Here is a 71,108-nt window from a genome sequence, read left to right on the forward strand (position 1 = left end):
TAATTGTTTATTTCATAAACATTTGGGTAATTAATTTCTCAAGGATAGATTATCGAAAATACTGATTTTTGAACTTAATCTGTTTTGTAGATGGCGATGAATCCCTCCACAAACACCAATACTTTTCGGCAAAAGATTGAAAGGAAAAGTCTTTCTGGACAAAATCCAAATGATCTCATTCATAGACCGAGAAATGTTCTAAATAACTATGAAGTCCTTGATAAGGAGAGATCAGTTGTTCCTGAAATTGGTGCTACAACTAATGAGTTGAGTGCGACTGATACCGTGGATGTAGGGCAGTATATGTATGATTTGCATAAAGCACTTCTTAGCCTACAACACAAACAAGGAACACCAGTTGGACCTCATATACTGAAATTGAAAATGTATTTTGAGGAATTGGAAAAGCTGGATAATGTTTATGCTCCTCCAATTATGATTGGAATAATTGTCAAGTCACTTTCTAAGGACTTTGAGGATTTTGTGAGCAATTGTCGTTTACATGGGACGAGTAATACCGTCACTGAACTCCATGCTATGATAATTGAGTATGAAAAACAGCTTCCCAAGAAAATTCCAACACCCCAAGTTCTTGCAAGAAAAGGGGGAAAAGTCCAAAAACGAAAATCAATCGCCAAGGGCAATATAATGCCTTTAACGAAAACGGGTACAACGGCTAAAAACCAGAGCTGTCATCATTGTAATGAAGTCAGACACTGGAAGAGGAACTGTCCTAAGTATCTTGCCGAGTTGAACTTGAAGAAGAAGAATACTAGCGGCGCTAGTACTTCAGGTATCTTCACAATTGAATTATTTTCCTTATCTAAGCGTAAATCGTGGGTTTATGACACTGGTTGTGGCACTCACATCTGTAATGAATTACAGGGGCTTAGGAAAAGGAGGAAACTGAAGCCCAGAGCTTTGCAGTTGATAGTGGGCATTGGTCTACCAGCAGCTGTTGAAGCAATCGGAGAATTTCATTTAGTTCTTCCTTCCGGTTTAATTATTGTATTAGACAATTGTCATTATGCACCTTCTATTACTAGAGGTGTTATTTCAGTTTCTTTGTTGAAAGACAACGGATTCATTAATGTTTTTAATGATATTGGTATTTCAGTTTTTAAAAATAATGTTCATTATTTTGATGCTATTGCTTTTAATGGTATTTATGAAATTGATATGCGTGATTGTGTTTCAAATAATTCAATGTATCATGTTAGCAAAAGAGCCAAGACTGACTTGGACTCTACCTATCTTTGGCACTGTCGTCTTGCACACATTGGCAAACATCGCATTGAAAGACTTCAACGTGAAGGATCTTGAAATTGAATGATGAATCATTTGATATATGCGAGTCATGTGTTTCCGGCAAGATGACACGAAAACCCTTTAAGCATACGCCAGAAAGGGCTAAAGATCTTCTTGGACTCATCCATACCGATGTTTGTGGCCCATTTAGACATGTGTCAAGGAAAGGAGCTAGCTACTTCATTACTTTTACGGATGATTTCAGTCGTTATGGTTATGTTTACTTGCTTAAACATAAACATGAAGTCTTTGAAACATTCAAAGAGTTTAAGAATGAAGTTGAAAATCAACTCGGTAAATCCATCAAGATTCTTCGTTCGGATCGAGGTGGTGAATACTTAAGCCAAGAGTTTAAGGATTATCTTAAAGCGTGTGGAATTGTCCAACAGCTTACTCCTCCATACACTCCTCAACATAATGAAGTGTCTGAAAGGAGAAATCGAACCTTGCTAGAAATGGTAAGATCGATGATGACCCGTACAACTCTCCCATTTTTGTTTTGGGATTATGCTCTAGAGACTGCGGTATGCATTCTCAATATGGTTCCAACCAAGAAGGTTGACAAGACACCGTACGAATTATGGCATGGTGATGTCCCTAATTTGTCTTACTTAAGAGTCTGGGGATGTGAGGCACTTGTGAAGCGTGATACGCTTGACAAACTTGAACCCAGAACTACTAAGTGCATCTTTGTCGGATACCCTAAGGAAACGATGGGTTACGACTTCTATGATCCCGCCAAAAACACAGTTCGTGTTGCTCGTTATGCTGAGTTCTTTGAAAAGAAGTTAGCTCAAGAGAACAGTGGGAGGGTTGTAGAACTTGATGAGATTCAAGAGAAAGATGTGTTACCTTCTGAAGATACTAGCAATCATCAACTTGGGGGGGAAAATGTTCAATGTGATGAACCTCAAGTCGATGATAATGAAGCGATTCCACTTCGTAGGTCCGAAAGGACAAAACGTCCTACCGAAAGACTATGTCTGATGGTAGAAGAAAACGTTGTTGGAGATCTCGATGAGCCTCTGAATTTCCAAGCTGCATTATCAGATCCGGAATCTGACAAATGGCTTGAAGCTACGAATGTGGAAATGAAATCCATGAAAGACAATCAAGTCTGGTGCTTGGTTGATCTTCCACAAAATGCTCAGACCGTTGGGTGTAAGTGGATCTTCAAGAAGAAGACTGACATGGATGGAAATGTACACACCTATAAAGCTCGTCTCGTGGCGAAAGGTTATACTCAACGTTTCGGCGTTGATTATGAGGAAACCTTTTCTCCAGTCGCGGACATTAAAGCTATTAGGATTATCTTAGCCATAACTGCGTACTATGACTTTGAGATATGGCAAATGGATGTTAAGACTGCCTTCTTAAATGGTTACTTGGATGAAGAAGTCTATATGGATCAACCGGAAGGTTTTATTGATCCGAAACATCCCAACAAAGTATGCAAGCTTCAAAGATCCATTTATGGACTTAAGCAAGCATCGAGAAGTTGGAATAAACGGTTTGATGAAGAAATCAAAAAGTTTGGTTTTATTCAAAATCCCGATGAGCCATGTGTATATCGCAAAGCTAGTGGGAGTAATGTTACTTTCCTTGTCTTGTATGTCGATGACATATTAATCATAGGAAAACACGTTCCAATGTTGCAAGATGTTAAATCCCATCTTGGAAAGTGTTTCGCCATGAAAGATCTAGGAGAAGCGGCATTCATTCTTGGAATCAAAATCTATCGAGATAGATCAAGGCGATTAATTGGACTAAGTCAGAGTGCTTATATTGATAAGATCTTGAAGTGATTCAAGATGGAGAACTCTAAGCGTGGGTCTATACCTATGCAAGAAAAACTTAGTTTATCTGTCAAACAAGGTACTTCTACGCCTAGTGAGGTAGAGCGTATGAGTAGAATCCCTTATGCTTCGGCTGTAGGATCTATTATGTATGCGGTTAGATGCACTAGACCCGATGTGGCGTTCGCGCAAAACATCGTGAAAGCCATTGGATTGTTGTTAAAAATATTCTGAAGTACCTACGAGCTACTAAAAATATATTTTTGGTGTATGGAGGAAATCCAGACCTAGAGCTCAAAGTGACCGGATACTGTGATGCTGGATTTCAAACTGATAAAGATGACACGAAGTCTCAATCAGGATTCGTCTTCGTTTTAAACGGAGGAGCTGTGGATTGGAAAAGCAAGAAACAAACCACAGTCGCCATGTCTGCAACAGAGTCTGAGTACATTGCCGCCTCAGAAGCCGCAATGGAAGCAGTCTGGATAAGGAAGTTCATTAGCGGGCTTGACGTGATCGCCTCAAATGAATTACCCACTGATTTGTACTGTGATAATTCCGGTGCATTAATCATTGCCAACGAACCCGGAGTTCAGAAAGGTGCCAGACATTATGCTAGACGATATCACTATGTTCGAGAGCAAATCGAACTAGGAGAAATCAATCTACTCAAAGTTCACACAGATTTTAACTTAGCTGATCCTTTCACGAAAGCTTTGTCTAGGCCCAAGCTTGAAAGGCATGCCGATGGCATAGGTCTTAAATTAGCTAGTTATTTCATGTAAATCTGTTGTTTGGTATTTGGATAAGGGATGTTAAACAATTTATATTTTCTATAATGAAATAAAGTACTTGATATGTTTGATTTCATTCAATATTAAATTGTGTCCTATATTTGCATGTTTAATCCTTGAATATTTCGTTTAATATTTTGTATGTTATCGAATATTCTAAATTGTCCATTGTCGATTAATTATATGGGAATATAATTAAACGAAGACAAATGTGAGTGATTGGTTATATTCTTGGAATATGTAATGGATGGATCCCACCAAACTCACATGATATCCATAGCGGATGCATATCGGACTACCCCACTAACGAATTATCGCTTTATGGATCATCGTCATAAGTGAAATTCGTAAATGGTTACGTTTATTGATCCTTTGACTTGAGATGCAAGTAGGTCAGCATATATGAATCGCACTTACTAGATGTAGTTCTAACTCACCTGTATAAGGGGGTACATAAAGGGCTATTTTCAGAAAGCGTCGTGAAATATGATGACTGACACGTGTAGTCAATATAGGATTTGTTCCTTCGATTTGAAAATTGAAGTATGATACCATTGGCGCCCTCATTGGGACTGATTAAAGATGTTTGCATGGTCGTGCCCAAATAAATCCAGATTGTTCTCGATTATATTTGGTAATCATTAATTAGTTATGAAATGAGAAACATAATCGTTAAATGATGAAATGATCTCGATCCATATTCATATTTAACAAAGGTATCTGAACAAAGGGATAATAAATGCCTTGACCATTTAAACAGTACTTAAATGTTTTCGGGAGCATCGCGGTGTTGCTAGACGCTTAGCAATGTTATTACCTTCATTCGTTACGAGCTCAAGTGGCAGCTGTTGGAATGTGATCACGTAAAATGAACGTATGTCCGAAAAGTATTTAAGCCTACGGGGTCACACCTCAACGTGAATGTTAATATAAATTAATTAATATATTAAATGTAATTTATTGATTGATTTGATCACGAAAATCTAACGGGGGTTCGTTAAAAGAGTTAAAAATTAACGGTACTTAATTAACGGACTTAACGGAGAAGAGTTGGAATTAGGAAACTTTCCTTGTTTGTTTCTAAAGGGGGGCGGTCGAATGAGGCTTCAAAACCCTCCAAGACTTGGTCATTAAGTTTCCTAAACCTATAAATACAAACCTATATTATTTGGTTTATCACAAAATTAAATCCATAGGGTTTTCTCCTCTCTTTTCCTCTCCCTCTCTCTCGGCCGAACTCCAAAACCAAAAGGGTTTTTGGTTTTCGGTTTCCATAGCTAGGAAAAGGGTTTTCGGGTTAGCTAGGTTTTCGGGTTTAAGCAAAGGGTTGTTCGTGATCAAGTACTAGCATACAACGTTTCACCGTTGAGTGTGCAATCGTAGAGAGGTTAAGTTAAACCTTGTTTTGTCTTCAATCTCTCCATATTAAGGTACACATTCTATTCCTTGGTTAATTAGTTAAACTACATAGATCTTGTCTTCCGCTGCATGCTTTGTGATATGTTGTGATAATTAGTTATAAAACCCAACACAAGGTGCGAGACATAATTTTAAATTTCATTAGCTTATTTGAAAAGGCTTATGTTTACAGCCTAATGTACGTGTATAATCAAAGGTGTGTGGGTGTGTGTGTTTTTTCACTTTAAGCGTATGATGAAATATACAAATGAGAGAAAGAAGCATAGAAAGGATGGAATGCTTTTTCATTATTATTGTTTGGATAGCAAAGATTAAGGAAAGATTTACACCAAAAAACATTGAGGAGAGCATAATGCAATTTATTACTAAGCTATTGAAGCTCTTCATTGTAATATCACTGTATTTTATCCGTAAGCTTCTAATATAAAAGGTTTCATGTTTGAATGCAGAGAGGAGCATGGAATCTTGGTTTTGGATTTGCCCATTTTTGACTGTTTTTGGTTCAAGAAGATGCACTTGAGCTATTTGAGATCGTAACATGCTTTTGTATGAATCTGATGCACTCCCCAAAAAGGAGGTGAGTTCATTGTTGACGTTATTCAAAACACGCTCTCTTCCTGTGTTCTTTATGACACTATATGTTATCTATACTATTTGAAGGTTGTTAATATTTGATATTTTGTGCTTATTTCTTGCAGCTCATCTTTTGTTCTTAGATCTCGACATCAAGTTTTATGAACTTAATCTTTTTACCTGTCATGCCACGGATGATAAAGTTAGTGGCGAAAGCGCTTAAGCCACTTTAAGTAATTATCTGGTTATTTGAACTTTATGCATCACTTTCACGAGTGAGTTCATGAGATGTTAGCTCCTCTTCCCATGTTTACACTGTTGGAATATGATCACGTAAAATGAACGTATGTCCGAAAAGTATTTAAGCCTACGGGGTCACACCTCAACGTGAATGTTAATATAAATTAATTAATATGTTAAATGTAATTTATTGATTAATTTGATCACGAAAATCTAACGGGGGTTCGTTAAAAGAGTTAAAAGTTAACGGTACTTAATTAACGGACTTAACGGAGAAGAGCTGGAATTAGGAAACAATTAGGAAACTTCCCTTGTTTGGTTTCTAAGGGGCCGGTCGAACTAGGGATCAAAAACCCTACAAGACTTGGTCATTAAATTTCCTAAACCTATAAATACAAACCTATGTTATTTGGTTTTACACACAATTAAATCCATAGGGTTTTCTCCTCTCTTTTCTCTCCCTCTCTCTCGACCGAAATCAAAAACCCCAAGGGTTTTGGGTTTTCGGTTTTACATAGCTAGGAAAAGGTGTTTTCGGGTTAGCTAGGTTTTCGGGTTTAAACAAAGGGTTGTTCGTGATCAAGTACTAGCATACAACGTTCTACCGTTGAGTGTGCAATCGTAGAGAGGTTAAGTTAAACCTTATTTTGTCTTCAATCTCTCCATATTAAGGTACAAATTCTATTCCTTGGTTAATTATTTAAACTACATAAATCTTGTCTTCCGTTGCGTGCTTTGTGATTTGTTGTGATAATTAGTTATAAAACTTAACAGACACTATAACTAATATTTGCTGTACTACTTTAGGTACAATGTTGCTATTAAGTTTTGTAAAGATCATATTGCTCAGGGTTTACTGATGAGATGTAAGTTGATTCAAAGAAGTACTTCAATGCTTGTGAAGATGAATATACCGCTATGAAAGTAACGGCTTCTTTCACTCACGAATTCAACATGTTTTTGTATAACTCCGCTCACTATCTTTTGTAAAACTCAACTTAATATCTTTTGTTACTATTATAATATCCAATGTATCCTACTTACTATTTCATTAGTTTTACATTATCTATAGCTCATATATTTAGTCTTTCATTTACTTAACATAATCAAATAATAAATAATTAATCACAAATCCTTTTTTTTTTTAAATTATCTGTGTTTTCCGCGGGATAAAAATCTAGTGGAACCTATAACCAAGGACTAAAAGTTTAAAACAAAACTATTATTATAGAAGAAAAAGAAACAAAATTATAAACCAATATAAGGACTAAAAAGTCTAACAAAATATATATGGATTTGGATTTGCTTTAAACTTTAACAATATCAACTAATTAAATTAAAAGAACTCGAGCTAATTCAAAAGCAAAACCCTATATAAGTAACATTTCAACAATGATTCTTATACAACACATAATAATTTAAACAAAATGTTTATGTATCTATACAATATTCTAAAGAAAATAATCCCCTTGTTGAAAATTATATGAGTAGTATTGTCTAAAATGCTTTTAATGTTTATAAGTCATTTATCTTGTAAAATATCTCCAGTAACCATTTACATCATCAATTATCTATACCATTTGACGTTGTCTCTACCACCAACAATCGCCTCCACCACCATACCATCGCCGGCATAACCACAATATAAACACCACTTAACATCAATATAAACACCACTTAACATCACCCTAATATGTACTTAATATCTCCGACTTCTTGTATTTTTTCACAGTATATTATAACTAGCCAACTAGGTATTATTACCATAACCATGTTATTATTATAAAAAAGAAAAAAAATAAAATTTCAAACACCACTGCCGCCGTCTCTGCACCTAACTCACCGTCGCCGCCGCATCCTAATGGACGACGACGTTTTAATGGAAGGAATCTACGGTGAAGAAGAAGAAGAAGGAATTATTAACAATAATAATAATAATAAAACAAACAGAAGAAAAAGAAAAGGCAACAACAGCCAACAAAACGACAGAAACATAAAAGGAATAATGTTATCAATTACAAAACCTAGTTATACTTTGAAAAACACAGGACGTAATGTTCGGAGTTTACGTTGTCAACATCGGAGTAGACTCCGGTACCTTCTCCAGCAACTTGTCCGCCGTCAAAATTGGTCGGAAGCATCAGGCGTCTTAAGTCTCTTGTTGAAAGCAACCATTAAGGATAACTGTTTGTTATCAAACAGGACTAAATATTGGGTAATATATAAATTATCTTTTTGCTATTTAATTTAAATGTTTGTTATTGTTAGTCAATATAACTAAATGATAAATACATGTGATATATTATCATAGTCTAATTCTGTTCATTTTTATTCGATCTTCCCGGACCGTTTAACGGGTGGATACTTTTTTGAGAAAATCATGTAAAGTGAATTTTTATTTGATATAGCTATTTTGGTAGAGGTCATGAGTTCGATCAGTGGTAAACACCCTTGCCTTTGGAGACAGAGGTCATGGGTTCGATCCTCATCCCATGCAAAGGTTTGAGGGCCTTTTCTACCATTTAGGTAGAAACTGGAAGCAGCCTCTCTACTTTGGTACTTTGGTAGAGGTAAGGTCTGCCTACATCTTAACCTCCCCCATACATCGTCGAGGTATTGGGGCTCAAAACCCGCGGAAGGCGGCATTGAGCAGTTACTTACTTACTTTTTTTTACTTGTGCAAGAATTTTACGATTGGGGCTAAGTAGGAATTTATGTATTGTTGGCACGTTGATTAATTTTGGACTAGACTAATACATAAAAATAATACTAGAAATATAGGGTTTAACATGATTTGAATGTATGTATATATGTATGTAGGCTGCATTAGAGCTTTTACATCATATGGGATCCGCAAAAGTTAAACCAAGAAGAATCCAGCAGCTTTACGATATATCCATGAGAAAAAGCTATGCGGGTACAAAAAATAAGCGCGCTTTCTTCAAGGTATACATTACGTTTTTGTTACTATTATTATGACGATTTAATATGCTTTATCTGTATTTCTTGAGTTGAATGTTTATGATCTTTTAGCAGGGTAGGTTTGATGTACAGTTAGAATATCTTCTATTCTGTCTTTGGCAAGGCGACACTGATGGTGCCTACCAGGTTGTGATGAGGTTTGTATTTAGTTGATCTTCATCTATCATCTATGCCTTTATGCTTAAGTATTTATATTTATGTTTGCACCAGTATGCTATTGAGAGTTGTTTAAGCCATTTGGTTATAATTTGGAACATATGCTTACTTGACATATGGGGATGGTTTTGTTTTAATCAAGTAAAATTGTGTATTCTCAGTCTTCTGCAAGAAAGTGGCTTCACAAGTGACCCCATCGCAAATTTGGTTGTTGGGTTGGCCTATTCTCATCTATGGTACAATGCTATTCAGAAAGAAATAGGCTTACATGATTCACTCGAGTCTAGTTCTCCAATCCAGTCAATGTCTGAGCCTCAACAGAGCATGTCCCACAATCATTCTGATGAACAAAGTGCTGTTGAGGTTCTAGCATGCAGTTCTTCGTTACAGAATTCAAATACCTCCATCAGAATTGACAAAGTATTTGATCCTGAAAAAGTTGTTGATCAAGATAGAGTAGTTCCAATGGAGGTTGACTATAACCTGAAAAAAGTACCCGAGTATGAAGAACTCGATATGGACCCTGCTGAGAGTGATCAAACTGGCAATGCTTCTCAGTTTCCTCATACTGGGAACAAACGATATGGTTCGATATTATATGCTCGTGGTGAGTTCATAAGTTTATGTATCATATTTAACCTCTAGTCATGTAGGTGCTTTATGGTAGCTTTTAGCTCAATTGAATCAGTTTGGCTGTTCTTGTTACAGATTTAGACTATATGCTGATGCCTATAAGACAACCCATCACAAATAACTTTGAGGATTTTATTTCTCTCCAAAGGGGAATACAAACTGATCACTATAAGGCTGCAGTGAAGCATTTACGTGTCGCTCTTCATTCTACTCCTCCAGCTTTTGAAGCTTTACTCCCTCTAATACAGGCAAGCGACATTTCTGTCTTCTCTTCAGTTTATTTTAATAAGACTTCTCAATTGTCTAAATTTTGTTACTGGACTAAGGTTACATTTCAATGTTACTAGATACTGTTGTTTGGGGATCAAGTCAAAGAAGCTATAGAAGAGGTTGAAAGTATTGTTCAAAATTCTGATGCTGCACTTCCCTTTAGGTGATCCTACCTTCTCATAGTGAGATCCTTCGGCACTTTAGTTTTTTTTTATTAACTTTTTCTAATTTAAACTCTTTTATCCATAAAGACTCAGAGCTAGTTTGCTGGAGCATTTTTCCAATGAGGGTGCAAACAAACTGGCCATTTGCTTTGAGGATGCATTAAGAAAGGATCCAACTTGTAGCCACTCATTGACAAAGCTAATAAAATTGCATCATGATGGTATGCTATCTCATCTTGAAATTTTGATCGGTCATATTCTTCTTGTCTGTGTTTTCTTTGCAGTGAGTTATTTAATTTTAACGGATCCGGTATGATGTGTAATTCTCAAAGATATGCTTACTTAAATGATCTAGTTAATTTCACATGATTTTAGAATTTCGCATACTTGAAACACAACCTGGTACTTTGGCTAAGGTTTTGCAATATTTATATTTGTGAAAATGTTTGCTGTGTGTGTATATGTTCCTAATGGGTACAGTAGTGTTACTCTGTTCAAAACTCGATGTCACCGACAAAAACAATTGCTTCCATTGGAGCCTTGTCCAAATTGTAGAGGTAGTGAATTTGACCAATTTACTTCCAAAACTGGTGAAGTAAAAACTTCAGTTGAAACAAAATCAGGTTAAATGGTTAAATGGGTCAAACAGGAACAACGGGTGACTCAAAAGTCAGCCAGGCTGTTTTATTGTAATGCATAAAACCTCATGAATCATTTATTTATTCATTGAAATGTTTTTTGTAAAACACATTTTTTAGTAAAAAAGGAACTAATGAAGACAGAAGATACCTAGGTCAACCCACCGATATATATTTCAGTTTGTACTAGGGATTTACCACTTTATTCTTCTCCCTGACCCTTCATTTGCTACAGTTATAAATTTCACGGGCATTAGAAGATTGTCATCGATATGCATTAAATTTGTGGGTTCTGATTTTGAACCTGACCTCCTTGTGTCTGTGTGGATCATTGTTTCAGGATATTACAGCGTAGAAAAGTTGGTAGAGATGATTGCTTTGCATTTAGATGCTACCTATGCAGACTCTGAAGTTTGGAAAGAGTTTGCTTCTTGCTTTATCACGCTTTCCCAAATTGACGAGGATAGGATGTCAACTTGTGAGAAAAGCTATGGGGATAGTTACACAAAGTGTTCCAAGAATCCTCTTGATGTGTTCAAAGACAATTTGTCGAGAAAGAGCTGGAAATTACGTTGTCGATGGTGGATGAACCGTCACTTTACCCAAACCATACTTGCATCAGAAATTGCCTCAGGTAGTTTTTCTTTGTTCCTTTTTTTAGAAAAGTTTGAGTTTCTCATGAATCAATAAAGTGATGATTCTTAACGTCGAACTTTGGTGCGAGAAAATCGACAGCCTAGATAGTTTCACGTTCGGATCAAAACGAGCAATCTTTGATACTATTTGGGTTTGTTTACCTAGGTTTTGCATCAACAGGAACTAGTATATATTAAGTGTTGTAGAAGACATCCTGTTTATACATTAAGCATCTGGGGAGCTTTTATGCTAATAACATCACATTTTGGAATTTGGATGGTCATCCTATACTTGCATAACCGTGTCTAGTGTCAAGTGTCAAGTGATATCCATGTAGTTTTTTTCTAGTTTTTTCTGTTGTTGACGATATCATGTATCATGTTACATCATTCACAGGTAATATGGATCTTGTAGCATACAAAGCCGCTTCGGCATGCCATCTTTATGGTCCAGAATTTGTGTACGTCGTGAAGGCTCATAAATATTTGAAAAAGAAACGGTATCAAGGTAGGCCAGTCTTAAAAATACACATGGAACAAGCTGTCAAGTTTTACCCCGCATAGGAGGTTTTACTAGTCACAGAAAACAACAGTGCAATACGGAATGGCTGGATACTGCGGGCCTAAATATCACTTTCCTCTTTTGTTAATCTTTTGAAAGAAAAGAAAGGAGAATTTGGAAGCAATAATCATATTCATATTCGGGCATTGCTTACTCATCATAATTAAGGGATGGAAGTTTGAAAGGAACTTTTTTGCAAGTCTTTATGATGCTTTAATACAAGTAAGCACGCCAGCAGGCAAGACAATTAATTCAAGCACTCACAGAACTGGAAGCAGCCCTATCTTTAAGTTTATGGTGTTGGCCCATAAACTTGATTTTTGAATACGATGATGGCGAAATTTTGTGTAGCATACTGTAAATTGAACTGATGGTGGTTTCAGAATAGCATCAAAATGTATTTGATAGTGTAGTTTTTAATTTATGCATTATCAAAGTTTTGTTGCAAGCATTGTATTTTTTTTAATTATGCATTTGTTTGACCAATTGATGTCTTGTTTTTCCCTTACTTTCAACATGGATATATATAAAATAATAATAATGCTACCAATATTTGAAACAAAATCATGTCCAATGTAATATAAACATTTCATATAATTTGTTTGATATGCGCTCTCGCTTATTATAGAAGCTATAATCTTATTAAATATGATAAAATTTTAAAAACAAATTCGATATGGGTAGATAGGTACAGCATTGAGTGTTTTATAAAGATAATTTGTCTTTTTTCTTACGGTAATTATTGAGGATAATAAAGATGACTTTACAAAACTCAATTAAATAATTCTTGTTTAACTTATAATAATCAATACTGGTTTATATTTTAAAAAATTACTTATAACTTAATTTATCTATTAAATCTTAAATTTTAAACCCGTATCAAATACATGAGTTTCAAAACATCATCACTATAAGAATTAGTATATAAAATAAAAATATACGTATACATTAAAAGTAGAATTATATTTAAAAAGAAATTGAGATATTCAAATGTAAACACAGAATGCTACATATGGTACTGTTACAGAGTTTTACAACAAAACGCAACAATAATAACAAAAAAGAAAAACTACTTCAACTCGCCTATGCTCATTTTCGCCCTACTCTTGTGATCCATAAAAACCAAGTGACAGATAGCACCAAGCGAGAATCATAATAGCATGTAATACCATCTCATTCCTTGCAACCTAGGTGCACCACAAGCGAGAATCACAATAGCATGAAGCATCTTCTTGCCAATAGCACCCAAGTTAGAAAGATTAAGTTTAAGAAGGTTTCAGTGGCGAAAGCATAAATGACCTTACACCAGTTCGCCACTCTTTCCCAAACATCCCACGCAACAGAACACGAAGTGAAGAGAGATATAAGTCGTTTCAAGTTGTACATTTCAAACGGAACAGAAATAACACGGCAACACCACATTTCTTTTACGCAGGTTCTCCTAACTCGGAAGCCTATCCATCTCAATTCGCCATCCAATGACATTTACTTTTTTCGACAACCATTTGCACAATCTAAACTTATACCAGTCATGAGCATTCAAAATTTTTCAACAACCGTTTATAAGAGGCAACAAAAAATTTCTGCTCACTACCACCACCTTCTCAAACCCAACAAACATGTGAGGTTTGATCCACAATAGAAGCTCAAACCATATAAAACAAAAGATCAACGTATCGTTTTAGCAACAACTAGCTAACCTTGTAGATATTCTACCATGCACCATGAGCCCGGGGCGCACATAAGAAACCGCGACCAACAACCTCATTAGAGTAGATAGCAACCACGACTTTTCTCTACAACTGAAACGACACATTACGATTAACGGAAAAATAAGGAATTTTTTTTTTTTATAGATGCGCCACATGTTTTTATACATGCGCCACATTTTTGTTCGGGCATGTGTAAAAACATGCGCCGCATTTTTTGCTCAGAAGACACCTAAACTTTAGACTTCCAAAAATGCGTCGCATATACCAAAATATGCGCCACATATTTGGGTCTGACAGAAACACACTCAATTTTGACACTTCAAGTGACTTGCAAACTTTTACCAATTATTTCCAAACCTTAAACCACTTTGTCAAACTTAAAAATGAGTTAAAGACGCATGATTCAACATTCGGAAAGCTTTCATTTGATTAAGTGTAACATTTACAATGAAACGAGTCACATTACCCAAGTTGACATCATCTAGGGTTTTTCAATATTTCAAGGCACAAAGAACCATGACTCCAAACCATCTTTATGCAGAAATATACATGGCAAAACTTTACCAAAAATACTTCAAATGTACCAAGAGCCATTAGTCCAAAGGAGTTACTGTGAGTTCTAGCCACAAACCAACTTTTACCGCAAAGGTCAACATTTCCACATTTCCTAATCAACATAAATCTTCAAAGCACATAATCTTGTTTCCAACTTCCGGGACAACCTATAAAAAAAGGGTAAACAACTAAAAAATAAGCAAAGCTTAGTGAATAATCTCGCATACGTTTATACACACGAAGGAGGGCAATGCACAAAGGTCTATTGCATATAGACTATGGCACCATCGTGCCATATCTATAATACTCACCTTGTGCCAACGCATTACATGGATCCATATAAGCAAATGATTACAATCTCAATAAACAATAGCAATGCTCCACATGAGCTATGTCCCACATGGACTATGACCACTACTTAGGCCCGTAATCAAAGACGACTACTACTTAGGCTCAACGCCAAATCAATTAGCACACACGGAATCCACCATCATATGGTAATTGATCCAAGGCATATATAAAAGTATGCAAGAAAACTCACCTCCTCCGCGACCACAATCAAAATCATGATGACCACAAGAACGCAAATTACAAGCTTTCAATCTAGCAAATCAAATTACAAAACACATATAAGGTCATCCATCATATTCAAGGCTATCTAACCATAGCCAAACACAAACAATTCACTAGCATTCTTTTACCCAATTCAAACTCATATTATCTTTGAATTGACCAATTTCCAAATCTCATTTTAATACTAAAAATCACCATTTTCATAGTATTTCCAACTCTGACAAATATGGCCACAACAAAATTTTCATATCTCTTTTCATAAATAGTTAACCAAACATGTCAAAACCATTTTCATAATCATAATACCATGGCCATATGACATTTCACCTAAAAATCACTATTTCCGTCTAATCATAATCTCTACCATATGATCATACTATATTTTTACTCAAAATCATCATTTTCTTTGTTTTGACAACAAAAGCCAACATTCATGCAACTACACCTCAAAATATACCATTAAAAGTTAGAAAAACATTACTACATATTCATCTCATTGAAATAATCCCCAATTTATGAAGTTCCATAACTTGAATTTAAGCAAATATCTCAACTTCAAGAAAACCCCCAATTTAGTTCATAGTAAGAACCCTAAATTGAGTAATAACAATGGCTCTAAGGCAAGATAATCATTTTTCCTCAAAAACCCACATTCCATTAGTTGCATGAACCCTAATCTTTAAAATAATTAAAATTAGGTTAAGGAATCATTACCTTGAAGAAAAGGGTTAGAATTAAGGTTAGAAATTACAAATTGTTCTTCATTTTTCTGTTGATGATGTCGACCCACATATAATCCACACACTCAATTCTCCCAAATTTAATTCATCACAATAATATAGTTATTATGATTTCCAATTGAACAATTCTTTGCTTGAATGGAGGATTTGATTTTTTGTTTGTAATGGAATTCCATGAAGATTAGAGAAGAAAAAGGAAAGAAGAAGTGGAAATATGACTAATAAGTTGGGAGGATGGGTGGCACTGAGTGCCACGTCCCATGGCTACTTTTAGTTGGTATTTTACCTGATAGTCGCTAAAGTTTCAACTAAATTAACTCTATATTCAAAAATAAATTATTAGAAAATTATTTTAATGGCAAAACTATAATAAATGTTAATTTTCATTGGCATAAAAATTTTAAGATGTTACAACAACTTATCTACTTCCGTGTTATATCAAAAGCCATTTGACAATAAGACTATCATTGATATCCTAGAGCAAGATTGTTTTCAAGAAATTGCCGGCATGGGAGGTTCAACTAGCGTTTCTCATAAAGGAAGTCAGGGGAGTATGAATCAGATAGCAACGACAACATCCTTCCCAACATAAATGAAGACCCCCCTCCCGTTGAATCAAGAAAGTCGAAAAAGAAGCAAGCCACATCTGCTTCCTCGAGCCACAATGTGGAAGATAAGATTGCCTCTAACACAACCAAGAAATCATCATATTTGGATATTAAACGCGAGAAGGATCAATAAGCGGAAGATCTTTAGGCTACACAACTCGGTGCGAAGAAGATGAAGGTTCGACAATAGAATTTGAAGTTTTTCACCGAGTCGTACGAGCACATCACCGATCCCTCTCTGCTAGAACTCATTTTTGTCGAAAAACGCGAACTTGTCAACAAGTACTGATGACAATGTAATGTAGCTATTTTTTTTAGAACTTGTTGTCAAATGTTTTTTCTTAATTTTAGCTAATTTTTTTAAAGTATGTAGGTAAGTTTTGTTGTTTTTTTATTATTTTTTTTAAGTTATGTTAAACGTATTTTTTTTAAAACTTTTTTTAATGAAATGTTATGTCTTTAGTTTTATATAGTTTGTGTATTTTAAGTATAAAAAATAAATAGAATAAAAAAAATGATGTGAAAATTGGAGAAGTTTTGTAAATGTGTTGTCACCATTTTGATAAAGTTTGATAAACGGCTTAAATTGAGATGAAAAGATTTTATTAGATAATGGTAATATGACAATTTGGTAAACTTTGCTAAACATCTAACCATCCCTCTTTTTAATTGGTCGATAAGTAATTAAAATAATCTTTTAATATATAAAAAAAACTAGTTCTAATACCCGCACGATGTACGGTAGCGATATATAGTGCATCATAAAAAAATTTGAATATGCCTCATACATAATTTGTGAGTTTGAAATAAACTGTGGTTAAAATAAATCAAACAAGGTTATAAAGTCTTTTGTATTAATAAGTCAAGAATTAGAGTTTAATAAGGAAATTGAATGTATATATACAATTAAAAATGTTAATTAAACAAAATAAATAAATTAAAAGGTCAAATGTCGATTGATCAAGGATTACGTCATATGTCGTTACAAGAATATATCAATCTTGTTTTAGTTTATTGATAGATGATAAAGAAAAGCTAAATTACAACAAAGAAATTTCGATCTTAAAAACCTCGTAACTTAACCTTATAAATTAACCCGAAAACACTTTTATTAAATTTCCTAATTAAATACAACAAAAATAAAAAAATAAAAAATACAACTCGTACTATAGACCTATAGTCTATACATACATTATAAATTCTCTATTTCCATATTTTGGCAGAGAGAAAACCTGTTTTACAGAAATCTAGTCGAATCGGCGTCTTTCTTGCTCTTAAGTCTTAACACCTTTGTTGGCGGCTGCTTTGGGATTAACGCCAAACGAGAGAATCCCCCCTCTAAATCCATCAATGGTAATCCCTCTATCTTAATTCTATTTAATGGTAATCTTTTTAATGAAACCCTAATGCTTAATCTTTTTAAATTTTTTCTTTATGATATTTTATTAAGTTGTTGTATATTGTAATTTGATTAATTGATGTTTATTTTAATTTTAATTAATTTCATCTTAGTAGTATTAACAATGCATGATGCAGTTTTAGTATATTCATAAGTTTGATGAAAGATGCATCCAAGAGATTTTGTGGGACGGATCAATGCGTTTTTAAACACTTAAATAATGTTAATTAAGTATAAAGTATGCTAATTTTATTGCATCAATGAAATTTATGTGTGTTATTTCATTATAGATATATATAAATATGTATATATATGTACCATAAAATACATAGGGGGCCAATTATTTATTCATTATATATTAAATATTAAAAAATTAGTACTTGAGAGGGATTTCACCCAAGTTGGGTGCATAACAGCACCACCTTCACTTTTCTTCTTAATGTGATTGAAATAATAATGGTCAAGTGCGGAGCGTTACTAATGACAATGTGCCGATTTTTATTTTTGATAATGGTAGGTACGTTTGCAGTTGGATCCGTTTCTTAGTGAATTAACTACCATGTTTGAGCAGACTACCGAGAAAGGCTCTGTATGGGTTACTCTCAAACACTGTAAGTTTTTTTTTTGTTTTGTTTTTTTCGGTTCCTGGATTTTAAATGTGTTGCTCATCTGTTTACTATTTTTTAGCGTGTGACAAGTCTGCCGTGCAAATAAATAAGATGAAGAGTGCTGGTAAAGTTCCGGAGTACAAATGTCTTGTTAGGGCAACTGATGGAAAGAAGAACATATCTACATTGGTATTACGTCTAAACGTTAACTTTATGTCGCTTTTTTCTGTTATCTTTGTTAAATTTTTGCTCTAACTGTTAACTATATGCGCTTTGTTTTTGACACATACCATATTGGTTTTATTGCGTCATTAGTTTAAAGTGTCTGGTTTGTTCATCACGGGCCACAAAAAAAGTTTGTATATTCATATTGCAGTTTCGTATCTGTCTTTTGTAGTAGACTACTTTTTGTTTTATGCTAGGTTTTACTGATATTTTTGGGCTTGGAACGTTACTGACAACATTCACATTAACAGACATTTTATTGTGAATCACTTCGTTTGGACTAATAAAGAGATGGGTTATTGACTTATCGTACAGTACACCACTGTATTCAAAAGCTATGCTCTTAACTGTCATCTGTGCTATCTGTAAGACAACACTAGATTTGAAATGGGCCTTATGTTGTTAGTATTATCTGAAGACGAACCTCTCTAGTTTAGGTAGTGTTTAGTGGGCAAATGGGATTGGAATTCGTTAAGAGGATTGAAAGAAGAAGATAGAGAAAATGCGGAACAGAGAAAACCCATCCTTCCACCCTCGCATAAGAATTGAATAAACCCATATTTCATGTGTCTTTTTAAACTCATCCTCGTAAAGCAAACACTGACATTTTATCGATAATACAATCCGAAACCCTCAAACCCTTAATGTTCAAAACGATCATCCAAGTCTTGATCTGCCAAAGTTTATACTTCTAGAATTCTTTTCTTCTTGAAAAATGTGGGGAGATTTCCAACACCAGGCTTGTATGTTTTTTGGAGCTCCTAGGTTTTTCAGGCTATCACAATGTAAACCAATAAGTTTTGGTCTTTTGGAATTTTGGAAGGGATCATGGTAATGTTTGTCAGGAACATTGTGTAGGATGTGGTATCTTTTATTGTCAGTGATAGATATAGTTATCTGAATGTATATATAAGTTAGGGTTCTATCTCTAAAAAGTCGAGTGTGTAAAGTTAAATTGATGTAGCTTAAAAGGGAGCGGGCCAAACGGCTGAAATGGCCAAATGAGTCTAATGAGTGTAGTTGGTAAAGTTTAAAACTACCTGTTCTGACCCATTATGCTATTTGCTTGCCTGCGCATTGTACCGCCTACAATATTGCTTTCAAGTTACAACGATAGTTTTGGAGGCATCGCCATGGTTGTGAAAATGAAATCCTCGTTACTCTTTACTTGGTCAGTCTCATAGGGGTAACAGACGATTTTGTAAGCAGCTAAGTGGTGAACTTGATAGTTTAAGTCGATGCTGCTTCTAATGACTATAACGTGTCTAAATGGGAATTGGGAGGTCTGAATGTCTAAAGAAGATGATGTAAATTGTCTGAGTTGATCTATCTGAGACTTGCTCATATGTATCTAGTATCTTGGATGATGCATATTGTTTAAGATAGACTATCTTGCTCTGTTGCCGAAAGCAAATTACTTAGAGCATCCACAATGGTAGGTTGATTAAAAGGTTTTTTTATGCTAGTAAGTCATTAAAAAGCTTTCTACCATTGGGAAATAATACTTTTTTCATCAAAAGGTTGACAATCCTCAACCTATTTGATGAAAGACTTTGTTTTTAAAAAGACTCTCACACCAAGTTATAAATAATTTTATCAATATGACTTTATCTAACATTTTTAATTTAATGTTATAAATTGATGGTGTGGAAATAATAAAAAGTCATTAATAGGTTAATGCCATTGGAGATGCCCTTATGATCAGTGGCTTCTGACTTTCTGCGATAGGGACCAAAAGTTAAGACCCATTTCGTCATGTGTGAACTTCATTGGCGTATCATTAACTGGTCATTTTACGTACTTTACATACGTGTATCCAAACACCCTTTTAAGACTAATGCCCCTAAATTCCGATTAAAGTGATCAAATGCTTATTGTTTGCACTAATAGACGATCTATCTCCTTTAATAGGGCCTGTCGATGTGCATTTTTTGAAATTATTATATGATTATTGTGACCTAATAAGTTGAAGATAAACAGATTCTACGTTCTGTTTCTGGTTATGTGAAGGGATCGAAGGATCAGTTTATGGTAATGAGATTCATACTGGCTGCAACAAAATTGATTAAGTAGTGTTATTAAATGATTAAATAACTCATCTAATTACCTCTTTTAACCTTATTTGAGAAACCTTTGCCATTTTACTCGCAAAGAACTTTTTTCTTTCTCTTTTCTCGTTTTATGCTGTAGTTTGTAGATAATTAGAAATTTGTCAAACACGTAAACAACCACTTATCTAGTTCTTACCACTTCAAATAGCAAAACAAACCCAAACACCATCTCATGTGACTTGTTTCATAGCATCGGTTGATTTCCTTTAAACTTGTTCTGCTCGGAATACAGGTCGGAACAAAGGATCATCAGCGCTTTCAAGCATCTTATGCTACTATTTTGAAGGCCCGCATGACATCTTTGAAAAAGAGAGAGAAAAAGGACAAAAGAAAGGCCACGGATACCGATAAAAAGCAAGGAGTCTCAAAGAAACGTGCTGCTACCTCCAAGCCATAATGATATATTGGAGTTCATGGTCTAGCATACATCTCATTTAAAATGTTTCCTTTTGTGCTAATTTGTGAAAGATAGTGTTATATTTTGCCCCTCACCCATGCTTCCCTTTGAAGAATCATCGATACAAATCGGTATATTGTCGGGTGGATATTCAGGTTCTTTTACAAGTGAATATTTGCTGGGCAGATATTTATCAAATGCAGATTACGTGACTCTATTAGTTTTGCATTTTTTTAGTGATAAATCTGCGACACCTTTTAGCCATCCGCAACAAATATGCATGTTATACTAAAAAGGGTACAACCGTATAAAGCATGTTGTGTTGTGTATGGGTAAAAGTTGTGGATTTATCACCCTCTTTATCTACAAATGGGCCATAATGGAGGTGGGGGGTTACTTTGTCTTGTTTACGTACTTAACAAAAGGTTTACTTCTGCAAATTAACCCTTCGGAAAATAATTAACATGATAAGTATTACAAAAGCTATATTATTGTTGCAATAATAATCTCTGTTATTTTCTCCTTTTATTTTCTTCTTACACTCAAGGTATAGCATGCTTTGGTTGTATTTCTTGATAGTACATACGTTCTGCCTTACAAGTTACATACAAAAGTTAGTTTCGCATGGGAATTTCCATGCATTCAGCTATGCCTCTAAGGAATTTTAAATTGGCATAATAAGGTAGGGATTATTACCAATGAATGTAACTAACTATGCTAAAATGTTTATGTTATGTAAAGATCTCGTAAAATGTCTACGTAATGTAATGAAGTTTCAAATTTCGGTTATTGGATGTACCCGGGTATATGTGGTAACTATATAAGTTGTCACGTGTAGGTTTTTGATTGACGAGGTTCATCGAATAATCAGGATTTGAAAGTTTATTACATGGCATAGACATTTTATAAGATCTTTATATAACATAGATATTTTAGCATAGTTAGTTGGATCAATGATCAATAAAGTAGTATAAAAATAACTTCCAAGTTCCAACATGGGCGGAGCTTTGACTAGGGGCCCCAACGGCCCAACCCCCAAAGAAAAGAAAATTATACACAATGAAAGCCCATATAGCCATATAGGGATGTTATTAACAAATTTTAAGCTAATCCTTTTAGAGTATATATTGTTTTTCAATTTATATTGTTAGTGTAAACTTTATTAAACTAAGCTATATATATAACAAAAGATTGAATGATCTTGGAATAACGAGCCTGATGTGAACTATGTTTGTCACACATTAATACATAACAATTGTATGTATGTTTCATTGTACCTGCCTGGTATATATGCGACCCATACTTGCGTTCGTCTGTTTAAAATGTCATTGAAATGACTAACATGGCGTAAGTCTCTATTTGTGTCGGGCAATGTCATGTCACGTTGTTTTATCGAAGATTTTCAAAGACGTAAAGGAAAGTTTCTTAAATATATAATGTATTTTTGTAAATTTCAAATTACATGCTTATTGAAATGCTACAATGTATTTACATATGTAGTTAACACTTATACAACAAATGCACGTTTTATATAACAAGGGTCATTACATGTTCTGTCTTTAAAAACCAACAGTATGACAATTTCTTCACCCTTTGAACAATAGCCAAACCAAATACAAAAAAGGAATAAAAAAAATTTCACATGTTAACACTTAAAATTTGCCTACAAACATTTGACAAATTTCATATGAGAAATTTGTAACTCATAATTTAAAGATTATACAAATGCTGGACCGATCAAACGATCTCGCTAGAAGAAAGCACGACTGCCATAGAAAACACGTGTACCGTCTTTCTTCTTGTTCTCCATCTCCACATTGTTCAGCGGCCGCTGAATAACATCACCACGATCCTCTGTTTCAGTCTTTTCGAGATTCATTGGTAGCTTCATTTTAGCCAAAGACTCCGTAAATTGTTGCATACTTCTCATATACATATCAACTATTTGTTGTTGCATTTCTGATTCTTCCTTAACATCTTTCTTTCCTCTTTGTTCCTCTTTAGGGGCTAAACTTTCTACATTAGCAGAATTCGACGATTCACCTGTGACCAAATCATTCTTTTTTTCTAATGAATCTGCCGAGTTCCTATCATCACTTAAACTAGTTATTGTTGAACTAAAAAAACCCGAATTCTGAATGCTATCATTAGGGGAAATGGAGCCTGAATTAGCCACCATTTCATAATCATCAGCCGAACCAGAAGCACCTAAGCAAAGAAACGAACCATGCCCAATGAGCCCGGTCTTTTGGGCTGACCCACGACCCGATAACCCAAAATACTCGGATACCATTTCTTGATTCTGTTTCACTACATTCATATCCGGGAACTCAATCCTAGAATACTCAATGGGGTCCAACAACACAACCTCAGACGTAATAGACGAATTTGCATTTGACCCCCTGATATTATGATTAAATGACAAAGCTGTGCTCAGCGACAGACTCAACTTAACAGTACCAGCAGGGGAATGAAACAAATCAGTTGAAGAAAGACTAAAATCTTGAGTCAATTCATTACCTTTTCCAATAACTAAAGAAATAGGAACTAAAGAAAAGCCCAAAAGTTGATCTTCCATAAAATTCTTGGCTCTACTAAGCATCCACATTTCACACTTAACAACAGCATCAAACTGATTAATCTTGATAATTAACTTCTCATTAAATTCAGGGTTTTTACCACCACCATGAATAATCCTAGTTGAAAAGGTTTCATCAGGGTTATAAGTAAGTGAAAACTTAGCATACACATCTTGTTTCTCATATATACATATATTATGAATGTTTCTAGCATGATGCACATATATTTCAAGAATCCCAGAGAATTCAGTGCTACCTTGATCATCATTCGGGTTATATCGAAACCGAGTAGTGCTGTTTCCTTGTTGATCATATGATGATGAATCCATATATACAAAAATACCCAAGTTGGCAAAATGATGTTTTATGTAAGTTTCAAAAAACTTAAAAGGGGTTCAACATACATACTTTATATAGCAAGAAATATGATCATTGAACAGCAAGTATATGAATTGAAGGGAAAGCATATAGTAACTGTTTCTTGAAGAATATCAAAACTATTGAAGATGAATTGAAGCAAAAGTTAACATATGGAATTCTTTGAAAGAGAGAGAATTGATTTTTTGTTTTTCTTTTATTTATTTTTATTATTTTTGAGTGGAGAGTTGGTGGGGTAAAGAAAGGAAGAAAAATGATGATCATAGAATGATGATGTGAGAGTGGTTGAAATTTCTGTTCAAAATGTTGATGGTTGTTTTCTTTTTCTCCACTTACTCTTCTTTGGTCTACTCACTATGTCTCTCTCTATATATAGGCTATATACATAGATAGATTTAGAGAGATATATATAGAGATTTTATTGGTTAAAGATGACTTTGCTTCTTATTGCAACCTCCACTTAATATTTTTGTATGTGTGCATACTGACCCACAAACAAAAACGCCACAAATGCACATACAAAACATATGACACGGTTTCAAAGCTTACCAACACATATATATTTCGGTGTCCCGAATGTTGGGGGAATTTGTCGTTAAACTCATTGATTTATTATCATCTTGTCCACGCTAGGGAATAGTAATTTTCTTTGATTCCGTCCTGATCTCCAAACTAATATCGAATTCCGTGTGGGACCAAAACCAGTATTTACTTTTAATAGTGTCACACCCCGTTGTAGCGGAAATACAAGGTTAACAAAAAATTGCGTACTAATCAGAAGGTAATAGAGATTACATCCATTAATGCCAATACAAGTTCAATACAACTACAATTGTTCAAATGTGGACCCCAAAATACGGATACAAGTCGTCCTCATTTGGAACTGGGCCCACTGAATACGAGTTCAATAATTTGGACAGTCTAATACAATTAAAGCTAATAACATGAGAGTCCTCAAATGTCTGATGCTAATTGTACGTCCAATGTCAAAAGAATGGCCCTAATATGCCATAGATGTTCCAAGACTTACTGTTGATTACCTGAAAAACATGAAATTTGAGAGGATCAACTATCGAAATACTTGGTGAGTTTACAGTGTGTTTGACCAAAAGTTTAGTCGTCATTGGGAGCACACAATGACATGTAGTGATTAAGATAAGACAACTGGGAGCAAAGTCCGACAATATTGTGACAAGATAGCCGGGATCGATATCCGACAATAAGACCAATTTCCCTTGCACAGGTCTTCCGTCTACAATGGGGTGCGGACCAATATACCTCGCACAGGTCTCCCGTCTACAATGTGGTGCGGACCAATATATCTCGCACAGGTCTCCCGTCTATAATGGGGTACGGACCAGAACAATGATAGTCAGGCACTAACTAACTCTGACAAGACAACCATTAGGATCTCATGATGGTGATAACTACATAGGGACAACATTTTAGTTCGTCAAACACAAAGAACAATTTAATCAGCCGACAGCCGACAGCCGACAACATGAAGTCAAAGTCATTTAGTTCAATATTTCATAAGACATGTATACACACTTTCAGGCAGCCGTCAACATGGCAAGACATAAGACAAATGATTTAAGTAGCCAAATCACATGGCATAGACAAAGACAAATCATATATAAAGTAGTCGTGTATACAACACTACATGCTTTTCAGGCCCAAAGTAAAAGAAAAGGGGCGCCATAAACTCACCTTAGCGTTCAACGAGCTAAAAGTATGAGTAATCTGAGAAAATGAGCAGTCTAGTCTCCACGTCTATCCAAAACCTAGCATATGAGTACCAATGGTTAGGATCAAATAGTATCCTATACAACTACTTAGCTATCGATCCTAAAATGCCACGACTAAGTATGTGATTGAAATGTCCATTTTATATGACTCAAGTTTCTAATGTCATTGTCATTGACATTATAATGTAGTCTCAGTTACTAATCCATATAAACAAAGTTATAGTTCGCAACTTGTCGTCTTTTAAAAATATTGGACCGTCACAAATTTCGCGGCGCGATGTGACGCGAAAGATGACCAGAATAAATAAAAATCGAGTTTTCGACCATTTTCCGCAATCCAAATCGTTTTATTATCAAACCTTTTTATTACAACAACTAGAAAGATGTCTAAAGAACCTGAAAACTATCCATTTTATTAACCACATACAAATCCCACATTTTCGATTGCCAAGACGTACTTCTAACAAAATCCATCTAAACAACTTTTGCAAAAACTCTTTTCATATTCAAGGCTGACTAATTCATTCAAGACAATGAAATTAACCCATAAGATGAAATATAAGAAAAATCAATTACCAATAATTAATGATCTTGAAAGAAGATCAGGAAGATGAAAATGATGATGTCTTGAATGTTTTTGCTAGATGATTATTGTTACAACAAATAAAAGTATTTTTCCTTTGATGATCCTTATTGAAACTGTATGAGAGGTAGAGGATGAGATGGTTTTAGATGAGAAATTTGTTTTTGGTTACTAAGAGTGGTGCTATGTGTGTGTGTTCGATGTAGTACAGGGGGAGGTTTTGGTGGTTTGTTTCCATCCACAACAAAAAGGGGTTGCATAAGTGGCCATTTCTAGATATTTTGGTATCCTAAATATGATAAAATGTTTGCGATTAAACACTGACTAAAATGTTATAATTTAAAGTAAAGGTATTTTTCCTCGTATTATTTAAATTAAGACGAGTCAATAAAATTTCGTCAAAGTAAACTTTAAAAATATTAAGGGTAGACAATCTATTTATTTTGTATAAGACATAACCTTTAAATATTTATTTAAAGTTATTTTAAGATTGCATTCATTTAGATAGCTAATAGTCTACGTCATTAGGATATGTCTAACTGAACTAAGTCAAAAGTCCAAATGTCTACTAATTTCCACGTCTATGACTGTCTAATTTAGACGAGATTATCATAATGACTGAGCTTAATTGAGATTAAGACTAACCCGATGTTAATAAATTACGAATTGTCACAAATAGTTCCCGAAATGAGTATTGAAAAATTATCACAAATACTGGTAAATATCGGTACGGGTTCGTATGGAACCGGGATCCGTACCATATTTTGATGATTTTCGATACCAATACAGGACAATAACAGTACCACACGTCCACACCTATCCCTAGTCCACGCAATGGAACGAAACAATAGTTCAGTACCTTATAATAGAGATGACTTGTCTCTTACATATTGAAATTTTAAAAAATATATATAGACGAAATTGATGTTACAAATTAATAAGAATAAAAATACACGGGAATACTCGAACTGGATATGAAAAGTGGTACCCGAACCCAACCTATAGCCATAGGGGATCTTATCGGGCCAAATGGTTCACTATAAATCCAACCGATAACCTATACCCATTTCTATACCCGCAATCTGACTCAAACTGTTTTATAAATTAAAGAGAAAAACCCAATAAAATCTATCTTTGATTTTTATACCTCAATGCTTTTGCTAAATTTTTCACCACGTATGCGTAATAACTTTGTTCTGGTTTCCTCTCTGTTTCTTTGATTTAGTTTATATTATTCATACAATTTTTGATTTAAAACTAGGCTGTACCAGACGGATGAATGAGACCCACTTGGATTATTGGTTGCGCCGCAGCCTATACTAGATGCTACTTTTGTTTTACAGCTTTGTCAACAGCTTTTACAGATTTTGATATTGGATGAACTGCCTAGATACACTTTATCCCGATCATCATCTCTTATAATCTTCTTTTTCTTCATACTTACAAACCTAATTTTTTCCTACTTACAACTTTACAAGGATAAAAGTCTTCGAGAAAATTTTAGGATCAATCTTAAAAAAAATGTATGCCAAGACAGTACATATGTGAACGATCTCGTCTACGCCATGCTCAACTTTTTTACTTTCTTGTTCGTAACATGTACTGATTATGCACAAGTGCGGTACCACATGGGGGGCAAATCTGGCCAATGCCCCCTCGAAACTTTGAATTTTGTCATTTATTTTTAAATTTTCATGGATTTTTAAAATTTTCTAACATTTTGTTCCTTTTTAGATTTTTTTTTTTTAATTTTTTTTTTTTTTTGTCTATCTCTAAGATTTTTTTCTATACTGTCAGTGATTATGCATAAAGTATTTCACAAGACCAAGGAGAAGTCTCCGATGAAATAAAAAGTAGAGGTGGTAATATCGACCCATTGATTTACTTATTAACGGAAAACCAATTAATTGAGTCGTACAGGGTTGTAGTCGTCCGAATGTAATCAACATTTATATAAACTTCTAAAATGTTGTATTAGAGATGCCTTCAAATCTGTAATCATACTAATCCAACTTTTGATAAATGCCTAGCCCAACTCACAAGCCAAAATGATTGGTTCAACCTATAAACCGAGTGTTTTTAAAAAGGATAATGGAGGGAACCTTAGTCCCGGTACCTCAATTAGATAACCATCGACCTACCCCGTATGAGCCATATGATGCCGGTAAAATACCTCAATCGTAATCCCACATGATCTGGGCACCCCTGAAGGATCGAACCCGCGTATTTAAACTTTACATATGGGTCTAGGCTTAATTGGTAACGGGTACCTTAAATGAATTATTTTTTGTGTCCAGCAGGGATCGAACCTGAGACCTTAAGGTCATAAAGTGTTTACCTTACCACTAGGCTAATTCCTTGTTGGTTTGATGGAGTGTTTTTATATCTAACGAATTCACAAGAACTAAAATAGCATAACTTTCAAGACTTTATTTCTACATGTATTCACATTTACATTTTAACATCTAGTATAGATAAAATATAAGGAGTAAACTAATTAGTAAATACTATAAATTCATACCGTGTAATTGACCAATGAATTGGTGCCCATTGACTTATATATGTATATTATAAATGAATACGGAGTAATATAAGAGTATTAATTTAAGATGATGATGAAGACATACACACAAGACATGTAATTAAAATTTTTCTTTATGGATATGTATTACATATATTTTGTCTTTTGAGCATAGAAGAATTTACAACTTAACTTTTTAAAAAAGTTAAGGTTTACAGGGTATGCATACCCTATGCCAATAAAAGTTGACTTGGAATTAGTCTTTGCTACATATATATGATATAAGTAATACGAGTACTAAGTAATAAAAATCCATCTTCCATTGATTTTCTAGGCATATACATACAGAAATCATAATCTTTGATGTATATATATAGTCTAACCAAAAAGACTTGATTTGATCAACCTGCAGAAAGAAAACTGTCAGTCATGAAATATAATTCTTTCTGTTTATATTTCTCCAATTGGTTTTTTATTTGTGACTTTTAATCGTACTAATACAGCTTTTGATAAATGCCCAGCCCAAGTCACAAACAAGTTGCAAGTGTCATATGAACTCTAAAAAAAATTACTAGACTATATATATCAAAAATTTCTCTTATAATATTTTGAAATGTGATCGAACAGGGCAACTATTTATTTTAGAAAATGTCTCCATGGATATATGATGTGTTTGTAAGTTTTAGAGGTGAAGATATTCGTAAAAGCTTCATTGATCATCTATTCAAAGATTTTAAGCAAAACGGAATTCATGCTTTTAGAGATATATTGAATTGCCTAGAGGAGAAGAAATATCTCCCCAACTCTACAAAGCCATTGAAAATTCAAGATTTTTGATGGTGATCTTCTCGAAAAATTATGCTTCTTCGTCGTGGTGTCTGAGGGAACTTGTCAAAATTCTTGATACCAAGAAATTGGAAAAACCAAAACATGAAGTTCGAATCTTGTTTTATGATGTTATGCCCGAAGTGGTCAGAAAACAAACTGAGAGCTATGCCGAAGCATTTGTCAAACATGAAGTTTCCAATAGAGCAGAGGTAGATGTATGGAAGGAAGCTCTAACCGTGGCAGCTAGCTTATCTGGATGGGATCTTAACGACATGACAAATGGGTAATTATGTAACTCGGTTTATTTGTGTAGGTGTTTTTTATGTAAACCAATTAATCTTATAGCTCTATTAAAACTAGTCCTATGTATTTTTTGCAATTAGGTATGAGTCCAAGTTCATTGATTGCATATCTAAAGACATCCACAAAACGTTATGTGATGTGCCCTTGCATGTTGGTGAGAACCTAGTGGGTGTAGATGCTCGTGTAAATAAAATGAACTTGGGGCGCTTTATTGGTTCAAGTAGGGTTAACATGATTGGAATTTGCGGCATTAGTGGAATAGGAAAGACCACCATCGCAAAAGCTATTTATAACTCGACATATGCCTACTTTAAAAAAAGCTGTTTTTGTGAGGATGTCCAAGGAGTCGCCAAACGACAAGGGCTACCTCAAGTCCAGAAGCAACTTATTAGTAAGATCACGAAAACTGAAGATGTGAAGATATACGATATCAGTGAAGGAATCATGGTAATAAAGAAAAGGGTAGCTTTTGAGCCAATCTTGCTTGTTTTGGATGATGTGGATCATCACGAGCAGTTAGAAGCATTAGCAGGTTCACGTAACTGGTTTTGCCCCTTAAGTTTGATTATTTTCACTAGTAAAGACAAACAGTTGCTCAGATCTCATAGAGTTGATGAAATATATGAAATGGAGTTTTTAGATGATGGTGAAGATATTATGCTTTTTTGTTTGTATGCTTTTGGCCAAACATATCCTACACATGATTTCAAGAAGCTCTCATACCAAGTCGTGAAATGTTTGCAAGGGCACCCGTTAGCTCTCAAAGTTGTTGGCAACGCTTTGTTTGAAAAGTCTGCCCGTATATGGAGAAGTCAATTGGATAGACTCCAAATGTACCCTAATTCGGAGATACAACAAAAATTGCGACCCAGTTTTGATTTGTTAGACTTTGATCAGAAAAGAATCTTTCTTGATATTGCATGTGCCTTAATAGGCGAAGATAAAGATCTTTCTGCAAGTGTACTTGACAACAACAATTGTTTTGCGGATGTTAATATTGATGTTTTGGTCGATAAATCTCTAATTACAATATCTCCTGATGATTTCTCGCTTCAAATGCATGAATTAATTCGAAGCATGGCAAGGGAAGTTCTACGTGAAGAATTTGAAAGGCCTATCCGGTTGTGCGGTACGTTAGAGGTTTACGATGTACTTGGTGAAAACACTGTAAGTATATAAGAAATTGAATATATATGTATGCTACTCTTTTTTCATATAAGCTATATGTTTCATTAATCAAACAATCTAATGATGTTACTGTATTACTTACTTGTATCCAGGTAACGGAAATAACTAAAGGAATTGAAGTTCTTGTCCTTTTGTTAGAGAGAACTACTAAAACGGTTCGCATAGATTGCAAAGCTTTTTCAAAGATGAAAAAATTACGGATCCTTAAAATTTGTTATCCAGAAGCAGAGCACTTTGGACAGTCATTTCAATTGAGCATGTGGACAGACTTCAGTGTGAAGTTATCAGGAAATTTGGATTTTTTATCAAATGAGCTAAGATTGATTTATTGGCATGGATATCCTTTCAAGTTCTTGCCATCAAGTTTTTATCCAGCGAACATTGTTGCCATTGACTTTTCTTTCAGCAACATCAAAAGTTTTTGGACAACACTAAAGGTATTTTCTTTTTCACATATGACTTTCTTTGTTAACGGTCACCGATCTAATATCTTTCCTTCTTGTCCTTGATTTTAGTGTTTTAGGAGGTTGAAAGTGATGAAGCTAAGGCACTGCCGTAACCTAACAACCACCCCTGACTTCACAGAGATGGTCAATCTCGAAAAGCTAAATCTTGAAGGTTGTGTGAGTTTGGTTAAGCTTCACCCATCAATTGGAATGCTTAAGAAACTTGTTATGTTGAATATGAGAAACTGCATACAGATCAGGAGCTTCCCCTGCAAAATTGAAATGGATTCTATCCGAGTTCTGATTCTATCGGGGTGCTTAAAATTAGATAACCTGGCTCGGGTTTTGGGCACCCTCAAGAGTTTGGTGAAGCTTTATGTTGATGGAACAGCCATTACAACATTACCTTCTTTCATATCATCTTTAACTAACCTTCAAGTACTAGAGATCGGTACATTCCAACAACAACCTGAGTCTTCAACATGGTGGACATCAATTTTCCAAAAACATCCACAAAGTTTGGCGCTGCCTTCTTTTGCAAGTTTACAATCGCTAACGGAGCTAAGTATTGTTAACTGCAACATATCCGAAGTGTGCCATGACATTGGAGCCTTATCATGTCTAAAAAGTTTGTTTTTGAATGGTAACACCTTTACTAAGTTACCTGAAAGCTTGAGTCAACTTTCTCGTCTTCAAATTCTGTATCTTATTGGCTGCACGAAGCTAGAAGTGTTGCCGGAACTTCCACTTAGCCTTCAGTGTCTTAAGACGTCTCAATGTACCTCCTTGCAAGAAGCGCCGAGGCTAATTCACCGACAATATCTTCAATGTGATTTCGTTGATTGTCCAAAAATATATGGGAATGTTAGCCAGGTGTCTATGTCGCAGACTCCACTTATCGACTCATCTACAAACCAACTTTCTTTTTTGGTCGAGTATTTGGGTATCCAGAGTAGGATACGTGAGTTCTTCAGTGAAAGTAAACACTCACATATGCTATTTACCGGAAATGTAGAAAGTAAACATTTGGAGATATTATTTAATGGAGATAGAATTCCACCATGGTTTACGAATCAAAGTGAGGGAAGCTGTCATGAAATAAAGGTGGAATTACCTCCAAATTGGTGCTACTCTGAGTTTAAAGGGTATGGAATCTGTGTCGCATTCGAGCTAAAGAGGTCTTGTCCTGGTGGACCAAGATTCTCCGTGGACAACTTGGATGGAGCCCCACTAGTTACATTTCGTCCGATGGGGTTCTTGTACGAGACGTTACGAATATATGATACGAATAAGATGATATGGTTGGGTGTTATGGCATGTGATTGGGGATGGAAAGAAACAAAGAAGTTTGTCACGTTTACATTCGAAGATAACGATGAAGTTGAGGTGAAGGGTTGTGGTATAAGACTTGTTTGTGATGATGATGATTTAAAAGAAGAAGAAGAAACAGTTTTAAGTATGATACAAAACCTCCCACCTCTAATTACTCAACCTACCGGAAGTTACTTTCGTTTTTTCGACAATGCTGATTATATCAGTGTGCATCTTTAATAAAAAAGTTTGATAAACCACCTGAGTTGCACATTACTTGGCAAGCATTAGGTAACAATGTTTTCTTTGGATATCAAACAGTGATAGGATTATAGGAAACATCATTTTGCTTGGTCAGATGGGATCGTTAATCCCTTGGACAAAGGTGGTTAATGTCTTCTCGTTGGGTTCAGGTTTCTGTTTGAGAATAATGGCCTGCTCCTATTTGTTTGAACGTTTTTTGTGATTACGGTGGTTTTGTTGCTGTTTATAATCTTGTAAAGTTTCTGTATGAATTGTTCCCGGGGCATGGTTGGGACTTCATCAAAAACACAACACGAGTTGACAGTTTGAGATTCCTTGTAGATTTTATTTTAATTGTAATTGTATTCTTCTACACCTAGCGTCTTGCTAATTTGCCTTTGTGATTAGCAAGATAAACAGAAACCTTTGTAATTAACATATAATTGCAAAGAAAAACAATAATTGGATTTAATATATAATTGGATTATGATCGGGAAAACAAAGCCAAAACCGTACACGATTGAGATCTTGAACAGGAAACTCTTCTAGACTTTGTAATTTTGAAGCGTTTGAATTCAAAACCAGAAACTTCTAGCCAACCTAAAAACAAAACGACTAAAACGCCAACCAGCAATACGCGACAATTAAGTACAGAATATAGAAACTCAAGACAGCAATTTGGTCCTTGTCAGAAAACAACAGCAATTTGCATTAAAATAATTGTGCTGCTTAACTTAGCCTACATACTAATATCAACATGAGCTAAAACATTTCATCATCAGCATAATATTAAAAACAGCTTTTAATCATCTTAACACCTATGAAATTGTAAGTAAAGTAAGAAGCATAATGGGGTCCTGCACAGTATGAACCCATTCTTATCACTTTAACAACTAAAACTAAAACCCATTATTTCACAAAAGTTGAAGAACACTGTACAGATGGATAAATGAGGCCCACTTGGATGATTAGTTGCGCCCCAGCCTAACCAGATGCTGCTGATGTTTTGCAGCAGCCGCTTTATCAGCAGCTTCACGTTTCAGAGTCCTTTTGGCTCGGCGGCCAACTGCAGCCACATCACGAGCTGCTGCTGCTGCAGCAGACTCTTTCTTTTTAGGCTCACGGGACGAAGGGCCAGCACCCAAATCCTGGAAGTGAGGTTGATAAATGGGTCGAGCTTCTTGTTTTCCAGCTCTTACAAAACCGTTGTTCCCCCATCTCCGGTTGCCAATGCGGATGTTGATATTGGATGAACGGCCCAGATACACTTCATCCAGATCATCATCCTCTTCTTCTTCTTCATACTCATAAGGATAAAAGTCTTCCAGAATGTGATCATCCAACACTTCATGGCTTTCAACGTGCAAAGGATGGAACCATGAAGCTCTTAGGAGAAGGCACACACTCTCCTCAAACATATAGTCATGAATGCTGTTAAAAAGACGATAAATATTAGTATCAATCTTATTAAAAAATGTAAACTTTCTCATCTATGCCATACTCATCTTTTTTACTTTCTTCTTCTCAACATGGCCCACAATTACCTTCGTGATTAGTGATTATTCATTAAGGGCAGTCTCCTATGAAACAAAAGGAGTGGTGGCAACATCGACCCATTAATTTACTTATTAACTGTAAACAAGTCAATTGGGTCGAAAATTTAGACAAGGTTGAAGTTGTCCAGTTGTAATCAACATTTAATTTAACATTCTTAAATGCCCTATTAGAGATGCTTCAAATCTATAATCATACTAATACAACTTTTGATAAATCCCCAGCCCAAGTCACAAGTCAAAATGATTGGTTCAGCCCATATTACCCAACCACAACTGGACTGGTGAACTATAATAGAAAGCGAGCAGGATATCTTGCTGGAGTGTCTTGAAGGATCGCATATGAACTTATATCTTCAATGACAATAACTTTAGAGCCATATGATAGTCATGAGTTTTAATAGCCATGTACCTGCCATCAAGAGAACGATGGATATTGAGGAACTCGAATGGATGCTTGCATTGAGGGCATGTTGGTTCCTTCTTGTAAGTGGCCCATCGAAGAATACACACAACACTACATAGAACAAAAATAACATATTAATTACTTTATTGAAAGAAATATATATTGCATTTAATGCAAATGAACTGTGAAGTGCTGCCAACTACATCCATCAAAAACATGATAATAGCTAGCAATAAGAAAGAACTAGACAGAGAATTCGGTCCATTAGTAAGACTAGTGGTGTGAAGTTTAAAACTTTAAAGGTTCTGATATTTAATACTAATGATCTAATTTCATTGAACACCAAGTAAAAGACAGATGTGCACAGCCATGTTGTTGAACTGACATTAATGCGATATGTCACTTTACAATGTCGTGGGTAATTCATAATGCAGACCTAGATATTCTTAAAAATTTCAACGTTCTCATTCATTCTCCAATATTCATTAAATAATCTAACTTCAAATGAATTGAACCTCCGGTAATCATGTAACTCCATCAAATAATCTCATATCCTCATCCACTGAATATACAAAAACTTTCCTAATTACTCTGACAATCCCATACATGTCCCTTTTAGACTATTCTTGGCCCTCATATGCAAGTCAATGATCCTCCCTAGTGCACCCCAAAAACCTTCAACAATCAATACCCCTTGCTGGCTTGCTGCTTGAATGGTTGCTAAATGACATTTTTACGCTTACTTGTTTGCACAAGATAGTATAGTAAACTTAATAGTTAGTAATATGTTACTTTTAGAAGTGGACACTCAGGGGGTGCTTCATTGGATATATTTAGGGGTGGGGAATGGATATGATAATAAAAATGATGCCTTTATAAAATAGGGGTTAATCAATACCAAAAATAGGTAATGACTCATTATAGAGTAAATTGAGGGTAATAACTATCATTACCCACATGCTTCTCCCCCACTACCTCACATCCCATAATTCTCGTTATCAAAATTGCGACACATGATGTAGTTATTAAATCTAATCCAAATATTATTATTATTATATATAAACGGTTTTTCTATAATCCATATCCTAATAATATGTATTAATATAATTGATATTAATAATAATACTACCCATTGCATTCCTTAGTATTACCTTTGCCTTCCCTATTTCCATTCCTTTAATTGAACCAAGCACCCTCATTTAAAGACCAGTTGATATAAAAATATGGACACCTATTTGAGTATGGAGGATTATATAAATAAAAGATCATATCCTGTACCATTTTACTAACCAGCTGGGGATGTCATTCTGGGAGGCCATTAGATATAAATAACTTATGATACCGTGAGCCATATGTCACGCTACACTTCTAAAATTAATAACTGACATTTGACGTCATTTAAAGTGTCATTTTATATGGACATTGTTACCGTTGCCGAACATAATGTTTCAATAAACGGGTGTAGCTAGAAGTAAATACGTTATTATTAAAAAAAACATACTTCTAGTGACATAACAATGATGATTCGCCCCAAAAAAAGGACACAAACCGTCATCTAGTACTAGTTGAAATATCTCACAAATTATTAATTATCTAAAGATTCACCGTAATCGCTTTTTTTTTTGGGGGGGGGGGGGGGGGATTCCATCCAGCCGTGTATAAAGCAACAAATAATAATAGCAAGCAACCTCCACAATTCAAGGGTTGATCTAAGTGCAGAATACAACTATATATTTGCAAAAATCAGAATATGTGCTTTTAGAAAAGGTGACAAACCAGTAGGCATGCTCGCAACCTTTAACGAGGGCGGTATCCTCTAATGCAATCTTATTCAAACAAATTGCACAGAGTCCATGATGATTCTCATTTGGATCACCGTCCTTCTTTCCATCCCGATTCTCTTGGCAACTGGAAACAACAACAACCACTTCCTCCTTATCATCATCCTGCCCATTATTAATTAAACAGCCAAAACCATTAATTCATCGATCTATTTATATAGATACACAAAGTTAAGATCATCTAAAAATGTGAGAAGGCAAATTCCCACTTCGCTAACTTACTTTCTTCATTTTTTTTCCACGTTGCTAATCGTCGTGATTAAATTTAAGTAATCTTCACAGTGTGCTTTTTCTATGATTTACGTTTTCGGCCAAAGTTGAGAATAAGAATTACAATTATGCAAATATTTGACAAACAGAAAAGTGTTTTCCAATACCCATTATCAATTATAAATATTTTTTAACACGAATTTTATGATGCACAATCGAATTTAGGGCCTTAACACAAATTCGGACATTACATATGCATATTATATATATATATATATATATATATTATATATCAACAGCAGCAATATCATATCATATTTATATAGATTACAATCAAACAAAACCTGGTATACATATATATATATATATATATAACATAATATAATATGAATATAAATAAAAATATAAACCTGGTGGATTGACAGATCTGGAAAGGCGGTGATGATTTGTTGACCATCGACCGGATTAATGGCTGCGGCTGCTGATGAATCCATGCCTAAACAAATTCAAAATTCGACAACAAAAAAAACTAAAAGAATTACTAATTATTTGATCCCTAAATATAATATATATATTTAAGATTTGTTAGATACAACTAATTTTATTAAATTTTTTTTTTTTTGATTTTTTTAATTATATAGGTTTTAGGGATAAGATTCTAAAAGAATAATTCGGATTCCCCAACCAAAAGGGGAGGAGAAAAAAGAAAGAGAGAAAGAAACGGGCAAGTGCCCCCTTAAGTGCCCCCTTTCAAAGACAAAATGTATATTTAGATTGAATGAATGAATGAAAATATAATTATAATTATACAGACATATATGTGGTTTTAATTTAATTCCCCTTTTGTACACGTGTATAACCGACTCATATTTTGGACTTGGACTTCCACCGCTTTCTAAATTTTGGGCTTATATATTTATTGGGCTATACCGTGTAGACGCTCTTGTTGATTTTGTGTTTTTTATTTATTTATTTATTTTTGCCATTCCTCCACCTAGGGATGTGCATGGTCCGGTTTGGACGGTTTTAGCCAAAAATCTCAACCAAACCAATACATACGGTTTCATGATTTTTCAAACCAATCAGTCCAAATTGTTATGTCGAACCAAACCAACTGAAACCAATTAATCCGGTTTGGTTTGGACGGTTAAACGGTTTTTTATATTTTATTGAAAGTAAATGTATAAAAGCATAAAATAATACGTAACATTTAATATTCGAATCATGACATAACAAAATATTCATAATCTTATTAGACAAAGCAAACATAACAATTTAAGATTCGATATCATGTCTACAACTTTGACAAATAATAAGTATATATAATTTACATTATTAACTATTAGTATAAATATAAACTTACAATTATTATAACTAAATGGTCCGGTTTGGTTTTACCGGATTGTATAATATTTAAAACCAAAACCAAACCAAACCATACAAATGGTTTACGAAAAAAACAAACCGACGGTTCAAAATTTTGATTTAAAACCAACCAATCCGTCCAAATAACTCGGTTTAAATGGTTTAGCCGGTTTGGACCAAACCGTGCACATCCCTACCTCCACCTTTCGATCTTTGGGTTTTCTTTGTGCATTTTTGAAATCTGTCTAAATCCATCGTCTCTGTTAACGATTAATTGTTTTTAGCTCGATCTGATTTTCAATCGGACTGCCGACTATAACTCAATTGCGTAAATCCAGAAACAATTAGCATCATTTGTCAATCATACGACGGTGAATTCATTTTCAAGCATCGTATGTAATGATAATCACATTATGGGAGTCGGTCATGCCTAGAGCCATTACCGTAGTTGCAAGGACTGTCGAAGGCAAGGCTAGTGACTAGAATGAAATTGTAATAAGATAAGTAGGACGGTGTAGCCGTGTAGGTAGATCACCATTTTAATATGCTTTTGACTTGCATCATTATGAAAAATATAAACTCAAGAAAATGTGATGACTAAAAAATGTAACTATGAAAGATAATATTGCTCCAAAACTATTGAATAAATTGTCTGTTGGTGTAAAAATATGTTCATCCTCAAACATAAAGTATAATTTATCGTCTAAAACTTTAGATTTAAGTTTTCAAAAAAAAAACAAAATCGGCTTATATTAAAAACCCAAAGATCGAGGGATGAACTTCAAAATACACAAATCCGGCTTATAATTATATAGCCGACAGCTAAACACTCAAAAAGTAATCCATATTTAACTTAGACACTTAGACACTGTTCTTGTAAACGTGATACTTCCCTAAGAGCATTGGGTATGGAGTTAATATGCCGAACCCCGATTGCTTTATTGGCAGTCGGCATAAAATTTCTTCCATAACTCTTCATTCGGTGAAGAATTCTTGATCAAGATTCTTAATGGTTATGCAAAGGTTTTTGATGTTTATGCCTGTGTTCGGTGTTCACATATATTCTTAGATTTTAGTGAAACCCACCCCACTGTACATTATTTAATTATTTAATGCATGATCCATTTTATAATTTTATACAGGATAATTGGTTCTTATTTAACTGTCGATTACTTTATATACGAGCTAGCAACATTTAATCTATATTTGATTTTATAATATTATATAATAAAGCAGTTTGACAATGAAATTAACTCTAAGTATACAAGTTGTTTTTTTATCAAGTTATTTTCTTAATTTGAAATCTGTCTTTTTTAAAAAAAAAATAATTAATAAAAAAAAGAAGAGTTGCTTTTTAATTCGAAATTGAACATAGTTGTATGCCGATTTCCGATTGATAATCATCATTAAATTTATTACTGTATTTTCATTAATATATTATTGATTAAAAAGTAGTTTCAAAAATAATGTGTATAAATTATAAAAATCAATATAAAATGATGTTCTGCGTTCTGCATTGTTTTGCATCCATAACAAGTAAAAACTGATGAAATGATGAAAACTGATGTGGCGCTGAGTTGTCATTCTGGATGGTTCTGCATTACTTAACCATACCTGATGCTCTAAGTACGTTTAGAAGCTTACCAAAACTTTGTAGCCTTGTAGCTAACCTAGTAACCTCCAATTGAAACATAAATGTTACCCGAATGGTCTATGAAAGAAGTAAAAGATCTTCTAAGAACTATTCTTTCACGGGCTAGCTCAACTTTGTCTCATTCGCAAGTGAATTTTATCGGTCGTTAACCATATACACCCGCAGAACTATCAATTAGAGGGCGTCATCGTTTGACACCCTTTCACACTTTTCTACAAACTACTACAAATAGTGACCTTTAAAGTTAAACCCACATTTGTGCTTGAAATCTGTCCTAAAAAAACACATACTACACTACTTACTACCGTCAATAGGTTTCGAACAACTTGCGTAAAAGGTGCCCCCAATGAGTCTTATACACACTTTCACTTTACTTAAACCCATTTCTAAACAAGTTAAGTAAAATCTAAGCCTTCTAAGGTTGTGGATTTGTGGTGTGTTTGCAAAATCATTAACATCCAGTTAAAACCTAAGCCCATTGCGTTTGCGGGTTTTAAACCAAACACCCCCTTTAGCACACATTTATGTGATGTTTGCTAAAATTATAACTATTATAGGTATGAGATTTTTGTATTTGTAAAAAATGTATATCTAAGCCCATCTTTCTTTTTATAGGTTAGATTTCTATCTCTTGCTCTAGATGTTTTAACCAAACATGTTTTTACTTTTTAGTCTATCAATTTTTCATTATTTGTTGTTTATATGAATTTGGCAGGACTTTTAATGTTGTGGGATTTGATAAGTTTAGAGTGAACCGATTTTCAAGATACCGTTCGCAATCAAATCTATGAGACCCAAACGGTTCCCCTTGTTTTGCCTTGACAAAAAGCCCACAACGATCCCACATTATTGTGGGGTACTCGTTGTCCGACATATGTTTGAAGTTTCATGTTGCTAGTGACCTGCCTTATTTATATTCCTTTTTCCCTTAAAACTATATATTTAAATAGGTTTTATTTTTCTTGTTAAAGTTATATATTTAAAATTATAATAAGTTCTTATAGTTTTATTATTAATGGTAAACTAAAAGTGTAGAGGATTAGGATTGAAATCTTTTAAGTTGAAGACAAATTTATCGACCTTTGACTTAAATTAAAAATCAAGATTCAATTAGAATTTTTGAATATTAGTTTTTATAACTTAAATTTAAAGGTTAAATGTATTCCAATTTTACTGGCTTTAATGGAACTCTATTAATGATTAAAAAGTAATTATATAAAGTTATTATATGGGAGGTGATTCATTTATCGGTACTAGCGCTCGCATATTGCAACGACGATGATAGTGAGATGACGAATGGTGGTGGCATTGGCAGAACTACATATAAAGAAGGGGTAGCCGGGGCTACGAGTATGTAAAATTTTTGTAGTGTAATTTTTTTGGAAAATGATGTAGTTTATATCGGTACTACAGGTCAATTAAATATGGGATACACGTCGATGTAACTAATTTTAAACTTTTGAAAGATATTTTTATCAATATAACCTATAAAGATGTGTTTGTGCAAATAAATATGAAAAGAATACGACCAAAAGTGACAAATTCTCTAAAAACAAGCAAAAAATAGACAAAATTTCTTTAAAAAATGCTAAAACTTGTAACAATTTTACCAGTATCGTTACTTTACGGTGATACGAGGCTAGTGAGAAAAATTTGTGCTACTGGTTATATTCAATCCTGGTTCCGCCATGGTGACGGAAATGGTAGCAGCGGCGAGTGGAGGAGGCGACGAGGTGGAGTAGTGAAGGTTATTTATGTAAAGATAATTTATATAAAAGGGGTAGTTTAGTTATTTTAGAAGTTATGGATAGATATTACAAATTATTTCATAAAGAATATTTTGAGTATATCAAATATGTTAGGTGGTAATTCTGTTGATTGTTGAGGGCATTTTAGGTATATGTGTGAGTCCACCTACACAAGATGTTAGACGAGTACAAGATATAACAAAAGTATAACAATGATAACAAATATATCAAGTAACCCGACTGGCAAGTAATTCTAATCTAGAAGAAGACTAGTTTAGAATTATGATCTAGATAATGGATTTGAATAATAAAGAACAAGTGCTTAAAACTATATAAATACTAAATATAATCAAGTATTAAGGCAAAGTGTCGAGATGTATTTTTCAATGTATTTTATTTATTCATATAAACAAAATACAAAGGTTGTTGCGGAATAAAGATAATCACAGTTGTGAAAGTATCTAAACAACCTTGAAATACAACGATCTATCAACAAGGAAATACTCGTAAGTTTTACTTAGAGTATATCTCACAAGTTGCAATGCCAAAGTTCCAAGCACCTTTGCAAGTGTGAGAAGTCTTATATTTATAGGCCAAGATGTCTGATGACATGGCAAATGACCGTACAAATATGGTTGGGTGCATTTATGGATTTGTAGGACAAATCCATAACATGTTTGTTTAAGGTAAAGTATGTAAGTTTCTTTGATGTGACTTGACATACTTTATCCCAACCTTTTACTAAAACTAGCACAATACTAGGCATAAAGTTATTAACCGGGTAAAGGCAGTTAAAGTGTTATAAAAAGACTTCCTTGTAATCAGTGAAAAAGTGTTGTAAATACTTTTTCACTGAGAGCCTTCAGATCTTCAATCAGATGGAATCTTCTCAGAGTTCTGCTCCTCAGAAGTTTCCCTTCTTCAGTCTTCAGTCTTCGACTTCAGAATGAATGTCTTCAGATGTGTTGATCTTGATCTGAGGTGAAGCTTTAGAGAACTAATTCTGGGGGACGTCTCAGAATTTTTGTACAAGTATCTTCTCTGAACTTCAATATTTCTGAACAAATTATATTTGGTCGATTTTCGACCTAACAAATTCCCCCTATTTGTTCTGAAATATTACATGCATTTTTAGACTTCTATCTATACAAATTTGTAAGTCTAAAATGCAAGTTTTGTTTAAGTTATAAAAGTTTTCTGAGATCATCTTATAGATCATTGATGTCTCAGAATTTTGCCTTGTGATTTTCTAACTTAGCCTTATCATCTACTTGTAATGAAAGATTTGTAACATATATACAGTACAAAATCTCTGAAATTGTTACAAGTACATAAAACAAAATATATACAAGTACATGATAATCTGAACAAGTAAACTACTTCTTTGCAACCCTTGAGCCCTCAGGTGCATCAGCAGCTTTCCTCTTCAGTGGAGAGTCTTTCTTCCCAAATAGCTTTGCCTCCATCTCATTTTTGGCTTGCATCTTTTGTTGGATTTTTTGCATCCATGCGCCAATCAGACGAGACTTAGGCTTTGCCTTCAGAATGGGAATCATCTCTCGATGCTCAGAAATGCCAAACTTGTGAACTGAAACCTGATTATATTCTGATGGAGCTCTTCCTTCCCTTGTCACTACCAGATTAAACAACCTTAAACCATCTTCCTTCAGGATTTCCATATCAATGATCTTGGCAGGATGAGATCTATGCTTCTGATAATGCTCATACTGAGCCAATTCTGCTTTTTTTTAGGCTACAACCGCATCTTCAGACATAGGCTTGAAAGTGGAGAGATCCGAATCACGAATATTTTTCCTTGAACTCCTTGGTCCAGTCACTTTGGGCACTGATGGGGGCTTTAACAGTTGCTTCTCAACCTTCAGAACTTCAGCCAGAATATTTTTCTTTTTGTTTTCCATCTCCTTTGCTCTATTTTTCACCAAGTCTTCCACAGACATCTGAAAGGTGAGATGGTCCAGCTTCTGTTCCAGAGGTGAGTAATTCACCCCATACTCACATTCAGTCATCTCAGCCAACGCCTTCTGCACTCTTGCATCTTCTTTGATTTTCTGATATCTTTATAATGAAAGACCAAGAGCTGCAACATCAATATGATCAAGAGTCCCCATCTTCTGATATTGTTCTCTTTCTCTCAGCTTGTTTTCTCTGAAGGCAATGAACTGATTTGAAACTTGTTTCTGCAAGGTTTTCAACTTGTTTTCATCAGCTTTTGGGTCAATAAGCAGAAAACCTTGCTCATCCACATTTTCACTAACCACAAGTCCAGAATCCTTCTTTCCTTTGGACTTGGGTTCTTCCACCATTTGAGCCTTGCCCTTAGCCTTGGCAATCTCAGAATCCTTCTTCTTCTGAAGTTCCCCCTCAGCTTCAGATTGCTTCTTTGTTGCTTCAATTAGTTCTTGGGAACTTGCAATCAAGCCAATGGGCACTCCACTTCCCCTTTTGGGGACCTCTGCAGGCATCTTTGAGTATAATTCAATGGCAACTTGCATGCCTTTAAGAGGTTCCCAACTCTGTTGTGTGATGCTCTCAGAAATTCCTTTCGACATGGTAGAGAACTGAGCCCTTAACCTGAATGAAGAGTTGAGGTTCAGCTTCTCATGCTCAAGTAATTCCTTCAAGACTTTTCTATCATCTTTAGAAAATGATGGGGGAGGAGGAACAATAGCTGTAGGCTCCTTCCTGAGGAGGGTCAGAATATCATCCAGTTTCTGAGACTGGTCTTGGACAGTTTTGTCAAGAGTGGACACAGAATTCTTAATTTCCTCAACAGCCTTGTCCACTCTTTCATTTGCCTTTGTAGTGAAGTCTTCGACCATCTCTTTGACCCTTTCCTCAAACTTGGTTGCAATGGCAGTTGTCAATTGTGCAACCAAATTCTGAGATAACTCCAAATGCACCTTCTCAATTACATCATCCACCCCAGGCTTTTAACCAACTCATTCACCTCCTTTGCAACTGCCAAGACTTCTTTCTTCATAAGTTCAACACTGGATGTCAGATTGGCAACAACAGAATTCTGCACATCCCTCTTGGTCAGTTTAAAGGCTTCTCTGATGGCTGAGCTGATATTATTACAAGCCATTACAAGTTCATTCAGCTTCCCACCCACCAGTCCTTCATTACCAGCAACCTTGGTGAACTCAGTACCAAGAAACACCTGAGCACCCTTTAAATCAGTTAAGGACCTGGTGTTGGCAGTTAGAGATTTAGATAAGTCCTCCACCTTGAGAAGTAGGTTTTGGACTTCGGCATTATTTTTTTTCTAACTGTGCTTCCACACTCAAAGGAGGTGGTGGTTGTGTAGAAGCAGAAGCAATAAAAGGTAAAGTACGAATGCCAGAAAGAGTCTTTTCCAAAACAACATCTGATGGACTCTCAGATTCAGTTTCCGAGTCCAATTCTTTTCCTTGTTCTTCTGGCACATCGTAAGTCCTTTGTGGTGGAACACTGTGAATTTGGGGGTGTTGATGTGAAATAGGTGGACGGATATATGGTTGTTCAACATTTGGATTTTCTGGGGGAGGTTGGACGTTTGCGAGGTTGAAGGTTGGCTCAGAACCAGACGACTGGTTCCCCTCCAATCGATCCTCGTCAAACTCAAAATCAGCAACTACTTCAAGAGTAGGTGCATCGTCACTAGTTATGGAGATAGGCTCCGTCGTAGTATCTTCGCCTGCAATAGTCGATACCGGGGTTGCCTCAGTAATTTTTGTGCTATCTCCAAGAATCCCTTCATCAGCCGCAGAAGTTGAAACCTCAGTCTCTCTGGGTATCACCTGAGAAACATCAACAGTTTGTGCAATAGAAGAGTGTAAGATTTGTGAAGTTACAGGGAGTGCACATGTAGACTCAACTTCTAATGTGTGTTGGGCTGACACACTTTGTTCTTCACCATCTCCTCCTAAAGAAGTTTTGGAGATGGTTGCATGTAGGTTTTTCCTTTGACTCTGTTCTTCTGGTTCCTTTTGGGAGGTACCAGAAGGGTGTGCTTTGGTGCTAATGTCCTTGTGCTGTGAGGACTTTTTAAATTTTCGTTGTTTCAATAAGACCTTTGGAGATCCTGAGGGATCTTTTGGGAGATCCTCAGGTTGGTCATTGGGTGGGGGTTGTGACTGGGTGGTTGAGGCTTGTTTGGGTTTAACCAACTCTAACATTCATGAATTTTGACCCGTTGACTTTAAGTGTCATGTTATGAATTATAGTAGTTAAATGACTAATTGTATACTCAATGAGCCGGTTGACGGTGTGCTAGATGTAATGTCGTGGGTTTTGAACTAATTAGTTATGTTGACGGGTCAACCCATGGATCAAAGTCTTGACCAATGACCCACCTTAGTCAACCCAACCCCCACCCACCTTATCCTTTCCTTCCCTTATTCTTCTTATCTCTCTCTTCTTTACTCCCAAGAACACACTCTCCTTTCACTCTCTCTAATTTAATTCATAGTTCATGGAAATTCAAGCTTAGTTAATGCAAGAATAATAAATCTTATCACCATTTTAACTTCATGTCAAAAACTTGGGTTCCAAAGTGTAAGAAATGACCTCATTTGAATCAAAATTCGGGTTTGAGGATTTGTGAAGCTTTTGGTAAGTAAATTCTACTCTATGACCTTCACTTCATGTTAGTAAATGTATCTCTAGTTGTGCCAAAATTTTCGGGTCACAAATCGGGCCAAAAGTCGAATTAGGGTTTGTCTAGGGTTAGTAATGGGTTAAACCGAATTTGAACTTGAGTTTGGTGTTTTGAAGAAAGATTTTGAAGTGGGTTTGGGTTATTCATGTGTAAACATGCTTAATTATGCTTCATATTGAGTTTTGATGCATCACAAATCGATTTTGGGTGTCAAAAATGAGTTATGGGTTAGTTTTGGTGTGTTTAGGTCGAAATGGGTTGCTGGTGCTGAACTGGGTGAGCTGCTGCGCAGCTAGTTAAGCTGCCCCGCAGCTTCACAATTCTGTTTTTCAGCTGCTGCGCAGCTAGTTAAGCTGCCCCGCAGCTTCACGAGTCTGTTTTTCAGCTGCGGCGCAGCGATAAGTTGCGGCGCAGTTGGGGGCTTCAATCACTTAACTTTTTCCTAGCTTTAGTTCTAACATCCTAGGATCGTCCCGACCTTTCCGGAATGTACTCTTATGACCTTATTGGTGCCCTACACATGACAAACGAGTCGTTTAAAGTTGGGTGTCCTCTTTGGAACCTAATTCAAGACATTAACATAAACTAAATAAACATATAATTTATGTTTGAGAATGAGGCGACCTTGGGGCGACTTCATTTGGGTTACAAACTATTACATGACCTCCCTAACGACCATGATGGGTCCCGAAAGTCTTTCAAAGCCATAAACCAAAGCTAAAACCTAGTTAGAGAATCGTCTTTGGTGAATAATGCATGTCTTGTATACATTACTAGGTTGTGGACGCGTGGAGCACTATAATCACTTATAATCTCATCTTAATTCGATATTAGCCTCTTTTGCCAATCAAGGTGAGTTCGTATCTCCCTACTCTATTGAGATTCGGGCTGAAAAGTGAACATTGTGTGTTTATTTGTTTGAATTAGTTGTTTGTTGATTGAATGATGATTGATGGATGAATTATTGAAATGTTTTGTGTATGTTGGTATTGAGAAAGGTTATAGCTAGGTTAGATGTACATACATGGAAGTCGACTTCGCTTTCAAAAGGTTTGAGATGTGGAGGGTTAGCCGCTGGTACACCCTGTATACAAACATCGAGGACTCTTTGAAAGCAAGCCCTCTCAAGTGCATGTATGTATAGTTTGATCATATTGTTGGTTATTGGATGTTGGATCGATGGATTGTTGGGCTTGCATTGTGTTGGTTGCCTTGAGATGATTTGGTTGTCTGTTGAGACAAATGTGTTTATCCAGGTATAGACATATACACTGGTGTTGGTCATCCGGGTTTATAGACGTATATTCGCCGACGTTTTTGAGATGCCACAATGGTCATGGTGAAGACCTGTGAGTATCGAAGCATAGATGGCATGATGGCCATACATATTATATGTATTTTGGTTTGGCATGCATATCATTCACATCATGGAATTGACATTGCATTGATTGTTCTTATATGTTTGTTATATAGTGATGCATTGGTTGGATGACGTGTAAGACTACTTGTATGTGATGATTGTTCTTGTTTTTTTTTTTTTTTGTGTATGTAGTTATGGTCGGTGGTTCATCTTGGGCCACCACTACGAACTCACCAACCTCGTGTTGACTTGTAGAACACTTTTCAGGTAATCAGGTGGTTCAAGGATGTGATGCATGATCTGGTGTAGCTTTTGGATTCGGGCATGGACTTTATGGATCAAGGATTCATTCGCCCACTTTTGGATTAATGCTTAGGATCGATAGCCATCTCTAGAATTCTCTTTTGTAAACTTTGATGGTCATTTGCTCCTTGTGCATTGTTTGAATATTTGACTTGATGTGGATTCACCGAATTCATTAATGTCATTTAGTTGCCTACGATAATCCCTCCTTGTGCTATATGATTTCCGTAATATTTCGAGCCCTAGCTCGGGGTGTTACACCAACCTCAATAAATTGTCACCAGGTGCACCGGCGGGTCTCGCATTGTTTTGCGACCCGCCAGTGACCTTTCTGAGTCAGCCGGTCGTGCTGTGTCAGTTTTAGAAATTACCTGAGCCATGGCAGCAGAAAGTTCAGGTTCTGGATCAGATGTAGAAAGCCTTGATAGATCCTTGCAGAACTCTGTGGCTGACTGCTCAGGTCCCCTTCAGAATATGCGTCTCCCAGAATATGCATAAAGCAGACGCTCAGAAATCTGGGAAATGAGATATGTGGACTTCTTTTTCCTTTCAATTTAGCCACCAGCTGAGAGAAAAGCATCTCAGCATAGTCCACATTTATCCCATTCCATAGATAATAACCCATCTCCACCTGGACCAATGAGATCTGGTCCAGGCCACCATAATTACCACCTAGGCACTCAACTATGTGAGTCCAGAAAAACCTCCAACAATTTTTAAACCCCAAAATGAAAATGTGCCCTGAGGTTTTCAGATTACCATCACCATCCACCATGTTATCATGCCCCATCTCTACCAATACTTCTCTAAAGTTTACACCTTTTAACCTTTTTGCAAAGGTAGCGGGTTCTTGCAGATAATTCAGATGGAGGGCCTCTATGAATCCATCCAAAGTGATGACACATTTCTCCTTGAGAGTGAAAGCAATGGATTTATCATCCTTGCTTACTTTGGCTGTATACCAGAATTCTAAGAGATATATATGGAAGAGAATCTCTGGATCTATAGTCAAGGCAAAAGAAGGAGGACATTCCTCAAGAAATTTATTTATTCGACCCATGAGAGTTTTATTTTTGGCATTAAGAGCAACTTTAAAGTTGTTCATATTGAATCAAATGGCCTTGGCTTCAAACTTCTCTAGCCAATTTGAACTAGCTTTGACTGTAGGCTTTGGAGGATTGTATACGAATGTAATGAGAGATTTTGCTTGGGATGGATGTTTTGCCATGATGATTTAATTTGGAAAGATGAAGATGAAACTAAAAATGATTTAGGGTTTGAGAGTTTTGACGGAAGAGAGAGTGAGAGAAAATGAATGATTGGGAGTAAATGAAAAATGAAGGGATGATTTCTGGAAAAAGGTATTTATATTTTCAGAGGAATACGAAGAGATTTCCAAAGAGAGTAAATACAAAGAATTTTGAAGTTCAAACCCAATAAAAGGAAACAATATTTTATTAAAAGGTAATTTTGATCGGGTTTGAAATCCGAAATAATTTTTTGTTACACGTCCGCATTTAATGTAACAACGGTTGTGACCCCACATTTTCCAAAAGTATTCAACCTTTTAATGCAAAAGCAATGATCATTTTTCTTTACGGCTCAACTTGTGTGACACGTTAGCAAAAATGTATCGTTATACAGTAAAATAACGTGTCCACACACTAACCAAGTATCAGCTAAGTAATAAAAGGTTCTGATTGACTTTAGATTTTTGCTCAATAAACTCTGAGGATGGTCAGGAAGTGCAATCTGAGCCATCTCATTTTCAAATATTCTGAAGTCTTTCAGATTCTGAGCCATTTCAGATTCTGAGCCATTTCAGACAAAATATTTTCTGAGACAAAAATTCCCCCTTAGAGAAAATTTTCCTTTACTTGCAAAAATATTTTTGTCAATTCCCCCTGAAATGCTACACAGGATTTAGCATTCCTAACTCGCTGATGAGATGTTTAAAAGTTTTGACATCTAAAGGTTTTGTAACACATCAGCTAGTTGTTTATCAGTGGGAATGAAATGAATTTCAATATCACCTTTTATAATATGATTACGAATGAAATGATACCTGAGGTCGATATGCTTGGTTTTGGAGTGCATGACAGGATTGTGAGATATTGCGATGGCACTTGTGTTATCACAAAAGATTGGAGTTCTTGTATACTTAACACCATAATCAGTTAGTTGGTTCTTCATCCATAAAATCTGAGCACAACAACTTGCTGCAGAAATGTATTCAGCCTCAGCTGTGGATAAAGAAACTGCAGTCTGCTTCTTGCTGGTCCAACTAACTAATTTGCCACCAAGGAAATGACAACCACCAGTGGTACTTTTCCTATCTATCTTACAACCTGCATGATCAGAATCTGAATAGCCCATGAGATCTAGACTTGAGCCTTTGGGATACCAAAGACCTAGTCTGGGGACACCTTTAAGGTATCTGAAAATACGTTTCACAACATTCTGGTGTGCTTCCCTGGGATCAGATTGAAATCGTGCACAAAGACATGTTGCAAACATTATGTCTGGTCTACTTGTAGTTAAGTACATAAGTGATCCCACCATATCACGATATTTTGTGGGATCAACAGGTTTTCCATTAGGATCTGAGTCCAAAGTTAATGGTGCAGAAATTGGAGTATCTTTGGATGAAACAGAGTCAAATTTATATTTCTTTAATAAATCTCTGACATATTTTTCTTGATTTATAAAAATATCATCTTTGGTTTGTTTAACTTGAAGACCCAAGAAATATGTCAATTCGCCCATCATACTCATTTCATACTCAGAAGACATAATTTTAGAAAACTTGTCACACAATTTTTCATTTGTAGAACCAAACACAATATCATCAACATAAACTTATACAAGTAAGATATCACCTTTATCATGCAAGATGAATAAAGTGTTATCTATTGCGCCCCGTTTAAAACCATTATCTAAAAGATGTCGAGTTAGAGTATCATACCAGGCTCTAGGTGTTTGTCTCAGACCATATAAGGCTTTGTTCAGCCTATACACCCAGTGAGGTTTTTCTGGGCTTTCAAATCCTGGTGGTTGATAAACATACACGACTTCTTCCAATTCTCCATTCAGAAATGCACTTTTAACATCCATCTGATAGACTTTGAACTCATGATGAGATGCGAAAGCTAAGAAAATTCTGATAGCTTCAAGTCTAGCAACTGGTGCAAAAGTCTCATCAAAATCAACTCCTTCTTCTTGTGCATAACCCTTTGCAACAAGTCTTGCCTTGTTTCTGATTACATGGCCATCTTTATCCACCTTGTTTTGGAAGACCCATCTTGTCCCAATAGGTTCTTTCTTCAGATTACTGTGACATGGAATAAGTTCCCATACGTTGTTCCTTTCAAATTGGTTAAGCTCTTCTTGCATGGATTCAACCCAACTTGGATCTTTGATAGCCTCGCCAATCTTCTTCGGTTCTATCAGTGATAAGAAGCTGACATTTACGCATTGATCGTTTGTGGCTCTTCTGGTTTGAACCCCTCTACTTAGATCTCCAATCACTTGATCAATTGGATGTGATCGAGTCCACTTAGAGTAATGACCAGGATGAACAATGATATCAGTGCAAGAACTCCTTTGACTTACCTCAGGAGATGCTTCAGAAAAGGCTACTTCGGTCTCATCATCTTCATCATCTTGTAGATCACGATTTACATCATGAAATTCTTCATTCTGAGGTATTTCAGTGGAGACTGATATCTGAGTAGCAGCAGCACGCACATTTGATCCAATAGTCATTTCTGAAGGTAGTTTGAAAGTGACTGAAGGATAAAATGGAGTGTTGCTTTGCTGTATATTTTCTGGTTCTGAACTGAGATGATCAGAAACACGTTCCGGTGACTTATCAGATTTATCATTGTGATCAGATTCATCAAAACTGATAGGACTTTCTGAGGGTGGTTCAGAGACAGGTTTATTAAAGATTGCAGAATTTGATTCATCAAAGGTAACATGAATTGACTCATCAACCTTTTCAAGTCTTTTGTTATAGACTCTAAAGGCTTTGCGAATTGTTGAATAACCTAAGAAGTATCCTTCATCAGCCTTGGCATCAAACTTGCCCAATTTGCTGGAATCATTCAGAATGTATACTGGACATCCAAATACATGGAAATATCCAATATTAGGCTTTCTATTTTTGAGTACTTCATAGGCAGTCTTCTTATGTCTCTTGACATAAATTGAACGATTTTGGGTGTAGCAAGCAGTTGCAACAGCTTCAGCCCAAAAACATTTTGGAAGACCTGATTCATTCAACATACTTCTGGTAGCTTCTATCAGCGTACGATTCTTTCTTTCTACAACACCATTCTGTTCTGGTGTGTGTGCCGAAGAGAAGTTCTGAGATATGCCAGTGTCAGTGCAGAAGGTTTCCAGAGTGGAATTTCTGAATTCAGTGCCATTGTCACTTCTGAGCTGACGAACTTTTCGCTTATGCTTGAGTTCAATTTGTTTAATGAGGGCAATAATTTCAGCGGCAACTTCACTTTTGGTTCTAAGGAAGATCACCCAACAATATCTTGAGTATTCATCCATGACCACCAGGGTGTATCTCTTCCCAGCTCTTGTCTGCACGTTCACAGGACCAAATAGATCCATATGAAGCATATGAAGTGGTTCAGTGATGCTGAAATTTTGCTTGGTCTTAAAAGATGCTCTCTTTTTCTTTCCCATTTCACAACCTGGACATGGCTTGTCTTTATTGAAAGACATTGCAGGTATCCCATCAGCAAGTTGTTTTCTTGACAACTTATTTATATTTTTGAAGTTCAGATGGGATAATCTCTTGTGCCACAACCAGTTCGTGTCCTCATCTGCCTTTGTATAGAAACATTGTTCACTAGGTGAACTTTCCATATCAATGACATAAATGTTGCCTTTTCTTGGTGCAACCAGTACTACCTTCCAATCTCTGTTGAATATGGTGCCTTGACTTACATCAAATAAAACCTTAAAGCCATCATTACAAAGTTGGCTGACATTGATCAGGTTATATTTCAAACCATTCCCATATGCAACTTTTGTAAATTTGACTTGTCCATTATTCAAAACACCATATCCCTCAAAGTTGGTTGACACTGATCAGGTTATATTTCAAACCATTCCCATATACAACTTTTGTAAATTTGACTTGTCCATTATTCAAAACACCATATCCCTCAGTTTGTCCATTACCATCATTCCCAAAAGTTATTGAGGGCCCCTCTTGCACCCTATATTCCTCCAGCAGGGTTTTGTTACCAGTCATGGTTTTGCCAGCAGCACTGTCCAGATACCATATATACTTCTTTCGGTCTCCCTGCACATACATAAAGATTAGTTCTTCTTGGGAACCCATCTTTTGATGGGTCCACTGGGCTCTCACTTAGCAACCTCATATTTCTTTGGTACATAAGGAACAGAAGTATCAAAGGGGATGTCAGTCATGATCTCAGATGAGATAAAAACAGTTGGTTTGATGGGTTCTTCAACCTTTTTCTTCTCAGATTTTTCTTTAACTTGTTTGATTTTCTTAGAAAAAGGTTTAGGGTTTTGTTTGGGATTCACAGGAGTGCTTTCAACATTTTTTAAACGTGCATTACAACTTTGCACTTGCCTGGCTAGCATTTGAAATTGACTTTCAATCCTCAACAAAACAGACTCTTCATTAGACACCTGAGCCCTACCAGAATCTGAGGTAGAAGGCTCAGCAGGGGAGACATTTTTCTTCTTCTGCTGGTTTTTAGAAAACTTAGATGAAGACTGAGGGGAAGGCTTCTTGGTCTTAGCTTTCTTTTCTGAAGCACTAGTCTTACGTGCTTCAGATTTACCCTCAGGTTGTTCCTGGGCTTGTTCAGTTACAATCTTTTGTTTACCAATTTCTTTGAAAGTAATTTCAGACCTCATTGTTTTAGGAAGAGCATCTAAATCAGTGATAATGGATACCAAATGGATATCACTAGATTCATAAGCTACTCTTTGAGTTGCAAAAGTATTTTTGATGGCAGCTTCAGGAAATGGTGACTTCATCCAAGATTTGATTATTTTTTCTTCTTTTTCTAAAATAATCTTTAAATCTTCCTTTTCAAGTTCAAGTTTGGCAACCAGAGATTGGTAACTTTTCAAAGCCAGTTGGACATCTTTTAGTTCCTTAAGTCTTGTCTGACTGGCGTTCAGTTCAGAAGTATTTATTTTAAACATTTTAATGCTTTCTGAACGCACAATTTCAACATAAGAAATATCGGCCTCTATCAGAACTAAAAGGTCCAATTTTTGTTTTTCATCTTTCTCAAAACCAAAAGCACTAACCTTTTTCATGATGATATCCACCCAACGACTAGATTCCACATCAACTTTCACAACATGACCTTGATCTTCACGAGCCATGTAACACATGTCCCTTACCTCTTCTTCATCATCAGAAGACACATCAGAATCCTCCCATTTTTTTGAGTCTGCCACCATGCAGCCATTCTTGTTGGATTCTTCCTGTGCCATCATTGCGATGTGGGCTTTCAGCTTCTTGTATGTAGCTTTGTACCCATCATCATTTTTCTGAAAGATAGAATGGTTAGGGGCAGTTTGTGATGAAGATGGTTGTGATGATCTGCATTCCTTCATAAAATGTCCTTTCTTTCCACATTTAAAGCATTCTAAATTGGACTTATCAACAGAATTGTTTGAAGAAAATTGTTTGCCATTTCTTTTTGATTTGAATTTGAAACGATTAACAGTTTTGGCAATCATTGCAACAAGATCATCATCATCATCCTCATCACATTCATGTGATGCATAATCAAAAATACCAATTTTCATTAATTCAGCTACCATCTTCTTCACAGAGTCAGAATGATCACTCTCAGAAGATAGTAGGACAGTGTCTTGGGGTTCAGAATAATGAACCAATGCAGAACTGGTAGAAACATGATTTTTGGCATCTTGCTCAGCCACGACTCTCTCAGCTTTGTTTTGCTCAGTATATCTAAATGCACCATATAACGAGGCTAGAGTGTAGCTGTGAAGGGTTTTTCCTTGTCTTAAAACCATGATCAGATTTTCCCATTTAGAAGGTAAAATATCACAAAACTTTTTCAACAAAATTTCTTTGTCCTTAGTGACACCAAGAGCTTTCAGTTGATTAACCAAATTTGTAAATCTTAAATATGTGTTTGTTAATGATTCATTTGGCAAAGCAAAGAAGGCTTCATATTTTTTGTTCAAAGAGACTTTTCTTGTGACAATGGTTTCCTTTGTACCTTCAAACTGAGTTAATAACTCTTCCCACATTAATTTGGAATTATCAAGTAAAACAAAAGTGGGTTTTAAACTTTCTGGGACAACAAAGAGAATCATATTTTGCAATTTTGAATCAAGGTCAGCCAGCCTATGGTCTTCTTCTGACCAGTGATCTTTCTCTTTGGGTGTCAGTCTAGGGGTCCCATCTTGGTTAAAAACAACAGTTGATGCATTCATGGGTACATAAGGACCTTCTAAGAGAATAGAGGTCAAGTGTCTTTCAACCCCAACGATATACTTGAGCATGCATGTTTTCCATGTGATAAATGAGTCACTATCCCCATTGAACTTAGGGACAGGGTTGTTAGGAAAGTGTACGTGAACACCGGGTTGAGGTGGAGGTGGTGGTGGTGGATTTGTATTGACATTGACATTGGGGTTACCATTTGGGTTTGGTTGTTCGGTTCCAGACATCTTGTAGGATCAAACAGGTATAACAACTTAATGATTTAACCTGGGAGGCTCTGATACCATATGTGAGTCCACCTACACAAGATGTTAGACGAGTACAAGATATAACAAAAGTATAACAATGATAACAAATATATCAAGTAACCCGACTGGCAAGTAATTCTAATCTAGAAGAAGACTAGTTTAGAATTACGATCCAGATAATGGATATGAACAATAAAGAACAAGTGCTTAAAACTATATAAATACTAAATATAATCAAGTATTAAGGCAAAGAGTCGAGATATATTTTTCAATGTACTTTATTTATTCATATAAACAAAATACAAAGATTGTTGCGGAACAAAGATAATCACACTTGTGAAAGTATCTAAATAACCTTGAAATACAACGATCTATCAACAAGGAAATACTCGTAAGTTTTACTTAGAGTATATCTCACAAGTTGCAATGCCAAAGTTCCAAGCACCTTTGCAAGTGTGAGAAATCTTATATTTATAGGCCAAGATGTCTGATGACATAACATGTTTGTTTAAGGTAAAGTATGTAAGTTTCTTTGATGTGACTTGACATACTTTATCCCAACCTTTTACTAAAACTAGCACAATACTAGGCATAAAGTTATTAACCTAGTAAAGGCAGTTAAAGTGTTATAAAAAGACTTCCTCGTAATCAGTGAAAAAGTGTTGTAAATACTTTTTCACTGAGAGCCTTCAGATCTTCAATCAGATGGAATCTTCTCAGAGTTCTGCTCCTCAAAAGTTTCCCTTCTTCAGTCTTCAGTCTTCGACTTCAGAATGAATGTCTTCAGATGTGTTGATCTTGATCTGAGGTGAAGCTTCAGAGAACTAATTCTGAGGGACGTCTCAGAATTTCTGTACATGTATCTTCTCTGAACTTCAATATTTCTGAACAAATTATACTTGGTCGATTTTCGACCTAACAATATGAATCTTATAATTTGAGAAAAGATGAAGGGGTTGATGCCTTATATAATAAAAATAATTTGAGAAAGAAAAATGATAAATTCTCTTAAACAAATCCTCGAAAAATCCTTTTAATTATGTGATCATAACATTTGGTGGAAGCAAACGATGAGATTAAGAAAGAGAATGAGTGAATTACAATTATCACGTTTTAATTTTAGAATGATTATTATGTTATCTATTATTAATATATATTTTTTCTCGAAGAACAACTTTAAAAGTTGATGTGTCGTAACCCTTGAATTAAAATTATGTATTAAGATTTAAAATTTATATTTATATCTTAACCTTTAATACTAATCTAAATATAAAGAAGATCTGACATTTACCTATAAAGTTGCTTTCAACTTCGAATCTCAGTAGATTGAAGTTTTATATAATAAAGTAGTATTTAGACATATAGATATAGATGTACAACATATAAAACTGAGGGTACAAGTCTGTAAAACATCCATCATTTCTCTTTTATGTGAGAGATGACTAGTGATCTACATACACACCCCGAAGCCCGTCTATCCTCCTTTTCCCCAAACTAACATATTTACGAGTATGTTTTGGTAACTGCCAGCAGCTTAAGAAAAGATAAACACCTTAACCAGGTTAGTTTCTTTTACTTCCTTCCGAATTTATCAATGCTATCTTTTTATATTTTATTTTTGTAAAAAAAAGTTAAAAGAAGTTTGGAGGGGTTATGGAATTAACCGATTAGTTATATATATATGTGTTGTTGTTTAGATACACACAAGTGAGTCAGACAAGACATTATGAGAAGAGCTTCAATTTCAAATCTTCTGAAAACTCTATTATTAATATCCCCAAATCATCAGCCGCCCTCCTTTAGTACCATTTCATCATCATCATCATCAAGCCCTAGTTTATCGATATGGAGACGAAAGAAAGAAATCGGAAAAGAAGGTTTGATTATTGCTAAACAACTTAAGAGACTTCAATCTAGTCCTCTTCGTCTCGACCGTTACATCGACTCCCATGTCTCTCGTCTTCTCAAGTCTGACCTTGTTTCTGTCCTTTTTGAGTTCCAAAGACAAAACCTTGTCTTTCTATCTATGAAGGTATGTATGTATATGTTTTTTCTTTCTTTCATTTTCCATCTCACATGTTTTTATTATTACAAAAGCAAGTACCCGCGCGTTGCGGCGGTGAGATGGTGGGGTGATACCTAGGTTATAGAGTATGATAGGTTATAGAGTATGATAGGTTATAGGAGTTGATATGTCATAGAGTATGATAGTCAAATGCCTTAGCCGTACGGGCTCCGCCCTCGGATTTAAAAATTTGTCGAAAGTATATCGAATGACATCTCTAATGAAAGAGCATGAAATTTTAAGAACACCCATACAATTTTTATAATTTATCGATATATGGTTTTTGAGATAAAAGATTTTGAATGAATTGGAGGAATAAATAATTTATGGAGGAGAGAGAAAAAAGATGATTGGTTGAGATTTGAGGAGAGAGAAAGAGTATTATAGTTATTTTAGATAAATATAGAATAGATAGGAGGGACATTTTGGGGAAGTACTTATAATCAATATTGAAAATTTCAAGTTCAATGTTGAAAATCTATGAAAAATCTGCTTTATAATATAGTATAGATATAGATTATTATGATTATTAACTTTGGTTGCATTTGACAATATTATACTAACAAACCATGATGGTTGTTGTTAAGGCCATTCTCACATATTTATCGAAATGCCCCCAAAGCCGATAGCAATGAACTAGTTAGATATTCTTTAGCTCCAATTAAAAACCATGGTAAAAGCCTAAAAGGTTAGGACTGTGTTATTCCTAACTACCCGAGTAAAATATACATTTTTTTTCTTTTGGATAAAAATCATTATTAGTGAACCAGATTAAAGGTTCTCATTGCAAAGGGGCTTGACTTGCAAAAAATTTTTATTTTTTCATAAATTTGTAATGGGTTTGGGATGATATGAATGAATTCATCCTGTGATAGTTGTGGTTTTAGAGCCCTTTTGTAACTTTTTAGTGGTATTGCTGTAGGCATGTACTTCTATTAACATAACAATGAAGTAAAACCGGTCTCATTTCAAGCCCTCCAACGTTTAGTTTAAGTAAAGTTATCTGTAGTGGAAGACTGGAACGGAAAAAATAGGATTGTCCATGTGAATATGTGATAATCGTAACGCAGTACTAACAACACTCAAATGAGTATGTGATGCCTATTCAAATGAGAGATTTTTTTTTTATTTTTTTTTTTTTTTTTGCATTTACATGATTTTCATGCTGAAACTTGCCACCACGGGGCATGTTGTGTACATGGGTCATCCTCTATAGTGTTGCATTCTTTTCTGAGATTAAATTATTCACATGTTCTTTTATATTGTAGTACTTGGGAGGGAGTTGGTATTTAGAGACAAAATATGTTACATAGAGGTGGGAAAATGAGATGGTTGGGTCAAAAACATGTAATCTTACGGACAGTGGCAGAACTAGAATGCTCTTTTTTAGGCAAAACCATGGCATATATATACACTAATATAATCTTCATGTTGGCTCATGTTGTGTATGTATTGAACTTGAGTACACTTAGTAGGTGATTTTATAAGCTTAAACATGCCTTCTTCAATAATATATATTTAGGTTAATTAAGTTTAGTGTTACGAACTTAGCCAGATTTAAATGGTTGAACCTGACACCACTAGAACGCTCTTCTAATTATCAGACTTTACCAGTTAGGCTACACTTACGTTTGCATAATTTTTCTTGAATACCTGTATATATCTGGTAATTGATCATATAACTTAGTTAGCAGTTAAGATGATGGATGCTCTATAAATACAATCTGGGTAATCCTCAGATAGTCCGACCTGTTTTCTTGTTTTAGATCAGATCACCCAACTGCCCGTAGGCTCAAGCATAACACAAATTGATGCATAAGCAAGTAACAATCAGACAATATTCTCAGCCATGGGTTTTAGCACCATCCATCTTCTCACTTGAAAATCTTTATATGATCTTGCAAATTTCATTTGCAGTTATATGACGTGGTGCGAAAAGAGATATGGTATCGACCAGATATGTTCTTTTACAGGGACATGCTTATGATGCTAGCAAGAAATAAAAAAGTGGATGAGGTGAAGCAGGTTTGGGAAGATTTGAAGAGAGAAGAGGTACATTTTGATCAGCATACATTTGGGGACATCGTGAGGGCCTTTTTGGATAGTGGATTGCCATCAGAAGCAATGGTGATATATGATGAAATGAGACGGGCCCCTGACCCTCCATTATCATTGCCTTATCGAGTGATCTTAAAGGGGCTGTTACCATATCCGGAATTGAGGGAGAAAGTGAAAAATGATTTTTTGAAACTATTCCCCGACATGATCATTTATGATCCTCCTGAAGACTTATTTGAAGACTATTCGTCTAGCAATGGGTTTGAAAGCAACTAAAGTATTGAACTCATAAGATACACACATCCCTTAGGATTTGAGGTATGATTCCAGTTAATAACTCTTTTTTTCCTGAAAGATATTTCAATTAATAACCGAGACTTAGATTCGATGACTCTTGAAGAATTCGATTGTCAAGAATCACAACAAATACAATTGGAGAAGCATTAGTAATGTAGATGTGGTGTTTTCGTGCCACCTGCTTTTGAACGGTTTATATGTTTTATCACTAACGTGTCTAATGGAAATTTAATGGGGTGGAAGTTGATAGTCGACCTACTTGTCTGTTAAATGTATAGATCTTTGTTTTTTTTTAATTCACAAAAAAGCTACTGTTTAATGAAATAATTATGATATCTCGTAATATGTTCAACATGCTAATTATTTGTTTAATAAATGAGTTCAAAGTCAGAATAATGGCTCGGTTTACCCAACATTATCCAAACCAATTTTCACTGTAGCCCAAACCATTTAGAATTGTGCAGTTGCCTACCTGACCTGGATGGTAAAAACAATCTCAGTTATTCTATCCCTTTTGCTTTTGGAACAGATTTTGTCAACAAACTGGACATGTAAAGCATATAGCTAGGCGGGATATAATTCAAAGGTTGAGATCTTTTAACATGACTTGTCATGTTAGGGAACTTGAGGGAATCCTCTCCCTAGCTAGGCTCAAGGGTCTTTGACATCCTAAAATAGGAATTGTTGGCCATCCATCAAAGTCACACTATGTGAAGCCATATTGAATTCCAGTTTGGTAGTGAAGAATTTAATGATTATTATGAATTTGATTAGTTTATATGAAGATAATATGAATCAATTATGAGAGAACTGATTGAGATTTATTATTATGAATCAAGAATATAGAATGTTATTACAGACCAGAATCAATATCAAGACGATATTGAAACAGAAAAGATCAATCGATCTAAAATTATATACAGAACTTTTTTTATCTAAGAACAACGAATCAAGATATCTCAAAAATATATTTTTCTAAGTAATTTTTAGGGTTAATGATCAGTATATATAGGTAGGTAAACTTGTAGACTGACACTCCAAATAGTCTCTCAAGAAAGCCTTTGTCCATCTTTAGCCCTTCTTTATAATCTTGTTTCCTTCAATAGTCCTTTTGCACTTCCATTTAATCATAACTAATACCTACATTAAACAAACACTAATGACACAATAAGTGTTTAATATAAATCATGTTTAAACCACAAAACTGAACAATATACACCACTTAATATTCCCCCTCAGTTTTAAGGTTTAAACATATCAAAAAGTCTCAATTTAGAACAGAATTTATCATGTTGGTCTTTAGTAAGACCTTTAGTTAATATATCTGCCACTTGATTAGATGACTCAATTTTCAAAGGTTTGATTAAGCCATCTAAAATCTTTTCCCTTATAAAGTGCAGATCTATCTCAAATTGTTTTGTTCTCTCATAGAAAACAGGATTAGAAGAAATTTGGATTGCAGCTTTGTTATCACAAAAAAGGGAAACAGGTCTATCAACATCAATCTGCAAATCCTTTAAAATGTTTATAAGCCACATGACTTCACAAGTTAAAGATGCAAGAGCCCTATATTCAGCTTCTGCTGAAGATCTTGAAACAACACTTTGTTTCTTGCTTTTCCAGGAAACTAAAGAGTTTCAAACACAATGTATCCAGTTACACTTCTCATGGTAGTTTTACACTTAGCCCAATCAGAATCAGTGTAACCAAATAGGTTTAAAGAAGAAGATTTAGAAATAGAAATACCAGTACCAGGACTCTGCTTCAAATACCTCAAAACTCTAAAAGCAAGTTTCAAGTGTGAGCTCAAAGGAGAATGCATAAACTGACTTAGACTATGTACTGCATAGCATATATCAGGTCTAGTATGTGAAAGATAAATAAGCTTACCAAGCAGTTTTTGATACTCAGTAATATTATCAAGAGGCTTGTCATTATCATCTACAGGTTCACTGGAAATGATCAATTTAGCCTCCATAGGAGTTTTAGCTGGTTTGCATGCAAGCATACTATACTCAGCTAATAACTCAAGAGTATATTTTCTTTGAGAAAAATACATACCATTACTGTCTTTAAATACTTCTATGCCCAAGAAATATTTTAACTCACCTAAATCCTTAATCAAGAATTTAGTTTTAAGAAAACTTTTAACATTTTCAATTTCATTGAGATTATTCCCAGTTATTACAATATTATCTACATAAACCAACAAGACAATAAACAATTCAGAATCCTTTTTAGTAAACAGAGAATAATCACATTTACCTTGCTTAAAACCATTTTGAATTAAAGTTTCACATAATTTCTCATTCCATTGTCTTGGAGCTTGCTTAAGTCCATACAATGATTTTTTAAGCTTGCATACCCTATTATCATCTTTAGAAAAATAACCAGTAGGTAAATCCATATAAACTTCCTCATACAAATCACCATAAAGAAAGGCATTATTAATATCAAGTTGGTAAAGAGGCCAATCATTAAAAACAGCCACACTAATAAGACATCTTACAGTAACCATCTTAACCACAGGAGAGAAAGTCTCCTCATAATCAACACCTTCCCTTTGATCATACCCCTTAGCTACCAATCTTGCTTTATATCTTTCTATGTCACCATTAGATTTATATTTTACTTTAAATACCCATTTACATCCTATAGATTTCCTACCAAAAGGTAAATTAGTTATCTCCCAAGTATTATTTCTATTTAATGCTTCCATTTCTTCATTCATGGCATTAATCCAATTTCTGTTTTTACAAGCTTCAAAATAAGTCTTTGGTTCACTTATTTTATTCAAATTAGTAGAAAAACAGAAATTTTCTTTAGACAAGTGAGAATAACTAACATGATTATGAATGTTATATTTGACTTTACCATCTAAGACATAATCTGCATACTTAACTGGTAAATGACCAGTTCTTTCAGACCTTCTAATATTTTGATCAATTTCACCCTCAGCATTAGCATTATCATCTTGAGATGACCTATCATCATTTTCATTGGTGGCATTTGAGAAATCCCCTAGTTCCTCATGATCACTGGCATTTTCATTTAAGAAATCCCCTAGTGACTCATGATCACTGGCATTTTCTCCATTGCCTCCAAGATGAAAATTCTGATTTTCATCTTCATCATTGGGTGGTGTGTCTATTGATCTATTATTATATGGTGAATCAAAGAAAGTAATTAGTTCAGAATTCTGAACAGTTTCAAGTAAATCTGTTTTATTCATTTTAAAGGGAAAAATTCCTGCATAAAATTTAACATCTCTGGAGAAATAAGAAGTTTTTGACTCAATACTATAAACTTTATAACCCTTTTTAACATTTGAATAACCAATAAACACACACTTATCAGATTTCTTAGAAAATTTATCATTATTATTTAAAGTATTAGCAAAATAGAGACACCCAAACACCCTCAAATGATTAATATTAGGAGGTTTTCTAAAAATTAACTCATAAGGTGACTTTCCTTTAAGAACAGAGGAGGGTAGCCTATTGATGATATAAGTAGCAGTAAGAATACAGTCAGTCCACATCCTGAGAGGTATGCCTCCCTGAAAGATAAGAGATCTGGCAACATTTAAAAGATGCCTGTGTTTCCTCTCAGCAATCCCATTTTGCTGAGGGGTATAAGCAATAGAAGTCTAATGAACAATACCATTGATATTACAAAAATTTTCCATTTTAGAGTTAATAGATTCACCCCCATTATCACTTCTAAAAACTTTTACCCTTTTTGAAAAATGATTCTTTAAGTATTCATAAAAAATAACTATATGTTGATAAACTTCATCTTTAGATTTTAAGAGGTATACCCAAACTGCCCTAGAGAAGTCATCAACCACAGTCAAGAAATATTTAAAACCTTCAATACTAGATACTCTATAAGGACCCCAAACATCAAGATGCACAATATCACCAATAGAAGAAGAAATATGATCACTTATAGGAAAAGGTTCTCTGGTTTGTTTGGAAAAATGACATATATCACAAGGAGAAGTAGAACCATCTCCTTTAATATCAATTTGATTTTTTAAAACTTTTAAAACTTGGTCAGAGGGGTGACCAAGTCTGCAATGCCATAAAGTGTTTGAAAAACCAACAAAAGTATTATAGTTAACCAATTTTCCAAAACTAGCAAAATCAAGATAATACAAACCTCCAGACTGACTACCAGTCCCCAAAGTCCTCTTCCTTTGTAAGTCCTGAATGTAACACTTTGACTCATCAAAACCAACAAAGACCTTATTGTCTCTAGCTAACTTATGAACAGACAAGAGATTTACAGAATACTCAAGCACATATAACACATCATATAAGGTTAAATCTTCACTTAATTTTAAGTTTCCAACCTTTTTTATACATGCAGTAGTTCCATTTGGGTGATCAATTTGAAGTCCAAGTTCAGAAATGTCAACAATATTATCTAAGTTATCTAAACTAGTGACCATATGTTGATTAGCCCCTGAGTCAATGATCCACCCCTTATCAGTTTTATAGATTCTAAATTTTTTTTTTGAGTTTGAACAATAAAAAGTACCTGTCATATTGGCTTGTACATTTTCAGGAGGTTTTGAGTTTAACAGCCTAAGAAGCTATTGAACTTGATCCTGAGTGAGAATAGAATCACTAGAAGAGGAAACAGAACTTGAAGGAGTGGAACCATTAGTAGTAGCATTGTTAGAGTAAGAAGAACAATTATTACTAGCAGTATTTTTCAAAGCATTAGAAGTAGCCCATTTCTTCTTAATATAATCAGGATAACCAACAATCTTATAACATTTATCAACAGTATGACCAGTCAAACCACAATTAGGATTAGAGCATACAAGATTATTATTTTTTGGTGGAGGTTTTCTGTAATTATTAGTTTGATATTTAGCAACAAAAGCAGAATTATGAGGTTTAGAGATATGACCAACAGTAGAATGTTTGTGAGACTCATCCCTAGACACCACAGAGAAAGCAGTTTTAACATCAGGTAAAGGATCTCTAGTTAACAAACCACTTCTAACAGTACCATACACATCATCAAGTCCCATAAGGAACTGCATCAATTTAATCAAATCATGATGAGTTTTATAATCATTTTTAGCATCACATGAACATTCAGGTAGTTTTGTTATAGACTCAAACTGTTTCCAATAAGCATTTAGTTTATGGTAGTAATCAGATAAGGGCATGCCATTTTGTTTAAAAGAATTCATCTGTTGGTATAGGTTAAAAGTTTCAGAACCATTAATTTTATCATAAGTCTCCTTTAATTCATTCCACACAATAGTAGCATTAGTAGAGAAAATCTGACCCAGATACAAATCTTCAGAAATAGAACTAAGAATCCAAGTCAGAACCACAGAATTACACATATCCCATTGTCTAGCTAAAGATTCATCACTAGTAGATCTTTTACATGTACCATCTATGAATCCTATTTTATTTTTAGCTTGCAAAGCAATTTTCATAGCACAAGACCATACATTATAATTCTCAGTTTCTTTCAACTTATGTGCAACAAAAGAAGAGATAAAATAAATAGAAGCAGTAGCAGGAGTACTACTACTCCCAGCACCAGTCATTTTAATGACACAGAAGAATTTAATACAGCTAGATAAAATAAAGCACACAAAAAAAAAAAAACAAAATCTACCAATAATCCCTTCTCAAAAAAAAAATTGAGGAAAATATATCTTAGTCTCACACCAGAATCAGTGACAGGATTCCTTGCCTCTCAAATGAAGGTAGGTCAAGTATTAACTCTAGTGTTTTTATGAGAAAAAGATAAAAAAAAATATTTATATATATATATATAAGAATATTTGAGAAGAAATATAAGCAGATTTATCACAGATAATAATAATAAAAGAGATAAGAAGACAAACAGTGTGTTTTTTGCAGAAGGATGAAGAACCCTAGATCTGTTTTGATTCACTTAGTCAAACCAGATCCAGGATCTGAACAAATCTACTCTTGATTCACTTAGTCAAGAGATAGATCAAAGAATCAATATGCAGCGGAAGATCAATCGAGCGAAATCAAGAGAAAACCCTAAAAATTAGGGTTCTTCGATTTAGGGTTTCGGAAAACGAAATACGCCCTAAATCACCAAATCAACACCAGAATAATATTAATCAGAGGAACCTGACTCTGATATCATGAAGAATTTGATGATTATTATGAATCTGATTAGTTTATATAAAGATAATATGAATCAATTATGAGAGAATTGATTGAGATTTATTATTATGAATCAAGAATATAGAATGTTATTACAGACCAGAATCAATATCAAGACGATATTGAAACAGAAAAGATCAATCGATCTAAAATTATATACAGAACTTTTTTATCTAAGAACAACGAATCAAGATATTTCAAAAATATATTTTTCTAAGTAATTTTTAGGGTTAATGATCAGTATATATAGGTAGGTAAACTTGTAGACCGACACTCCAAATAGTCCCTCAAGAAAGCCTTTGTCCATCTTTAGCCCTTCTTTATAATCTTGTTTCCTTCAGTAGTCCTTTTGCACTTCCATTTAATCATAACTAATACCTACATTAAACAAACACTAATCACACAATAAGTGTTTAATATAAATCATGTTTAAACCACAAAACTGAACAATATACACCACTTAATAGGTAGTTCTGAAAATTTAAAGATTTATTCCATCGGCCGGGGCAACTTGAATAACAGCTCTCAGTAGGACGTTTCATTACACTGTATCATGTATGTGAAGTCATTTTTAATAGCTGATTTTGTTCATATTGTAGCAACAAATGAGTAACTTGTTGAGTTCTAGGATTTACGAGGCTGACAAGTTTGTGGGCACTTATAACTTTATAACTGTAGCGATAACAGTGTTATCACATAATCCGTAATTTCTTATAATTATCCTATGAGTTGACTGAAAAGACTGTTTTACTTATGAACCGATGTTTGTTTTCATTCATTGAACTTTAGCCGAACTGATGCATATAGGTGAGCTGATGAATATTATATAACCTTGTAGTTGTAGCCAAGAGTATGGAAGTAGTCTCTATGGTGGTTGTGTTGAGGTATGGTTGTTTACATCTTACCTTATTCATACCCCACACATAGGTCATATCAAGATTAGGTAACTGCTCAGTGCCGCCTTCCGTGGGTTTTGAGCCCCAATACCTCGACGGTGTATGGGGGAGGTTAAGATGTAGGCAGACCTTACCTCTACCTAAGTAGAGAGGCTGCTTACAGTATTTACCTAAATGGTAGAAAAGGCCCTCCAACCTTTGCATGAGATGAGGATCAAACCCATGACCTCTGTCTCCAGAGACAAGGATGTTTACCACTGATCCAACCATGCTGCTTTTAGGTCATATCAAGATTAGATATTGTTATTGTATTGTAGCCAAAAGTTTTCACATTGTTTTAAGTATGTAGTAATCAAGAATTATAAGTACCATAAAAGTTTTCACATTGTTTTAAGGGAGCCTACACCGAAGATTTAGCAGAGTTTGGCAAGCTTTTATCCATGATATCCATTGGTCACCAAACCCCATAACATGTAAGACGATTAGCAATTAGTTTGGCAATAATTTTGTACCGAATACCAATAAGACTAATTGGTCTAAAATCTGACATGATAGACCTTAGGGATAAGGGTGATAAAAGAAGAATTGAAACCAATACGGATGCTAGCATGGACATGAAACTCAGAGACCATATTGTAAATATCATCTTTCATAGAATTCCAATGATTTTTAACCATTGCAAAAGAGAAACCATTCGGCCCAGAGGATTTGTCTTCACCACAACTCCAAATTACATTTTTAATTTCATCAATAGAAAAACTAGCAACAATATTGACATCCTCATTCACCTCTAATATTCTAATGTTTGAGGACACAACATTAAAAGGCACCCCATTAAATCTTTTAAATTTATTGGCATAATATTCATGGAAAAACCTCTTAATATCAGAAGGGTTATCAAACCATACCCCATTATGTTTGATGCCTTTAAGATTTCTAGAGCGCCTCTTAGCTTTGATGATCACATGAAAGTACTTGGAATTTTCATCGCTTTGGCAGCCCATTCTATTTTGGCTCTTTGTAGAAGATCCATATTAGCATGATGATTAAATCATGCAGCTCGAAAGAGAAGCTTTTTTCTTTATCGGCCAACAAGGAGTTAGTGCCATTTTTTAACGGATTCCTTTCCATACGCCAAGACTTCAGGTCATTTTTTAACGCCTTCAATTTTTCTTTAAGCACGATAAAAGCGTTATCGGATGTCTTGTTAACGGGGTTATCCTTCCAACTGGAGCCAAGAGTTATAGAATTTAAACGGAGTCGGGCCAAAGTCTAAAGTATGTTGTTTAAAAAGAAGAGGCCGATGGTCAGACACTATTTCGTCTAAAGCTTCCAAAACATTATTATCTTTCACCGAGTCCAGAAATTCATGATTTACCAAAAAACGATCTATGCGACTAGCTTTAAGACCATCAACAGAGATCCTAGTGAGCTTATGTCTCCCCAAATTGACATCAACAAGCTTACCTTTATCAATAAAATCATTAAAATTCCTCACATTTGAAGCCGAGAACAACGTACCCATTCTATCATCTCTACAACGAACTGAGTTAAAGTCTCCACAAATAAGATATCTACCTTTATTCGCTTGCATGAACCCCAAGATTTTGTTCCATAATTCGATTTTATCCCCTTCAACTTGAGGGGCATACGCCAAGACTTTAATTGAAGGATAAGTTTTTCTCTAGTTATATTTCCATTGTTTGATTTAGTGATAGATGACATATGACTGTTTACTGCTTGGTGTGTTAATTATTTGCCTTCGCCATTGATCAAGCACTCCCAAAAAGGGAGTAATCGGTAATGTTTTATTTTCTTTTTGAGAATTGAAGCAAATAATCCAAAATCTTCAACTTCTTCTCACATGCTTATCGATCTAAATATCATACCTAAAGTATTTAGATTATCATGCATGATATCTAAATATCTAAAACCTATGAGTAATCCACATAAAAATCTAGATATAGTTATACTACATATTTTTTAATTATCAAGACATAAAAAGGTCATTATCTTCTCAAATAGAGACTTCTCCGCTGGAGGCACAATGTATTCGTCCACATTCTCGACTCCTATATGTTCGAAGGCACGTATAACTGTGTCCATGTATGATTTTGCGTTCTTCTTGAACCATCTCGAACTCGTCTTCTTTCCATTGTCAACACCGCACCTGACTGATCCAATGCCTTCCATATAATAAGACTTAAATGTTTTCAAAATATCATGTGCGTGGATGCGAAAATGTCCAACCACCAGATCCTCAAAATGCTGCATCCAGCCAACAAACATACAAATCTTGTCAAACGCAAAGAATCTAGCATCAGAAACCGAAAGTGTTTATAATGCAATGGTTTCAAAAGGATTTTGTCGATTTTAGGCTTATAACGTCAAGTTTACATCAGAAACCAGTATTTACTATAAACACTGGTTTCTGATGTAAACTTGCCCGTTTCCCTGTTTTATAATACTTTTGATTATAAAATATCATGCAGATTGACCGATTCATAAGTAAATAGATTAAACTTGCTACTAATACACTGCAATCATACCTTGGGTGGTTTGTTCATGGTGTAGACCATAGTTTTGAGAGAGTACATCAGAATCTCCTCATTGTATAACTTGGATCTATATCCTCCAAAAAGAGGGACAACATTAGTCCATGCAAGTAAAGGTTCATTTAAGTAGGGCTTTGCATTCAAAACCAGACCCTGTATAGAGACCAAGACTTGGAGCATAGTCGAAACACCAGGTGTCCATTTTTCATTCTTGCTACCATACCACGTGTTTAGAAGGCTCAAGCAAACATAGCCATTTGAATAGAGATTCGGATTAATGCTTAGGCCACCGGAGTGATAATGCACTTTCTGAAAAGAACGAGATTTTATACTGCCATTAGATCGATATGTACCATTAAATCCTCCTTTCACATGATAGTGTGTAAAAGACAAATATAAGATCTTAAACCCTTAGATCATAGTTAAACTGACGCACGAAGATTCACGAAACAATTAATGCCTAATGATTTTTATGATGCACGGTGATTTTCACTAAAGAGAAACCTAGTGTTATATTTGTTTTACATTAATACTTGTTTTATTTTACCTAAAACCTATACATATATATATACACACATACACACAAGACTTACGGGCGGGTCTCTAGGATAGGTGTTAGGGAAACACACATCAAAGAAAAAAAGTCCATCATGATACGGTGTCCCTTCTGCTCCCTTAATCACGGCCCTTAAAAGATCCATCCGCGATTCATAAACCCTTACATATATCGTATCTGTAACAAAATTATTATAACTAAGCTAAATTCTGCTTAAAAGAAAACAAGTACATTAATTGCAAAGATTAGGTAGCAAAACAGACCAGGCAGGCCCTTTTCAAGAATCCTCCATTCTTTTTCGATCTTTTTAGCCCACTTTCCTGATGGCTGCAAAATTGGTAATATATAAAAACATATTAGAAACTTACTAAAAAGTTCAAATAAAACAGAAACACTAGTCATGCATCAATATTTATAATCTGACTTACTGTTGATATTG

At 34.9% G+C, this 71,108-nt stretch overlaps 7 protein-coding genes and 2 long non-coding RNA genes across 12 annotated transcripts in view; 4 read left to right on the top strand and 5 right to left on the bottom strand.

Moving 5' to 3' along the window:
• Positions 1–7,909: 7,909 nt before the first annotated feature.
• LOC122604028 lies at positions 7,910–12,656 on the top strand. Of its 2 annotated transcripts, none has more exons than XM_043776915.1 (9): positions 7,910–8,345; positions 8,951–9,076; positions 9,164–9,249; positions 9,430–9,875; positions 9,977–10,149; positions 10,249–10,334; positions 10,423–10,556; positions 11,314–11,607; positions 12,006–12,656. In XM_043776915.1, the coding sequence occupies exons 1-9, from the start codon at positions 7,992–7,994 to the stop codon at positions 12,170–12,172; spliced, it is 1,866 nt and encodes a 621-aa protein (XP_043632850.1). In that variant the 5' UTR covers positions 7,910–7,991; the 3' UTR covers positions 12,173–12,656. The 2 variants fall into 2 exon arrangements, with proteins under 2 accessions (XP_043632850.1, XP_043632851.1); XM_043776916.1 differs by having other exon boundaries at positions 9,167–9,249.
• A 479-nt stretch (positions 12,657–13,135) lies between these two features.
• LOC122606246 lies at positions 13,136–15,919 on the bottom strand. Its single transcript, XR_006324840.1, has 4 exons — positions 15,725–15,919; positions 14,979–15,040; positions 14,447–14,604; positions 13,136–13,972 (listed from the first exon to the last, which is right to left on the bottom strand). It is a non-coding gene; the product is annotated as an uncharacterized LOC122606246 (long non-coding RNA).
• Positions 15,920–17,549: 1,630 nt separating this feature from the next.
• LOC122603952 (signal recognition particle 14 kDa protein) lies at positions 17,550–21,315 on the top strand. The gene is made up of 4 exons (XM_043776820.1): positions 17,550–17,711; positions 18,275–18,368; positions 18,445–18,554; positions 20,934–21,315. The coding sequence occupies exons 1-4, from the start codon at positions 17,709–17,711 to the stop codon at positions 21,096–21,098; spliced, it is 372 nt and encodes a 123-aa protein (XP_043632755.1). The 5' UTR covers positions 17,550–17,708; the 3' UTR covers positions 21,099–21,315.
• A 1,283-nt stretch (positions 21,316–22,598) lies between these two features.
• LOC122605041 lies at positions 22,599–24,410 on the bottom strand. The gene has a single exon (XM_043777911.1). The coding sequence runs from the start codon at positions 24,004–24,006 to the stop codon at positions 22,849–22,851; it is 1,158 nt and encodes a 385-aa protein (XP_043633846.1). The 5' UTR covers positions 24,007–24,410; the 3' UTR covers positions 22,599–22,848.
• A 416-nt stretch (positions 24,411–24,826) lies between these two features.
• Positions 24,827–26,643, bottom strand: LOC122605355. The gene is made up of 3 exons (XR_006324601.1): positions 26,380–26,643; positions 25,766–25,839; positions 24,827–25,095 (listed from the first exon to the last, which is right to left on the bottom strand). It is a non-coding gene; the product is annotated as an uncharacterized LOC122605355 (long non-coding RNA).
• Positions 26,644–29,555: 2,912 nt separating this feature from the next.
• LOC122604260 (disease resistance protein RUN1-like) lies at positions 29,556–33,223 on the top strand. Its single transcript, XM_043777148.1, has 5 exons — positions 29,556–29,582; positions 29,669–30,018; positions 30,119–31,205; positions 31,319–31,663; positions 31,742–33,223. The coding sequence occupies exons 1-5, from the start codon at positions 29,556–29,558 to the stop codon at positions 33,221–33,223; spliced, it is 3,291 nt and encodes a 1,096-aa protein (XP_043633083.1).
• A 761-nt stretch (positions 33,224–33,984) lies between these two features.
• On the bottom strand, positions 33,985–37,811 carry LOC122605823. Its single transcript, XM_043778780.1, has 4 exons — positions 37,647–37,811; positions 36,962–37,131; positions 35,192–35,296; positions 33,985–34,657 (listed from the first exon to the last, which is right to left on the bottom strand). Exons 1-4 carry the CDS (start codon positions 37,728–37,730, stop codon positions 34,195–34,197), a joined length of 822 nt encoding a protein of 273 aa, XP_043634715.1. The 5' UTR covers positions 37,731–37,811; the 3' UTR covers positions 33,985–34,194.
• Positions 37,812–57,536: 19,725 nt separating this feature from the next.
• LOC122605318 (pentatricopeptide repeat-containing protein At1g62350) lies at positions 57,537–62,423 on the top strand. 3 transcript variants are annotated; one of them, XM_043778242.1, is made up of 4 exons: positions 57,537–57,624; positions 57,761–58,095; positions 60,046–60,504; positions 61,922–62,423. In XM_043778242.1, the coding sequence occupies exons 2-3, from the start codon at positions 57,790–57,792 to the stop codon at positions 60,460–60,462; spliced, it is 723 nt and encodes a 240-aa protein (XP_043634177.1). In that variant the 5' UTR covers positions 57,537–57,624; positions 57,761–57,789; the 3' UTR covers positions 60,463–60,504; positions 61,922–62,423. The 3 variants fall into 3 exon arrangements, with proteins under 3 accessions (XP_043634177.1, XP_043634176.1, XP_043634175.1); XM_043778241.1 differs by lacking the exon at positions 61,922–62,423 and adding an exon at positions 61,013–61,293; XM_043778240.1 differs by lacking the exon at positions 61,922–62,423 and having other exon boundaries at positions 60,046–60,855.
• Positions 62,424–69,541: 7,118 nt separating this feature from the next.
• The window catches only part of LOC122604261 (putative ubiquitin-conjugating enzyme E2 38), a 1,730-nt gene continuing 163 nt past the window's right edge, over positions 69,542–71,108 (bottom strand). Inside the window, exons 1-5 of the mRNA XM_043777149.1 lie at positions 71,098–71,108; positions 70,933–70,996; positions 70,707–70,846; positions 70,108–70,422; positions 69,542–69,826 (exon numbers count right to left, since the gene is read on the bottom strand). The exon at positions 71,098–71,108 is cut by the window's right edge and continues 163 nt beyond it. Of these exons, the coding sequence (XP_043633084.1) occupies positions 69,542–69,826; positions 70,108–70,422; positions 70,707–70,846; positions 70,933–70,996; positions 71,098–71,108 (815 nt within the window). The remainder of the gene's footprint in view (positions 69,827–70,107; positions 70,423–70,706; positions 70,847–70,932; positions 70,997–71,097) is intronic.

This window comes from Erigeron canadensis, chromosome 6, assembly GCF_010389155.1.
Source record: "Erigeron canadensis isolate Cc75 chromosome 6, C_canadensis_v1, whole genome shotgun sequence".
Taxonomy (NCBI): domain Eukaryota; kingdom Viridiplantae; phylum Streptophyta; class Magnoliopsida; order Asterales; family Asteraceae; genus Erigeron; species Erigeron canadensis.

What these genes read in the sequence shown, in the direction of transcription:
- LOC122604028 (XM_043776915.1), top strand. Translation starts at nt 7,992, where the DNA reads ATGGACGACGACGTTTTAATGGAAGGAATCTACGGTGAAGAAGAAGAA. An exon ending in GCCTACCAGGTTGTGATGAG is followed by an intron (nt 9,250 to 9,429) that starts GTTTGTATTTAG and finishes GTGTATTCTCAG; the next exon opens with TCTTCTGCAAGAAAGTGGCT. An exon ending in GATGCTGCACTTCCCTTTAG is followed by an intron (nt 10,335 to 10,422) that starts GTGATCCTACCT and finishes TTATCCATAAAG; the next exon opens with ACTCAGAGCTAGTTTGCTGG.
- LOC122603952 (XM_043776820.1), top strand. An exon ending in ATGGGTTACTCTCAAACACT is followed by an intron (nt 18,369 to 18,444) that starts GTAAGTTTTTTT and finishes ACTATTTTTTAG; the next exon opens with CGTGTGACAAGTCTGCCGTG. An exon ending in AGAAGAACATATCTACATTG is followed by an intron (nt 18,555 to 20,933) that starts GTATTACGTCTA and finishes CTCGGAATACAG; the next exon opens with GTCGGAACAAAGGATCATCA.
- LOC122605041 (XM_043777911.1), bottom strand. Translation starts at nt 24,006, where the DNA reads ATGGATTCATCATCATATGATCAACAAGGAAACAGCACTACTCGGTTT.
- LOC122604260 (XM_043777148.1), top strand. Translation starts at nt 29,556, where the DNA reads ATGTCTCCATGGATATATGATGTGTTT. An exon ending in ATGTACTTGGTGAAAACACT is followed by an intron (nt 31,206 to 31,318) that starts GTAAGTATATAA and finishes ACTTGTATCCAG; the next exon opens with GTAACGGAAATAACTAAAGG. An exon ending in GTTTTTGGACAACACTAAAG is followed by an intron (nt 31,664 to 31,741) that starts GTATTTTCTTTT and finishes CCTTGATTTTAG; the next exon opens with TGTTTTAGGAGGTTGAAAGT.
- LOC122605823 (XM_043778780.1), bottom strand. Translation starts at nt 37,730, where the DNA reads ATGGATTCATCAGCAGCCGCAGCCATTAATCCGGTCGATGGTCAACAA. An exon ending in CAGATCTGTCAATCCACCAG is followed by an intron (nt 37,132 to 37,646) that starts GTTTATATTTTT and finishes AATAATGGGCAG; the next exon opens with GATGATGATAAGGAGGAAGT. An exon ending in GGTTGCGAGCATGCCTACTG is followed by an intron (nt 35,297 to 36,961) that starts GTTTGTCACCTT and finishes TGTTCTATGTAG; the next exon opens with TGTTGTGTGTATTCTTCGAT.
- LOC122605318 (XM_043778242.1), top strand. Translation starts at nt 57,790, where the DNA reads ATGAGAAGAGCTTCAATTTCAAATCTTCTGAAAACTCTATTATTAATA. An exon ending in TTGTCTTTCTATCTATGAAG is followed by an intron (nt 58,096 to 60,045) that starts GTATGTATGTAT and finishes TTTCATTTGCAG; the next exon opens with TTATATGACGTGGTGCGAAA.